Consider the following 69,239-nt stretch of genomic DNA (forward strand, 5'->3'; position numbering starts at 1 on the left):
TATCCAACGCAATCATAGGTTTGAACGTTGTTTTCAATTTAGAATTGTTTATATTTTTTCGTTTGGGCTTGTTTTATATTTGCCTTCGGGTTTATATGATCCGTTCATCCTATTTTGACTCTTTCAAAATTCAAGAGTCTATCCTAAATTGAGGTAAAGTATACGGCGTACCAAATACCGTTTCGATTCCAAACATCACTGAAGAGACATTAATTGTCGAAATCCGGATATGGTGTACAAGTTGTTGCACCTCATGTTTGCGGTATACCATTTTTTACGCAAGTTTATTGTTTTCTGTTTGGTAATAAATTAATAATAAGATTTATTTTCTTACATCTTGTGATCCGTTTATTTAGCAATCGCCAATGGCAGTCAGCAGGGTTTAAGAACATCAGTTGTTCGACCTGCTAGTAAAATGCGTTTTGTTAAAATATACTTTTTCACTCATTTGGTCTTTTGAAAAATGTTGTTTGTGCTGTATTTAGACCCCTCTACCAAGAAATTTGTTTTTCATGCACACGTATAAAAATTGCGGTTTTTATCCAACGCAATCATAGGTTTGAACGTTGTTTTCAATTTAGTCTTGTTTATATTTTTTCGTTTGGGCTTGTATTATATTTGCCTTCGGATTTATATGATCCGTTCATCCTATTTTGACCTTTTCAAAATTCAAGAGTCTATCCTAAATTGAGGTAAACTATACGGCCTTCCAAATACCGTTTCGATTTCTAAAATCACTGAAGAGACATTAATTGTCGAAATCCGGATATGGTGTTCAAATTTTTGCACCTTTTGTTTGCGGTATACCATCTTTTCCGCAAGTTTATTGTTTTCTGTTTGGTAATAAATTAATAATAAGATCTATTTTGTTACATCTTGGGATCCGTTTATTTGGCAATCGCCAATGGCAGTCAGCAGGGTTTAAGAACATCAGTTGTTCGACCTGCAAGTCAAATGCGTTTTGTTAAAATATACTTTTTCACTCATTTGGTCTTTTGAAAAATGTTGTTTGTGCTGTATTTAGACCCCTCTACAAAGAAATTTGTTTTGCATGCACACGTATACAAATTGCGGTTTTTATCCAACGCAGTCATAGGTTTGAACGTTGTTTTCAATTTAGACTTGTTTATATTTTTTCGTATGGGCTTGTATTATATTTGCCTTCGGTTTTATATGATCCGTTCATCCTATTTTGACTCTTTCAAAATTCAAGAGTCTATCCTAAATTGAGGTAAATTATACGGCCTACCAAATACCGTTTCGATTCCTAACATCACTGAAGAGACATTAATTGTCGAAATCCGGATATGGTGTACAAATTTTTTCCCCTCATGTTTGCGGTATACCATCTTTTCCGCAAGTTTATTGTTTTCTGTTTGGTAATAAATTAATAATAAGATCTATTTTGTTACATCTTGGGATCCGTTTATTTGGCAATCGCCAATGGCAGTCAGCAGGGTTTAAGAACATCATTTGTTCGACCTGCTAGTCAAATGCGTTTTGATAAAATATACTTTTTCACTCATTTGGTCTTTTGAAAAATGTTGTTTGTGCTGTATTTAGACCCCTCTACCTAGAAATTTGTTTTGCATGCACACGTATGAAAATTGCGGTTTTTATCCAACGCAGTAATAGGTTTGAACGTTGTTTTCAAGCATGCAAAACAAATTTCTTGGTAAAAGGGTCTAAAAACAGCATAAACAACATTTTCCAAAAGACCAAAAAAGTGACAAAGTATATTTTAACAAAAAGTATAACTAAAGATGATGACCTTACAACAATGTTGTATAAGAAAAATTATTAACGCTGATCTTGATAGAGATGACTTACCTCAACTTTCACAAAAGGACGTTTCCTTTTTTCAACAACTCACACTATTTTAAAACATGAACTCAATGAAGGTTTATGATTTTTAAGATGGTATAAAGTATGATGAGGATTTTATGAATATGGAGATAAAGCAGACATAGCTGATAATGTTTCTGCAGAAGTATGTCTTTGCACTCATCATTTATTGGCGATAGATTGTCATAATCTCTCTTACATACAAAAGTTAGACCCACTAGAGTTAGTTAGAATTCTTTACCCCCTTCAAGACAAATTTGAGTATACTGACGATGAGTTTTTCGAGATCATAATGTATGAAATTTACAGACAACCCATTTTTGATTTAATACAAAATCGGACTCATCAACAGAATTTACGGATGTTATTAACAATGAGAGTGATAGTGAATAATGCGTTTTAGATGAAAAATTGAAAAAATTAACTATAAGGAGTTGAGTACTATAGTATTATATTATGATGGCTTCTTTTGATAATGACTTTATGAGTAGTAGTGCTTTTGAAGAGAAGGTAGAAGAACAAAATGAAGAAACATTGAAATGGAAAAACCTTTCCACTGGTGTATTGCATAAAATTATTGAAGTAACAGAAGTAGATGGTAAATTTGGTAAAAGTCACATATTAACTGTAAAAACAAGGGAAGGAGATAGAACAAGGGTGTGGGCATATAGTGGTTTAAACAAAGAGAAGGATAGTTAAGAAGGGTCTTATGTAAAAAGTACAGGGATTAAAATCAGTAAGAAATTAAAACATTTTCATACGACTTGGTTAGAATGTGAGTAGTGACTACAGTAAACAACTAAGTGAATACCAGTTAATTTTTTAATGTAGGTAAAACTAGATTAAAAAAATATTGGTGAAAATTGAAAAAAAACCATTATAAAATGAGTTAGTAATAGTAAATAAAGAAATGAATACAGACAACATACCTGGTCCATCTGGATTAACATCTACAACACATATACCAAGTGAAAGTGGTGGTGCTAGATTTGTAAAACAAAACAGATGCATCTAATGAAAAGTTGCAGGTAAACATGATTGTAAAGCAACTTTGACAATTGGCTAAGGATAAGGGGTTAATAGGGTACACTAAGAAATCCAAAGACATGTTAATTAACTTCATTGAAGAAAAAACCAATCATAGGTTTACACGCGAAGAAACGTTTACTAAGAAGGAATTAGCAACACTAAAAGCTTCGTTTAACAATGAAATTTTAAGTGAAAATGTATTAGAAGAGAAGATAAAGGAGCAAAATAAAGACGTTATAAAATGGCATGATCTTCATATTGATGTGTGGTATAAAATTTACAAAGTAACTGAAGAACATGATGAGTTAAACATATATGTACTTTGGGCGTCAATGGAAGGTAGATTGGGAGATAATGTTTTTAAAAAGGAAAAAAATTAAAATGTTGGTAAGCGTTATATATTAAATTTAAAAGTAAGTGTTGTTAAAACAAGGGTGTGGGCATGTAATAGGTTTATCAAAGAAAAGGTACTTTTAAAAGGTAATTACATAAAAAGTTTAGGTTATAAAAAAAATAATAAATATTGCTCTGATTATTTATACGAGTTAAGAAAATATTTTTGTTCAAATTGAAAAAAAAACGTTAAAACTTATATGATTGATCAATAATTATGAATAACTTGCAAGATGACAATGGTTAAAATTATTTTAAAAACAGGGTTACCACAGTAGTTTACGCGATTAATTACACTGTATTACCTCTTCAAAAACGGTTTATTTCTAAAAGTGTGAACGACATGGTTAACATAATCATTGACAACTTTAGTAGTAGATAATTAACAGTTGTGGTGATTGGTGATGACGATAGAGTTTTATACAACATGGTTAGGACTGTAGTTGACACCCTTAACCAGGATGAGGACAGTGAAAATGATAATGACTTTGAAGGTTTGGATGAGGACAGTGAGAATGATAGTGACGTGGACAATGTTTTTTTTTTTGTGAAAGTGATGATTAAAAAAAAAAGTGTTAATGAAGGTGTACGTTCCAATTCATTTTTTAATCTAGCTAAACACTAGATTAAAAAATATTGGTGTGTGTTATCAGTTAGTGTTTTCCTTAGGGTGTCGTAGGTGTTGTTTTTAAGAGTCTATGTAACAATACTCGTAAACTCTACGTCACTAATGTCATCATCATCCAAAGCTTTACTAACGACAATGAATTCAATAACTGCACATTTGCATGTATCACGAGGAAAGAATAACACATGCAATAGTAACAAAACAATTATACACATTGTATCGTCCATGTACTATGCCTGAAAGGGTACGTCCTTGTACTTTACCTACAGATAGCTCCCCAAGAAGAAGGAATTCCTTTGCAACTGACAAATGAATATATTATTATGTACATTTTATTAAACGTTTTGATCAAATAGTGTATAGTATATTATAAGATAGTTTGTTATTAGACGATTTTTGATATATTTAGATGTATTATTAAACTATTTGAATATTACATGCATTTTTTACCCATTAAAAAAACGCATATTCCCAAACACTTTTAGTACTCAAAAATGAAATGAAGAATTGAAATTTTAGTTTGTTTCGAAATATTTCCTTTTCATATTATAAAATATACATTCAAATAGATGCATTAGAGTCCATTGAAAAGTTTTTAAAAACATTCAAAACCATTAAAATATGGTCATAACACGACAAAGTTCATTATCTAGGACCTGACCTTGTGACCTTTGGCTCGGATGTCGTTACAAAAGGCCCTTTGGTCTAGGACCTTTTGTTTAAGAGTTATAACTAATAATGTATCGTCACACATCGTCAAAAAGTACACGTGTTATGTTCCTTAAGAAAATGTCATATCTCCACATTCGAAATGTAAAAGTTCCCTCTTAATAACCCAAATATTTCACACTATTCAAGACTACTTTAAATTTAACGGTTTCCACTTACTAGACATACGATCAAAGGTCAGCATACAAAATTGATCGTTACGCATTTTCTTAGTCACATCAAATGATGATCATTAGTGAAGATCCCAGGTGTTTACGACTTTCGGTTTGATAGTTTTACTGGCCAACCGACATCGGTTAGTTCTCAAAGGGGCATAACCATATCAATGAGTCTTTGATTCTATTCAATCCGAATGTAACGAACTATCTTTGGATTTTGTCTCCTTACTATAGTTATCGTGTTTATCCATTGACAATATCTTGGGATTTTGGGCAGATAACTCTGGACAGACAAAATTTTACGACTCACGGGGTGAGTTTCGGATAGATATTTGTAATAACTATACATAGTGCGACCCTAAAAGCGACATGTCTTACGGTTACGGAGGCAAAAGTTAGGCGGAAGAATAATACTTATAATCAGAAGAAATATAGTAAGTTTAAAGTACATAATGGTTTGTCTTCATGTTTGTAATATTATGCAACCAGATTTTTTATAATAAGCACACAAATAACAAAAACAATCTGGCCAATCACATTGGTCGCTGAGCAGGTAACACCTGGCGGAGACTTGAGAAATGTTACTGCTTCCTGACTGCATTTTCCACCAAGGTAATCTTTTATGCATTTTGTTATCGAATTTTCCTGTACTGTTCTAGAATGAAAAAGAGTACATATAGCTTAGATATTGGTAAATTATTTCTTTTTAAAATATATGCTGATTAAACTAGCATCATTTTGAATGATTTAGTGTGTTGTCATTAAATAACCGATTTTATTTGCTAAGTGCAAAGCTGAATAAAATCATGTGAAACAGCAGGAAAGATTAATTCTGTTTTGTTAATTGCTAAGACTGATATAATGAGGTAGCTATTTAAACTGTTAATTTATGATATCTCTGTACTGGTCAGTGGGTACGATTTGACAAACTAAACAATAAATCGTTCAAATTAGATATCACGTTTTCAGGTTTAGAGAAATTTAACTTACGACCATTGCATGATTGGATTACACCTTTCTTATTAGTCAATGAGCTTGCGGGGTCAGCACGAGCTCACATATATGTATTGTTACGGGACGGGGGTGTGTCCCATAAGTAACAGTATGAGTATGTAGGTTAACACACTGGTAACTATGTTATTGGTCAATTCTACTATCTGCATAAGCTGGTGTCGTATGTACAAACCTACAGCCTACCCCCCTATACCGTAACACTACCCCCTACCCAGGAAAAGAGTTCGTCCTCGAACTACAAATAGGACACCTACCTAATAAATAACTTCTTATCAACCTACTAAAAAAATAAAACCGGATCTTCTCTGTTGTTGTTGTCTCTGTTGACATGGTAAAATTCATCACAATAATCATCAATAGTTCTTATCTCTGGCACTGAGATAACATATATGGTATGAATACTATATCTCTGATATTAATATATATAGTCTTAAACATGGTATAATATTGTATCTCTTGTATTAAGATACTCACAACACTGAATACTAGTATATATCTGGTCTCAATATAAAGTGCTTACTCTACTTGTTGTTAACTTCATGGTATGGTTGGTTTAAATAAATAAATGTCTTATAAATGGTACTCCAATAACTGTGCATATCACCCGTCACATAAACACGTCAGTGAATCACAACAATACCATATGAAAAATATTCCACAGACCTTCCATCCGTCACACAGACACGTCGATGAGTCACCGGGAACACTGGTAAACTAATATAGGTAACAAAAATACTGCATGATATTCCACAGACATTCCACCTGTCACATAGACACGTCGGTGAGTCACCGGGACAATACCAAATAAAATTATTCCAGACCTTCCATCCGTCACACAGACACGTCGATGAGTCACAGGAACATTGGTAAACTAAAATAGGTAACAAAAACACTGCATGGTATTCCAAAGACATTCCAACCGTCACATAGACACGTCGGTGAGTCACCGGGACAATACCAAATATATTCAACTGACATCCCATCCGTCACTCAGACATGTCGATGAGTCAATCAGAATATTTCTGTGTACTAGTAAATAATACGGTAGTCAATAAAAGATCCAACCATACAACTCTGTTTATCATAAAACGGTCTATAAAAAGGGTTATGATAACTTATTCATTGGAAACGTGAATTTATACACAACAGCTCCTTAGCAGTTTCAACTAGCAAAACAACGTGATCTAACGAGGTATAATTATCTCTATATATAAATACTGAAATATTCAACGAACTCATTTTCAGGTATCGAAAATGACTATTATTAGTACAAAATTCATTTCATTAACAAATATATATATAAAAAAAACATGTTCACATGCTAACATTCATGGTATCTGAATGTAACAAAAATTGACGATTAAGTTCTCTTAGGACAATCTCTAATGATGTGTTCCTTCTCAATACAGAAATAACACTTCTGGTTTACCTTTGCATGTATGCAAATTGCAGTTTCAAATTTTGGTTGCTGTCTAAACCTTTTCTCTCTAGCCCTAAAAGTTTCACATTTCAGAGCACTGTACAACGCCCCGTCAATGGTTTCTACATTGCTTTGTACAATAGCCAATTCTAAATCATGATCATTTAGTGCTTTTCTAAATGCCCTATAAGTTAAAATAGTCTCTGGTATCGAGAGTCGCTGATGGGTAAGCCATTCTGACTAGCCTTTTTATATTATCAGCCAGTTCCTGTAATGGTTGACCTGGTATTCTATTACAAGCATCAATTTGTGACATATAAACATCTGTCAGGTTTTCAGGAGCAAACATTTTGGTTAATATTTTAACTAAATTACAATATGTTGGGATATTATCTATTTCAATATCAGCTAAGGTCGATAAAGCAGCACCATTCATACATGTAATAAGCTTTAAAACTTTGATATCTTCAGACCAATAATTTAATTTTGCAACAGCCTCAAAATGTAACTTGTACTCTAGCCAGTTAGTGGTCCCATTATACATTGATGGTTTGGTATACCCAATAGTCTCGCTGTATACTGGTTCTCGGTTAGACTGATTTGATTCACTACTCCCACATACATTATTTGTAACATAAGAAATTGTATGCTCACCTGAACAATCATTGTTAACTTTTGGTATATTATCTAAAACACTCCTACACAAATTTGCCACTTGGTCTCCTATTCTGGATATACTAATAAAAAGTGATTCATTCATAATTGCAAGTTTTTCTACTTTTTCATTAGTTATCTGTAACTGAATTTCAAAATTATGAACATGGTCCCCTAAGGTATTCAAATTTCTGCTGAACTGGTTCACTATATTTGTAATGACCTCAACTTTCTTGCTCATGGTATTTACTACAACATCTGGTTTTGATGCACACGAATTTTCACTAATCGGGGTAGACACATGACTGTTAGGAACAAAATTTTCTGAAGGGCTGACACAATTACTCATGTTGATATCAATTAAATCTGTTGTACAAATGGTTGGTCAATAAATTTCGTTAAATAAATATATAATGGCTCTAGTCTCTACTCTCGAGGTTTGGTTTATACGTATCCCACCGCCGGACACCAAATGTAACGGGACGGGGGTGTGTCCCATAAGTAACAGTATGAGTATGTAGGTTAACACACTGGTAACTATGTTATTGGTCAATTCTACTATCTGCATACTCTGGTGTCGAGTCACAAACTATGTAATACTGGTAGCGTAGCTGACATAATGATCAAGGTACTGGTAGCGTAGCAGACAAAACAGCTAAGGCACTGGTTTAAATATGGTAGCGCAGAAACTCCGCATTAACATTGACTTACTTATTACATGTACAACAAATAATAAGATTAATTAAACTTCACAATTTATTATATGCAAACAATCTATACTATTACAAGTATAAATCACATGAAAACCCACCAGAGCACTTTCGTTATAAAATAAACAGAGACCCCCCTTTTTGGTACGTTAATCGTTTGTCAACATCGTAGTAAACGTAGTAGATCTAAAACATCTAGGTCAATCATGGTTTGGTCCATTTATCCAACGGAGATGTATACACTATCAAAGGTACGCATATTTTACGTGTTGCATCGACTGCGGCGTATTTGGTTTTATTTGGTAATTTCCTTGGTATCAGGAGTGGACGCCCTGGTAGCGGGCCGCAGTCTCCTTGAAGACTCATGTGCACTCGCTTTTATACATCTGTCCCACCAAAGTCTCGTGCCCATATGGTGATTGTGGGCAAATTACGTAAAGCTGATTGGATGCTGATCTCAGGTCATTAGGTAACGACGTCAATAAACTTGATGATGCAAATGGCGGCGATTGCGAATGTTGACATTCTGTCAAGTCGGGAAATGGACAAACGGAAATTAACTAAGCTTACTCTTAGCATGTATGGGCCCCAGTTACAATATTCGGGCCTTACGCAAATAAACTAGCAAGGTAATAAAGCGGGAACGTGTGAAATAATGGTAAACAGAAGTTGGGAACCGTCGTTCAGTCAAGGGACCCCCTGGTTAAACAGTGAAGACGAACTCTATATCATTATTCCCAGAGACCTTACTAACAATATTTATATACAATAACAATAAAATTATATGTAATGTTCATCAAATGTCTTTATATACACCTTGACTAACAGTAAACGACGGACGCGAAAATAGAAGTTAGTGTTTACTGATTAGCCCGAAAAAGTCGTATGTACAAACCTACAGCCTACCCCCTATACCGTTACAGTATTATTTGTGCACTTCTTTTTATCATCAGCTTTCAACTTGTAAACTTGTAATTTATATTAAAGAACAAGTGTGAAATTTAAATTCCCACCCGCATACCTCCCTTGATTGTATCTTTAGAATTCGAAGTAGATATGTTCGTGACTATTGAACAGCGGTATACTACTGTTGCCTTCATGTACAATGTATATATGGTTCTTAGTGGGGCAGATTATTGTTCTCACCTTTGCTATTCTTTGTCATTTATTTAATTGATATGACTTTAGTTTATGTAATTTCGTATTACTTATGTATTATAATTCCATTTAAATTATAAACATTTATGTCAAATGTTTTATTTGAAAAATGCATTTCTTGCATTTTATGATTTGGAATAAATGACCCTTTTTCGTCAATGTTTTTTTTTTCATAGCAAAAAACGCTCAGATTCTGGCCTGTGTATACTTTTAATTTATGTTTATGAGGGAACTACTATGTTGCATGTTGCATATTGTTTGTTGCATGTTGCATGGTGCGGTTGATTTTCATACAGTATATTTATAAATAAAACTTAATAAAAAAAAACAAGAGTGATTTTTTATAAACATAATGTTCTGTGATTTCATTTGTTCTATATCAATGTATATGTGGTCATTTAAATGTTTCGGAGTTTAGTGTGACGTCCATTTTCACTGAACTAATACACATTTGTTCAAGTGGTTGAAGACCCGTTGGTGGCCTTGTGCTGTTTTCTGCTCTTTGATGGGGTTGTTGTCTCTTTGACACATTCCCCATTTCCATTCTCAATTTTATCATCTTTATTTCTGTTGATAAATGGTCCGTTGCAGGGATTAAAAGGTGATATCTATACTACTAAAGGAAGAGACCGATTTCATTGAGCCGCAACTCCTCTGAAACCATACAAAGTCGGAAATATTTGTGATATAATGTATAAATGTAGTGTTTTGTACTTCCTAAATTTGTCCTTGAAACAATCTTTTTTCCACAGAAAACGCCAATTTTTGAGAAAATATCCATATTCGGAGACCGTTATCGATCCGTGTCTTATACGCTTTCGCGCATTCTCAGTCGATGTACGGCCTGCGAAATTTAAAAAATCTTGTTTCAACACTTGTCCAATTGTGCCGCGATTTCGCGGGCATCTTCTAGTCACTAGAAAATATATAATCTACTTACCTGTATAAGGGTCTGGGTGGAGTAAACAGACTAGATAATAATAGTCAAATAATACAAAGAATTGTAGAGAAAAATGAGCAAAAAAATAGAGAACAATTGGGTGCAAAAGTATACAGAATAACAGAGGAAAATTAAAGAATTAGGTAATACAATTCTTATTACAGAAATAAACGATTTACAAGATAAAGAAATCATATAATCTCAGAAAATATTGATAGGAAAATTATTTTAATAAGAATTTGACAGAACAAGCGTTAATTTTAAAGAAAAAGAAATTGTCCTAACAATTTTAAAAGAGTACAGAAATGGATGACCCCATTCATACATTCTTGTATAGAAAGCTTTTAATAAAAAAAGAAGCATTCTTATGCAAGAACATATCGTCATTATAACAATCGTAAATAAAAACTTAAAAGTAAGTTAATGTTCTTATTCGTCTATTTCTTTTTGTCTGATTGCACATATATTGATTTAGTGCATGCTGAAAGGTAGATTTATTTTGAAAAAACATTAGCATGAATACATTATTACTTTCACTGTTGCGCCTCAATAGACTGTTTACACGTACATTTTCATTAAAACTCAAAGTGAAAGAACAAATTTATATAAATAGATACTGTCACTATATAGGGTAATTTTATTATAAAGGTGATCAGTTATTACTACTACGAATGCCGGAGGTGTGTCTAGATTGGCAGAAGATAGATAGCACGAATACAGATACAATCGATTGTAGAATGGTTTCTTTCTGTATTTTGAGGTATAAATGGAATACAGAACTAACAAACCGTGCATACAAGTCTTACATAGTTAAGTCCCGTGAATTTGTTTTAAACCAAGAAAAGATAAGACTAATTTTTATCTACCGTGTAAAAATTTCATCTAAAGTTTGACTTGCGGGGAAATTTCACTTTATCGCCCTGAATTCCTGATGATTAAAACATTCCTTTATTATATTCGGAAAGTGGCTTTAATTTACATCATTTAGAACGGTTTTACCCTTGAATGAATTCTGACAGTTCAACCCTGGTCAGATTTGGAGAGTTTTACCATAGAACAGATTTGGGCAGTTTTGTTGTTGTGATTCGGACAGCTCTTTCATTGGACAATTCTAGATCAACTTTATCGTCCAATTACGCAGATCTGTTTCTACAAAAATAGGAATCGTAGAAATTAATTCCTTGTTCTATGTCACGATAAATCTTGCTTGATGAAGAACCACAATGATTCTGGCAACAAATACACCAAATATAATATCAAAATTCTTGACCTTTTGTTTGACAATATATATACATAAAAGTAATCAAAGATCTTATTCATTGACACTACTTTTTCATTTTCAGATTTCATATCCCTCAATAACCCACAATTCAGTTAACAATAGGGGAAACTACAAACTTAGAAACCAAAACCCAACCAAAAAATAGGGTTGATCATAAGTGTCCTGTATGGGTTGCAAATCTTTCTTCACAGGTTTCACCAGTGTTGTTCAAGTTAGTACAAATTCGGTGATGTCACATTTGAGGAAAAGAGGACAATTGGAACAGATATTCACTAACAGTCAACAAACTCGTGATTGCGTCCCTCAAGTTTGCGAAAGGATGACATCATTTTCACCACTTGTAAGCAGCAACTCCCTTCAAAGGAATCGGGATAGAAGATGCAAGCTTTGGAATATCGTTTCAAATGGGACAGTAACTAATATTCTATGTCCCATCATATATGGCGTTAAAATGTCTCAATTAATACGTTACATTTGTACACCCATGCATGTGCTCACTACAAGGATTTCATTTACAGGCCCCATTTTATTCATATAGCTCTACACGCAGGGTTGGCAAAAACCCGGGTTTAATGTGTATTGCCCAGCCCAGTTGGAAATACTGGGAAAACCCGGGTTTTACTGGGTTTTACCGGGTAATACTGGGCAATACTGGGTAATATGAAATACTGGCCTGAATTTTAAAGAGAATTCAGTGATTAATTACAAATGCAATACATTAAAGCTATTTGTATGTCTAATACGTCTTCGACTTTCAAATATTTGGGCACTGACGTTCCTGGTGGAGGTAAATCCAGAAAAGGCGGTTTGGACGTGAGTAATAAAAAAATGTTATTGGCATTTACAAGGTGTGACAGAAGAACCGCCCGAACAACAGAAATGTGCAAAAGTTTTTGTGTCTAAAATCAGTAGCGAGATGTTTTATTGGTCTGATCTTTAGTTACAAGTATAATCATCTGCTTTATAAATGTACCGACTGTGTCCTATTCCCGATTGACATTTTGACAAATAGGCGGGCGATTCATGCAATCAGGAAACGCTTACCCTGCTGAATCAACTGATCTTGCTCCTTTTGGAGTTTTTTGTTTTAAACTTGATTTGTATCTTCTTTTGTGAACAAGTTAGTTTTAACTATGGGCCGGCACTAAGCCGGTCCATCATATGATATGGGTTTGAGATTGTTACATGATTATCTGCGGATCTATATTATTATTTTCTGTACATGCAAAATTAAAGATTTTAGGTAAATGAAATAAATACATTTTTATTAATTTTTATAAAAGAAGAATATGCCAATTTTAAAAAAATTCTTAAATATATTTATAACAATGAATGTTCATTGTTTTGTTTGTGCACAGAATGCGTGACTCATATTTGCGTAAATTCCCAAACGGTTATTTTTAGAAATGTAAACAAGGTACCATAATCTTACAACAACTCGTCGTCGGAACATGGGAAATGATTTATAGTGTGCGGTTTTTTTTCTTAAAATAGTTATTTTATATTCTATTTTGATTATTATATACAGTTTTCATCACGAAGAAAAATAATCATAATAAAGATATCTTTACTTTCAACGTAAACGATCTCGGGAGTTTTTATAGGTAACATGTTTCCATGTTTCGCGGGTTTTTTACAAAGACACAGAAATGTCAAAGTTCAAGCCGTTCGTTTTTCTCGGAGATTGTCATCAGTCCAATCCAGAAGCATCGCACAAATACAAGTTGCTTTCTTTAAAAAAAAAAGAAGAAAAGCAATACGTGTACCCAAGACCGCTGACTGGTCACCAAAAAATTGTTGCTGAAAATTGTTTGCTTTTGAATTGAAATATTTGACTGTGAATAGAATAAGATAATGATGATGTTAAAACACCTTTATTGAAAATATGCAATTGTGTGTATCAAAGACATATATAACTAACTACCTGTATTACTGATCGAAAATATTCGAGGTCCCTCAGGGGGTTCACGCAAAAGGGATTTTCAACTTCATTAACTGAAGTGATTTTCAAGCCTCTCAAATATCCACTTGGTGTTTGTTAATACTTTGCAATTTTACTGCAACCCAACAGAAATGAAAACATTTTGTCAAGGATTTCTCAGCTGTTACGAAGAGAATAATTTGCTATTCTGTCTAAAGCTTTCTGATTTTTAGTTGTAGTATGTAAGCAGTTTTTTAGTCTGTCGTATACCCAATGAAAATATGAAGGGATATGGAGTAAATGTACATGAGACAATATTAATATCAATACATGGTAAAACCCAAAAATTGAACGTTTTTATTGTTGTCATTCATCTTCAAGTCACTATGAGGCATTCAATAATGAGCAATATTCCTCATAACTGGTAATAAGTTCCAGTTGACCCCTCGCATCGGTTTGAGCAGAATTCATTGTTAAATATCATACAAAGCTACATTCATATTTTTATGTCTGTTTGTTGATACTTTAAAATTTCACCAAAACCGAATAGAGTCGAGGATTTCTCAACCTTTACTGAGAGGAATAATTTGACATCTGTTTGGTTTAAGATTTTTATATCTTTTGTCAAACGAAGTTTGGGAATGGATATAGTGTTTCATATGTCCATCACAAAGTTAAAGTCCATCTAACTCTGGAAGTATAAGTCATAGTTCATGATATTTTGTTCATAGATGCGTCTTGAATAACCAAGGGGTCCTGATAAAAATAAGGTCATCTTGACCTACATTTCAAATATGAGTGACTGATTAAAGTTTGCGTTAGAGTCCATATCTAAGATACAACTCGTGGAGAAATAATATTTTGTCAGCAGATGCATCTTTTATAGTCAGGAGGGTCCTAAAAAATAAGCCATCTTGACATAACATTCATTGATGAGAAAATGAGGTGAAAGGCTGCGTTAAAGTCCATATCTGAGATGAGGAATACAAATATTTTGTCAGTATATGCAACTTTGATGGTCACGAGTTTCAAAATCAAGACTTGAAAATGAATGAAATGATATTCCATTTCATCAACTGCACTTAAATGATATTCGATTTCATCAACTGCACAATTTAGTAATATTTTATAGCATTATCATAACTAATTGGATTGGAACAGTTCTGGTAATTGAGCATTTTACACTTTTTTACACCAAAAACCTCCTTACTTCCGACCCAAAGATTTGGTGCGTGCACCAATTTACTCTCTTGTGTTGTGCTGTTACACGAAAGTTGGAGGGTTTAGAGCTCGCAAACAACTTCGCCACATTTTGTATGTGCAATCCCAAGTCAGGAACCGGTTATCCAATGGTTTCCGTTATTTTGCTGTCTATCATATTTGTTTTTCGTTTGTTGTTTTGTATATAAATGAGGCAATTAGTTTTCTCGTTTGAATTGTTTTACATTTTGTCATGTCGGGGTTTGTCACAGTTTACTATATGGTATGGTTTTGTTAAATGTGAAGGCCGTACGGTGATTTATAGTTGCTTACAACTACGTCATTTGGTCTCTGGTGGGTAGTTTTCGAATTGGCAATCATACTACATCTTCTCATCTTTACATCATGAGATATATATTTAAAATCATTAAACTTCTGTTGTCTCAAATTTAAAAAAAAACTTTTCTAGACTAGTTTAGTGGTATGACTTTTAAAGCGAATTAAGGACTGCTTCAAACTTTTTGAGTACCATTTATCGGTGTTTACCGATTTAATGAAAAAATGGGCAAGTTAAATTTTCAATATATATTATTTTCGATTGAAAAAAAACAAGCTATAGAAATCCCTTTTGAGTTCTAAGTATAAACAAAAATAAACCCTCAGTGACTGACAGAGAATCGATAACAAATAAATAATAGCACTACAAACTAATATAAATATAATTTAGAGAATATTCAAGAAAAGTAAATTATTGAATTAAATTGGATTGTAAAATTACAGACAGTCCATCCTCTCAGTCTTAACGACAATATCATGGGAATTGGTAATATATCTAGAACAGATTCTGTTAACATTTTGGATATAGTTTCTAAAACAGTACGTAAAAACTGTTCTCATGGGCGTAGAATAAATCGCAATCAAAGAAAATTTCGTAATAACAATACTAATATTTCGGACCTAATTTATGTTTCAAAAAACAACGGAAGACACTATCTATTAAACATGCTCTGTTCTTTGCCTGTTAATAAATTACACCAAATTTTGGAGGCATGAAACACAATTCCATATTGCAGTCCTAAGTATGAAATCGTACATTTATGGCCCCAGTTCCCATGTTATAACAGGAGACCTTAACACAGTTTGTGACCGAGAGTTGAAATCATTCCTCAGTAAAGGACCTAAATATCGTCCCCCGTCAATTATTAATTGGAATGAGTGTCGTAATATCATCCACGACTCACTCCGTACTTACTGCTCTAAATGGATAAAACGAGAAAAAGCTGACAAGAAATCATTAGATTCTTTTTTTAATTCGGTAATGAACATAGTTGATATACGTATTCAACATTTTAAAGATCATTTTACTCCTAACAACAACCATAATAGCCCAATTTCCCGTATCAAACATAAGCTAAAAGAACTCGCCAAGGAATATATTTTTGTCCCGGCTGATAAGGCTGCTAGCAATATCATTATTGTTTGACGTAAATTTTACATTGATGTTCTACAAAAGGAAATCACGAATTCACCAACATTCCAACTGACTCCATTTTCGGAAAATGACATCTGTAACAAACATATACTTTTAGCTACCTCTTTACAAGCAGAACTAAATACAATGAAAGTTTCAACTTTGTACTGGCTTCCAAAGCTGCATAAAACTCCTTACAAATATAGATTTATTTCGTCTTCAAGCCATTGTTCCACTACTAAACTATCTATTCTACTTACAAGAACACTTGGTACAATCAAAAACCTGGTAATAAATTGTTCAAATAAGGCCTTTGAAAATAGTGGAATTAATTACTTTTGGAGTGTCAAAAATTCGTTGGAAGTACTTGATAAATTATATGCTTATATTGGTGATTTTGAATCTGTTCAAAGTTTTGATTTTTCTACCCTATATACCACGTTGCCTCATAATCTTATTAAGAAAAATTCACACACCTGATTAAATGGGCATTTACAAAGTCGGAATGCGAATATATATGTTCAAACTCTTTTAGGTCATTTTTTAGTAACAACAAAAAAAAAGAACTATGTCAATTGGACCTACTTTGATACTATAACTGCCCTTAATTTTTTACTAGATAACATTTTTGTTCGTTATGGAGATTCCGTATATCATCAGGTTATCGGAATTCCCATTGGGACTAACTGTGCACCACTTATTGCGGACCTGTTTCTGTATTGTTATGAGTTACAATTTACAACTAAAATCAGCAAAGACCCATCGAAACAACATCTGATTCAAAAATTTAATAACACTTTTAGATATTTAGATGATATATTGGCTCTCAATTATGACGACTTCAGTATGTACACTAGAGAGATTTATCCTGCCGAACTGACTTTAAATAAAGCTAATACCAACAATGAACACTGCCCTTTCCTGGATCTTGATATCTTTGTCATTAACGGGAAACTTAATACCAAAATTTATGATAAAAGAGATGATTTTTCATTTCCTATTGTTAATTATCCATTTTTAGATGGTGACATTCCCTTGGCGCCATCTTTTGGTGTTTATATATCTCAACTTGTTCGATTCACTCGTGTATGTAACAACGTATTTGATTTCAACGAAAGAAATCTCTGTATAACTGAAAAATTATTACATCAGGGTTTTCGATATCACAAACTAGTCAAAACATTTACTAAATTTTATCATCGGTAAAAGGACATCATTCGTAAATATAAATCAACATGCAGACATCTTATAAGTTCAGGTATTTCACATCCAATATTTTATGGTAATATTCTTTACAAAGCACAAAAATGTCGGCATTCACCTCAAAAGCTAACCAAACCTTTAAACAGACTTATTCGGAAAGGATATAGTTACGATACTGTTGTCAAGTCATTAAGGATTGCATATTTTGGTATTAATATTGATTCACTCATAGGGTCTTTGCATCGGAAATAAACACATTTATTCTAAAACCAGTTGTTGGCATGATACGGGTTATGTTCTTCTCATATATTTTATGATGGTATGATACTAAACCCCTAACGGGAGGGATTGTACTTGATTTTCATATGATGAAGACATAATCTTTCAATCAGTTTAATTGAGGTTAGGAGCTGGGATGTCAGTAGCTGCTAGTAGTCCTTTGTTCATTTATGTATCATTGTTATTTTGCTTAGTTTCTTTTGTTACCTATTCTGACATCGGACTCGGACTTCTTTTAAACTGAGTTTTGCTATTGCGTATTGCTATGTGTTTCTTTTTTCTACATTGACTAGAGGTATAGGAGGAGGGTTGAGATCTCACAAAACATGTTTAACCCCGCCGCATTTTTGCGCCTGTCCCAAGTCAGGAGCCTCTGCCCTTTGTTAGTCTTGTATGTTTTTTAATTTTAGTTCATTTATATTTTTTGGAGTTAAGTGTGACGTCCATTTTCACTGAACTAGCACACAATTTTATTTAGGGGCCAGTTGAGGACCACCTCCGGGTGCGGGATTTTCTCGCTGCATTGAAGACCCATTGGTGGCCTTCGGCTGTTGTCTGCTCTTTGGTCGGGTTGTTGTCTCTTTGACATATTCCCCATTTCCATTCTCAATTTTATGTACACTGAAGAATTTGATGTTTTTGTGATGGTATACCAGAGCATTATTAAAGTCTATGCATGCAAATATCAAGTGTAAAATATATATTTTTTTTGGTACAAAATGTTCTGCTTTTGATCGTCGATTATTCGCGTTTATGAACGTATCACTGACTGCTGTGTACAAATGATATGATGTATGTAATTAACGGGGAAATTTACACAGTGTCACACTTTCACACTTTCAGCTTCCCAGAACAATGCGAAAAACTAAATTTAAGCCAAAAAATTGATATGCGGTATCCGGAGTACATTCATACATTGCGTATCATATGTTTAAAACAAAGTATTAAGTCACTCACCAAAGTTTGTCATGCCAATACTCCCCGCCTCGTACAAAAAGTAAACACAAGAGGAAAAAACCAATATACGTTATCTTGTATACATACATTGCTTCTCGTATGTTCAAAAAAAGTAAATATTAAGTCACTGACAAAGATTCCGGATGCCATTACCCCCCGTTCGGTGTAATAGTAAATACTCATATACTATCTCACTATGTAGTAATGTGTGTAAATAAATCATTTGACGCTGACAAAAACTCACCCGCATTGAGATATAACGATATCATTTGGGTTGTTTGCTTTCAAACACGTCTGTAAATATTGAACTTGTCCTGCCAGAGTAGTGGCCATACAATGGGTCAAAGAAGCCATTCCTGTCAAGTAAAACAATATTATTTTTAGGCAGGCATACATATTGTATCATGCCATCAATATAAGAATGTTTGCCTGGTGGAAAGAACTCATCTAGTGGTGGAAGACTATATCTTAATGGGACAGTCTGGAAAAATTTTAATATAGGTAAAAGACGAAACAGTCTGCAGAGCCATAGCAGTATTGAAGTCAGCAAAACTAGAATTTAGGGAACTTTATACACTGTTTATTTAGCGTTTCTTTTCATCCATCATTAAGATTTCAATCATTTTTATTGTTTGCTCTGTTTGATTATAATGAATATATTGTACATTCAGTAGTTAACGCGCGTTCTATTTTTTCTGAAAATTTTTCAATCCAAATTCTGCAAAATATTTTATGATGTGAAGAATTGTCAAGATAACGGTATTCGAATATGGTAAAAATTACCAACTTAACAGTGATGCTTATATAAATATCTAGTGCCGAAAGGTTTTGTAACAGTTGAATGATTTAGTTGGGGTCATATAAAACCCGATAAAACAAATTTGCAATTTTTTAAATACTTCCTTTTGGTTAATTTTAATTGTTTGCTCTATGGCTCTGTATTTTGTAGAGGACTAAACTCTCAAAAACCCTTTAAAACATACTAGTATATAGCTTATGACTAAAATCTTTGTTTTGCTGATCTTGTCTTACTGATCATTCTTACTGTTTACCATAGTTCTTGTCAAAAAGTGCAAAAAATCAACGTCCTTTAGGGTCAGACATCAGTACAGGCAGATGCTTGTGTCATGCTAAAACACCAGCAGCTCAATTGTGCCGGCTTACCGTTTAACATTTGATATATAACTCTAAACTAATCAAGATCATCTCAAATGGCCGTAAGCAAGATTCTATTCTCAGTTGACATATTAATTCTGATGATCACAATTAGACACAACTCAACCAACTGATATTTCCTACAATTTGTTAAAACTAAATTTAAAGGCCCTCCAGATAACACTTTTTTAAGCTACTATAACTTGCACGATTTTAATTTTGTGAAAATTGGTGTTGGTGTGGGATATTTTGTCGTCTGTTTTCAATTTATTTACTGTTTGTTTAAATCTAAGACGCTTCTCCATTTTTGAAAGCCATATTTTGACCTTCAAATGTCATTTGTGCTTTAGTTGTTAGCAGGCCAATTGATGTTTATACCGCATCTCCTTACATTCAAGACGGTAATTAAAAAAATTATTAACAGGGAAAAAGTTGATTGAATTTAGATTTTAGTCTTGCACTTGTTGCAATTCCTACTAATTCATTTGATTTTATTCTGTATCCTTTTATTTATTTTACAAAATATACCTCGTATATGCAATTTCAAAAGACAAACTGCATTCATATGGAAACCAACTTTGTCCCTCTGTTTGTCTACTAGTTGCTTTATTCTTATGAGACAGACTTTATACAGAAACTGAGTAAGAAAATTAAACAGAAGCAGGCATAATTCTTCACGTATGTGTGTTATAATAACTATCATACTCAAAATAGCGAAAACCAGATTAAAATATATGACATTAAATGAAATAACCTTTTAAAAATGTTTTACGTCCGAAGCGCTTTAGTGGATGGACCTTCATTTGTAAAGCTGAATCCTAAACAGAGAGAGGGATGCGTAAATATGTAAACAACCGTTGACAAGGTTCTTAACTCGATACATGCATATGCATATGTTGCGGGGTTGAACTTGATTTTTCAGATCTCAAACTTCCCACTTTTAATAACAATACTAATATGTAATGACCTAGCTTCTTTGATCTTCACCTTCTTTAAACTCAAAAACCTATTCAGTGGTTTTTTAATGTCTTATCTAACAAAATGAAAATTCCAAAAATATATGTGCCAAACACGTCAATGAAAATTTTCCACGGTGTAGAAAACGCGACGTGTTTGGAATAATTCAACATATTATAAGCATTAAATTTACAACAAATTAGCATGTCAATGATATATCATGTTAACACATAAGTGTTGACTACTGGGTTTGTGATACCCTTACTTCTAAAACTTTGTGGGCAAGAAATCTTCCAAAAACACAAATGACTAAGACTATTGCCTTTGCAGCGAATTCAAATATTCGGTTTCTCCAGAAAATTCGATAAGTTCATGCTAAAATGACGTAAAATGATTATGAGAAACATACGAGGGGAATGCATATACTCTCTTAACATACTCGTATCATTTTCGTAGATATTTCGTAAGCCTTCTCTTTTTTTAGACGGGAACGTAAAGTTTTTAAAAAATACTACTTTTTTGGACAAATAATATCAAAATAATAGAAAAGATTACCAGCTCTAACTTAAAAATATGGAGAACTTGATGATTAGAGGGTCTTTAACTTTTATTTTCGACATATGAGTTTGAATGTCCCTCTGGTATCTTTCGACCCCTCTTTTGCTAAGTTTGACAGTTTCAGATGACTGTACTCATTTTATGATACTTCCCAACTGCCCAAATCAGATTCGTGACGTTACCTTGTAATTATGACCCATTTTTTTACAGTTTAATTTTCATCCCCTTACTTGCTATTTCATGCTTAAGAATAAGTATGCCTGAAAAAAAATTATAAGAAAATACATAGTCCACACTAGGGCTTTTAAGAACTGTTCTTAAATTACGTATAAACATAAAAACAATATTCTATTAAAAGGTAACTATTTACACAAAAATGGGAAACTGCTGGTTTCGTTAAGCCCCTTGGGATTAAAAGAAGTGCCTTCAAACCATGAGTTAATCATCAGTGTTGTTCGGTCAAGAGGTGAATATTCGTTGATGTTTGAATTATTGGATTAGTTATTTCTTTTATTACCATAGCTCTGTAGGAACTATTAAAATTACTGTCTACATCTTTTTCTAATCTCTCTTTATTCGATTTGATGCAAAGTAGTTGACAATGTCTTCACAGAACCAAATGTTGTATCTAATGTGGAAACTTCAAATAACATTTTCATGCGTCCGAAATATATATCCTGTAATTAAACTCCTTTGACACCATGCAATGGTTGTTGTCAATTAAAGGCGTAGTCGATGACGCTGCCAACATGACATAAGAACGCGTAGAAAAAAGAAATAGTTCCTTTTGGTTAAAATTAATTAAGTCACTGTAATAAAAAGAATAACCAATCCAACATTTCAAATAGTGTAAAGTATCCAACTAAATGACCAAACAACAATAGCAATTCCCTAATGTGCTACAAACATTCGTGTTGTTCGAGCGATCGGTCACGCTTTGCATATTTTTGTTGTATTTGAATACTTGGGTTAGTTATTCGACTATTTCAGCATTGCAACCAATTTAATAGAATTAAAAGACATCGCTTCTCCTCAAACACCGTAAAATATATCGCTTGAATCTTTTCTCTAAAATGTTTATTACATACTCAGGATGTTCTCCTGATAAGAGGTATTTCTTGTTTTGAGTTCGACATAAAAGGTTTAACTCAACAACCATATGTCAAAGGGACATATAGTCATTTGATATAAAGTCCTTGTGCCACACGCAGGAAATTAAGGTCAAAGTGATGTTCAGAATTGTGAACTTTGGTTGTAAGCTCCTTAGAAGCTATACGCTAGTTATCGACATAATTTCATGCAAAAGTATACAGAGACCATATATATTTTGAATCGGTGTAATTTTAGCTATCATTGGGCAGACCTGAAGTAGCTAATTATTTTCCTCATTTGAAAGGGAAATACATAGAAACTATCTATTGTTGAATCAGTGAAAAGTTGACACTGGAAGTGACTTTTTGAAACCGGAAGTACCTGATTATTTTTCTTATTTCAAAGAAAATACTACGAACGAAATATTTAGAAATCTGTAAAAGATAAGTTTAGTTTTGGTAATTAAGTTTTTTCATATCTGTATAAAAAAAACGTTTAAACTCAAATAATCAATATATATACCTTAAATCATCGTGCTAAAATGGCATAAAATATTTGCCACTGCTCAATAAGCAAACAAAAATAACAACGTTTTTATACCGTTTTTCTTTGCACAAATTTGTTGAAATGTAGCCTTGCCAAACGACAACGAAAATACCATCAGGTTTGGCATGGTTAATTCCAAACATCCACTTTTAGCTGGTGTAAGACACTTGGTTAGACTTTCGGTATTTCTGGAAAAAAAAGATAATGAAAAACTTTTTACGCCATCTTAATCAATGAAAAAATCATATCGATATAAAAATAAGAAGATGTGGTTTGATTGCCAATGAGACAACTCTTTACCAGAGACCAAATAACATAGAAGTTTACAACTAAAGGTCACCGTATGACCTTCAACAATGAGCAAAACACAAACCGCATAGTCAGCTATAAAAGACCCCGAAATGACAAATGTAAAACAAATTAAACTAGAAAACTAACGGCATGATTTATCATGACTGTACAAAACAATGAACGAAAAACAAATAAGATATACAGCAACAAACGACACCACTGAACCACAAGCTCCTGACTAGGGACATGCACATACAGAATGTGGCGGGGTTAAACTAGTTTGTTGGTGCCAAACCCACCCCCTAACCTTGGAAGTGGTGTAACAGTACAACATAAGAAAAATATATAAAAATCAGTTGAAAAGGGATTAACTCATCAGATCGATACAAAGCAGAAAAACCTCTAACAAAAACACAGACCGGACGTGGCAGGGTATTTTTACATCCCCATAACAATAAAGATACTAAGTACAGATATGAGGGTACTCGCAGTTACTAACAGCTACATGTAGTTCAAAGCCAATAACAACTAATAAAAAAAAGCATGCATCTAAGACTAAAATCATGAATGTGAGACTGTTTATCCCTGAATTTTCAACTTAATGAAATAACTGTCCTAAAATTTATACCATGCGAAAATGTGCATCTTTTTTTTTTTAGAAATAATTCTAATGTCTGAACTATTATGTAAAGCATACGTTAATATCTAAATCGTGCATGGTGGCAATTTAATATAAAAAAAGTTGATAGTACAATGAAATTAGAAACATATTTTGTTCATCGCTGCAACATTGTTTACGCTTTTGTTTATATTTAAGCGTTCATTTATAATTCGCAAAAGGAGATGGTATATTTTGGGGCTTATTTGGTCATACAATTACAACTAGAGAAAATAGACAATAAAAAACATTAATACTGCATGCATCACTTTTTTTTTAAACATCTGAATGAATTTAAAAGTTAAACTGTAGGATCAAAAACTCTTCTACTGTTTCGGTTCTTATACAACCTCGGTTTTCTAATATTCGTCCTTGAGCGTTCCTGATGAAGGTAATTCCAGAAAAGCGCTTCGGACGCATGAAATTTATAACGTGTTGTTTTCATTTTTTTCATTTCACCTTTCTATGCAGGTAAGTGTAGCTTACAAAGGGATTATTGCTTTTGTTACATATCACTTTATGCAAGGGAAAGTACAAGTTGGTGAAAAAATGCTACTTTTATAAAACATTATACAATGTACACAAACAAAACTGAATCTATTTCTAACATATTCTTCACAGTCACATTAAACCTTGTGTGTTCTTATAATTTCATCCTTTTAAATAAAACTGTATAAATATACATTTTTTTTATCTAGGTCATTTCAAATATTACCTTGTGTAAGCAAAAACAACAAAGTATGAATTTTTTTGTTATTTAAATTATGTTCACTATTAAGTTATTGTTATTGACATCGACACGCGTGCTCCAAATAGTTTATTTCAACAGAAAACTTTTTGAAGGATTTATTGTGAATATATATATATATATATATATAGAAGTCTATAAAAAGGACCAACCAGCAAATTTACTATGTACCGGATCGTCTAGAATAGACGATACTGTGCAGATAAGGAAAAAATTATATAAGTCTAGAGATTTGCACAACGATACTAATATAAGATGGTATTATACGATTATATAAGTCTAGAGATTTGCACAACGATACTAATATAAGATGGTATTATACGATTGTTAAAATAATTGACACCGAAGAAGGCTATTTGTTAAGCCGAAATATTTGTCAACACGATTTATTAACAACATCTTCGTATAATACCATCTTATATTAGTATCGTTGTGCAAATCTCTAGACTTATATATATATATATATATATATAAGCACTTATTAAGAAACACAATTCATGGTGAGTAAAATGATATTACTGCAACTATATGATAACCTAGATGTGTTGGAACTAAACGAATGGCCCCATTCGCAAAATAAGCTTGAATCCATTTTTAGGAGTGGAAATTTGAGAATGAAAGTCTGTATAATTGTTATTTTCACGAGATGTCAAAGTCCAAAGTTCGTAATTTCATCACAAATCAGTGAAGTGGAAGCAGACGTCAACCCAATCTGTAACTCATCATAGAAGACTCACATACTAAAAATTAGCTTAATATGTGAAGGCGTTTAGAAAAAGTCGGTATAACTGTTATTTGCACAAGATGATCAAAGTCCAAAGGCCATTATTTTTAGCAAAATTGAATGGAGTGGAATCAAACCTTAATTCAATCTGTAACTCGTCATAGTAGACTCACATACTAAAAATCAGCTCAATATGTGAAGGCGCTTAGCAAAAAGTTCGTATAACTGCTATTTTCATGAAATTTTTAAATTCAAAGTCCAAAGCATGTAATTTCGGAAAAATCCGCGGAGCGGAACTAAACGTAAACTCGATCTGTTACTCATCATAGTTGACTCATATACTAAAAATCAGATCAATATGTGAAAGCGTTTAGTAAAGAAGTCTGTATTACTGCTATTTTCAAAGTCCAAAGCCCGTAATTTCGGCAAAAATCAGTGGGGCGGAACCAAACATAAACTCAATTCATCATAGAAGACTCGCATACTAACAATCAGCTCAATATATAAAGGCGTTTAGAAAGAATTAATGGTGTTGAACCAAACTTTAACTCGATCTGTAACACATCATAGCAGACTCACATACTAAATAATCAGCTCAATATGTGAAGGCGCTTAGAAAAAAGTCCTTATTTCTGCTAAGAAGTTAAAGTCCAAAGCCTGTAATTTTGACAAAAATCAGCGGAGCGGAACCAAACGTAAACTCGATCTGTAACTCGTCATAGTTGACTCACATACCAAAAATCAGATCAATATGTAAAGGCGTTCTGAAAAAATGTCCGTATAACTGTTCGTTGCGGAATGACGGAATGACGGATACGGGTTAAACTATATGGGCCGAAAATTTTGTTGCGGAGTCATAAAAAGTATTAACAAAAATACAGAGCTGCAAGGTGTAAATCCAATTAGGGGAAGTCAATAAAAACTAAAAATCAAACGTTACACTGTGTGAACCAATGGTCATATTCATGACTAGAAACAGGTATTTTATGAAGAAAATGGTTGGTTAAACCTGGTTTTAAAGCTAGCTTAACCTCCTACTTATATGACAGTTGTATGTAGTTCCGTTTTATTGACTTAATTCGATGAGCAACTCAAAGACATAATGGGACCCAGCAGCCAAAACTGTGTAAACATACATCACAGACATACAACACATCGGAATTAAACATTAAAAGAAACATACAAATAAATCTGACAAAAACGCTAACATATTTATATTTTTTTTGATTAAAATTACTTTACCTCTGTAAGTCAGGTTTCTTGTTTTCCAAACGTGAATACTGATTTTTATCTTGCCTCCTATACATTTCTAAGAATATGATTATTTAAAAGCAACCGCGTGGAAGTCGTGTATATTTCATATGCGGTTAGTAGGCGGGGTTTATTCCAATACACGGTTAGTAGTGGTGTTACGTCCCTTTGTAAAAACAACACGGTGTTGAGGAAAAATCTGACAGGCTTCAACAGACGAAGAAATTGATGATGAACGATTGAAATAAATGCAGAAAACACATTAAAAGCTAACAAGTTGTTATTGTTGGCATTTGTTTTTGTATAGGCCAATGAAGTAGGTTCTTAATATTGAAGACTTGATCACTTTGACAGGCCACTATAGTCTAAATGCTTCGCTCTCACTCCATATGAAATTTACGTATCCATATATATCGTATTAGGTCACTAGCACACTATGTAACTAATATTATCTTGCTTATTAGTATATCGCATATTCTCCTGTTATCAATGTTATACTTATGATGCATCCCCAAAATTATTATGCTGTTTTTGATCCAAGAAACCTTTTTTTTTTGTACTTAAGCGTCCCAATCAACAGGCCTTTTGTTTTATCAAAGTTGATTTTGGAACTAGATAGTATGATGCAGTTGTAGTTATAATATAAAGTTGAAAGAATTTATTTCTTTCATTTTCCTGATTCTGTTTCATACACATGTAACATTTAATCAAATCAAAAACATTCTCAAATATATTTACTACTGGTAACTGTGAAATATGTATCTCACATTTTTCTTTGTACTCTGAAAATTTCTTTTGCTTGTAGCTCTTGCAATGGCTTTACGTAAATTAACAGCATCATCCTCTTTATCGGAAAATGGACAATCCAAGTGCTCCTGCACTGTATCCCAGCCATGGTTTTCGGGAATCTTAAGATTTTGTTAGGAGTAATACCACCATTGTTTTCCGCTTATTAGTCTTTGTCAAATTTGCACTTTTCAAAAAATTGTGCAGAATTGATCTTTGTTTCAAATAAAGAAATACTTGGCATGAGTAACGTTTTATCAAGTCTAGTACTACAGACATTTCACATATCATTTCATTGCATATAAGATAATAACCATTACTGGAAGTCAACCAATCAAATTTTCACATCTTTTTTTCTTGTGTACAAGCTTTTGTAACAATGTAACCTCAAGTTTCCAAAATATTCTATAAAAACATGAAATAAAAAAAGAATGGTGCTTTGAAACACCCACGGAATATGTTTATGACTCAGAAATGTTTTACTGCAATGAAATGTAGGGTTAATATCCCAAGAAAAAACTGTTAAACTCAAGGGAATATTTTCTTTCGACCCTTTTGCCTATGCAACCGGATGTGACGTACTATGATTTGGTGGTATTACACCTGTTACACTTATTTAATGCTTTTTTCTCTTCTATATTCATAATAGAATACGTCGTCTAACGAAGTTAACTTGATGTAACTGTCAGTTTTGTCAACTTTCCGGAATGTTGTAAATTAAAATTTTGTGTTCAATACGGTTGCCATCGTGCTTCAAGGTGAAATCTGTAGCATCAACTCCAAAAATTTCTATGACTTACTTGAATTGCAAACCAACTCTCAAATGGTCGAATAATGTTATTTTTCTCTTGATCCCATGCGTAGTTCAAGACAGTTGAAAAAGAGAAACAGCACCGTCTGTGAAAAAATCAGTTCCAACGCCATAAAATTCTCCCATATCCCCAACATCGTGGGCAGGATTACCGTTAGACATTGTGTACACAAATTGTCGTGTGTGAACTGCAGTGTGTTGTAGTTACTGTGAGCTTATTCGATGAGTGGGCAGCTCAACAATTTCTTTATTTAGTATACCTGAATCCCACCCTTCAAACAGCCAAAAGTTTATTGATAACACTACGGAACATATGGGACGAGACAAAATACTTACGTCAATTTTTTTCATTGTATCCATAAGGAATAGCTTTTTCTTAATTATCATTAACACACATTTCTCCTTCTAAGCGATACTATGTACACCATTAAACTAAAATTGAATTTTTGTACTGTCTGTGACAGCTTTATAACCCGTCAAATGTTTGTCCATGTCAATGCCTAAATATTATTAGAGACACGGTGTGCTAGTGACCTGGTACGATCACGTCTGCATATTCTAGTATCCCTCCATAGAGTGGTGTGATCGATATGTCTGTCCATAAAGGTTAGGACTTGAGTCTATATTAGGAAATGGTTGTGTGACAAAATAAGATACAACTGAGATGATATTTGTTTTCAGATTATCTATCTTTTTTTTCAGAAAACTAAAATGCATATAGGACAGGACTATAACTAGTATAAGGGCATAGATGTAGGCGTTCATGTCAACCACCTGATCCTCTTCTACAACAAAAGGACCTTTTGTTCAATTTCTAATATCATCAGACAGATAAGAACCGAACTGTACTGGTTCAAATATTCATTTGTACCTGCCACCATCATATCTTGGTATACCATATCTCCAGATATCCGAGCTACCCGTCAGTGGAACATTTTGGACACACTACTAAAGCGTGTCTACACTACCCAAAAATAAGCTAATTAAGAAAATCATCTTACAAATTAACTGTACAAAGAGACTACTTTTTAACTATACATACTTTGGACTATGTAGCTGTTCATCACGCTACAGTACCTACACTCAAAATTGAATTACTACTCCACAATTAGTTAATTAAGAATAACATCTTACAAATTAACTGTACAAAACAATTTTTAATTATACATACTTGGAACTATGTATTTTTTTTATCACGCTACAGTAATTACACTCAAAAATGAATCCACTACTGGCCCGAGAACACAGTTATTTCGTAGTGCATTTCTTTTAGACAATGAATTCAAATTAAAAAAATCGCACCTGCTCTATCTGAAAAAGATTTTTAAAGTGTAGTGTACTACTATTGGGACACATAATATCAAAATTATAGAAAAATCTACCAGCTCTAACTCAAAATATTGACAATTCTATGTTAAGGGGGTCTAAAATTCAGTTTGACAGCTTCAGACATACTAGTTTTTGACCTTTTTGAACTGGACCAAATCACACGATTCAGCACCCAAATTTTTTAAAACATGTAATATCATCCCTTAACATAATATTTCATGCATAAAATATAAAAGAAAGTGTATGAACAAATTTTGCAAGATATACACTGTCCACACTAGGGACTATCTAAGGACGATAACTGTGTCCTCGGACCAATACTTGACAGAGATAGATAGATGGATGTTTTTCCATGATTATTGAAGCAAAATGTGATTCGAACTTTTTGAGAAGAAAAACTTTCTACAGCCCCAAATAACATTATTTGTTATCGGTAAACCTGAGCAAGTTGTTCCTTTTCGGACTTCATCTTAAATCGGTGTTCCTATGCTCTTGAATGCTAGCTAGGACACTCCATATATTTAAATGTGTAATTTTGATTTGGCTATCATTCCCATATTTGTGTATACCACCATATTGTAACAAATGTCTACATTAAATACGTATACACGTGTACAATACAATACTGTTTATCTACTAAAATAAAAAAAATTAAAGCATATATTTTTTACTTGTTATTTTGACAAATGTTTTACATAAATATACTGAATTATACACATGTACATATCAAAATAAGAAGTGTGGTATAATTGCCAATGAGACAACTCTCCACCAGAGTACAAATGGCGCATAATTTAGCAACTATAGGTCACCGTACATACCACATAGCAAGCTAAAAAGGCCCCGAAATGACAAATTTAAAACTGTTCAAAAGAAAAAAAATAACGGCCTGACTTTTTTACAAAACAATAAACGGAAAACAAACATGATATACAGCAACACATGTCAACAATTAAGTTACAGGATCTAACTTGGGACTAGCACATCAGAATGTGACGAGTTAAACATGTTTGCGGTCGCCCAACCCTCCCCTAACCAGTAAATATAACAGTGGTGTAGCAGCACAACATAAAAACAAATTTTAAAATTCAGTTAAAAAGGGCTAAACTCATCAGATCGATACAAAGCAATAACAAAAACAATTAAACAAAACCAATTTTATGTAGCGACACAAATGTATTTCAGGCATTTTAAATATACATTGAATAGTGTAAAAAGCTGTGAAATCTAATCATAGTCTAGAATTTTACAGCTTCACCTCAAAATCAGTCCCTGAATACCCGTATTTTGTATGTATAATGTGCATGAACATTACACTAGGAGTACATATTTTTTCTGATATTCCCTATCCGCCTCAGTATCTCACAATAATAATACAAGTATATTTTGCAAAATTAACAAATTAAACAAATTTTTAACTTTAAATACAAAGTTAAACTTTTTCAGGTAATCTTGGAATTAACATACATTTAAATTGGACTATTTTCATTCATAATTATATATATGTAAATAAATGTATATTGCATATAAAAAAAAAACTAGCTTTACCTTGTAGTTTTATAAGTAATGCTTCTGTCGTTTGAGAACAAACAACACATGTTCAAAAATCGGCGACAAAATGTGATTGTTAAATGTAAATCAGCAAAATGTGTGTACAAACCTCTCCCCTCACCTAGTTAAACCATATCTTGTTTAAAGGGTAAAACGCACAATACGAAAATCTGCACATCCGAATATCACCAGGATGAGCTTTAAATCGAACAAGGAAATGAAATACTGCAAAAATTTGGACAGCAGGGTAAAAGATATGTCTATTCTAAAAGACAAGGTCACAAACTTAGTTTACAGTTGTACAATTTATATTTATCTAAACTATATAACATCGTAAGAAGTACTGTTTACGAACTAAATTATATTCATGTAGTAGTTATTACCTGCACATAGCTCCCCAGATATTTTTGCTTTCATGTAAGGTATCAAACTTAAATTCATAGTTCGAGATATCGTTCCCATTTCTTTCTAAACAGTTTTTTATCGATGAACAGTCTGTACAATATGCCTTTTTCTGAATCAAAATAACCAATAGCACTAAAAAGAAAATAATAAAAAATAATTGAAAATTAGAAACAAAATATACTTTACAGTATACAGATACAAATGTTCAATAGTTATAAGAAGATGTGGTATGAGTGCCCATGAGACAACTCTCCATCCAAGTCACAATTTGTAAAAGTAAACCATCATAGGTCAAAGTACGGCCTTCAACACGGAGCCTTTGCTCAAACCGAACAGCAAGCTATAAAAGGCCCCAAAAATGACTAGTGTAAAACCACTCAAACAGGAAAACCAACGGTCTAATCTATATAAAAAACGAGAAACGAGAAACACTTATGAACCACATCAGCAAACGACAACCACTGAACAACAGGTTCCTGACTTAGGACAGGTGCAAACAAATGCAGCGGGTTTAAACGTTTTAATAGGCGTCATCCTTCACCCTAACCTGAAACAATAGTGTTACATCACAACATAGAAAGACACACTATAAAATATCAATTGAAATGGCTTAACTCAATCAAAAGACAAGTAAACATACACTGAACGAATAATTTGATCTATGCCACAATGTAAAACAATATCAGAAAGACAACCATAACCTTGGACAAAATGCCGCCAAATAAAATAACGTACACAGTAATTTTGTTGTAAGGTATACCTGGAGTACGGAAATATTTTTGATTGTATTAATAACGCATTGTTGCTGTGTTGACCTAATGTCTTCTAATAAGTAGTGTACACTTATTTGGATAAATATTGGTATTGGATTTTCACAAGACTAGTATATTTTGTGTTCATGTTAGCTATGGCATTCGGTTGAAAGGCATTTCGGTGATTAGAAAAAAAAAAGGTTCTACGTGTAATAATGGTAAATCATAGTTTTGTTTTATCTATCAATATTAAATCCTTATTGCAAATGTTTATATATAAAAAAAGATTAGACAAGGACCGCTGGAAATATTCATTTCATTTTATAGATACAGATACCGAAATATAATAGTATCATTACTGCCTTTTTCTGTATTGCCACCGAAACTCGAAGAGTTGGGGGACCAACACAGAAAACCGGGAACCTATACCTGGGTCATTGCAGACACAGCCAGTGTCCATAAACCATTAATCAAATGATTCTAACTCTTTAATTAAACTAAGAAACTATTCGCTCAGCTAGTCCTGCAACATATATATGTCGACCTCGAGTCGGTGACGATTTTCCTGTTCGTTTTGTTTTTTTGGTAATTCTTTTTATTTATATCTGTTATTCGTTCGTTTCTATTTGCTAGTTAAACTACTAATGCCCCGACCGAGGTCATGTCGCATTAGTTATAAATCACAATAATTCAGATTACAATGTAATTACAAATAATGTGGGTTTTACGGCAAGAGACACCAAACAAACGACACAAATAACCAAAATTAATCTTGATAAAAACATACGATCTTCAACAACAGACAGGTGTCTATGCATTAAGTTTACTTTCAAAGTAGCGCAAAACTTTTGCAACTAAAATAAGTCAATAGTTTTACAAATAAAAAAGTATCTATAGATAACAATTGTAATACATATTTATTCTACAATATTCAAATGTTTAACATGTTATGTCAAAATTATGTTACTCACATGAAAGTGGAACTAAATATTTTGCCATCATTATGAAGTTCAAAACGCTGACTGGTAAGGAGGAATAACAACAACCTTAGATATACCTAACAACCATGAACATCTGTGTTTTCCTTAAATAACTACATAGGAAGTCAACTAATACTATTCATCGTTTAGTTTTTTGTTGTTTGAAATTTTTGAAAGGAAGTGTTCCCTATGCTGTCTAGTGTTAAACAATGTTAGAAGTTACGAATCATATTATTTGTGCTTCGTTAAAAAGATTATAACAAAACTGCTTAAACGCCTATTTCAATATGATATCAATAACAGATCATTAAGATGCAGGTATTTTTTTAAACAAATAAAACGTTTGGGTTTTTGCATGTCAACTGTAATTATTTCCTTGTAAATTTATAAAATTGGTATAAATTGAATCTCCTAATAAGAAAAGTAACATTGTATCTATAATTCTGTTGTCTGTACCTAACTAAATATTTTGATACAAAAGACTCATCGGTGACGCCAGAATCAAGATAGTTCAAAAGGCCAAATAAATTACAAAGTTGAAGAGCATTGAGGAACAATCATTGCCAGTTGACATGTATAGTTATCAACGATGCATGAAACGGATATATAGAGCAGTTGTTTATCCCTGATAGTGTAATCAAGCAATGTATCGAGTATTTTCAAAATTAAGATAAAATTATATGCATGTAGATAGACGCCAAATTAATTATTATAGATAAAAAAAAATCTAATAGAAAGTTAATTTTATAAACAATCAAACGTCAATTGAAAATAGATCAGCTATTTATTTTCGAAAGGTATGTGGTACAGAATGCAGAAATTTTATATAGAAACAACTTAACTACAGACTTTTGAAGTTTTAATGTATCGGTAAAATATACTGACGGACTTTAAAAACACACATTTAGGTGATTATTTTTACCAAATAATGCTTTTATTGCTGTTCTTCATCTTAAATGTACAGCGAGGCCTTACACACGGATAAAAAAAAACTCTTACCTCACTGCAAGTTTAAGACGGTCCTCAGCACCGGGTTGAGTGGAATTCTTTGCAAAAATAATTCGGATCGACTTTGTAAGATGTAACACTACCAAATCGGGCCCGGTCACAAGAAACATACTGGAAAGTAGTACATATTTAAAACAAAATAGTTCCTACGCATACACAACATGTAGGTGTAAATATCAAACTATGCAGAAAATATTTTTGTAATTTATGTATCAACTGAAAGGCGAAGGACTGATGATCCTTGTAGAACGCATTTTGAGTGATGATTTAGAATAATACAAAAATGTATGAATGAATTCTAAAATTGAGGGCATGTATTGCCTATTTCTCGGATATAAAATACCTGGTTTGGTGTATCCAAAGTTTCGGTAACCAGTATGGTCTGATGTGTATATAACGGAATATAGATCCCCCCATAAATGTTACAAAGTGAAAAATTTAACGTGGATAGGAATTGGGGCCAAGAATACATTTGTGTGGGTGGTGTGTGTCTTATTAAAATTTTAGTACAAAAACTGGCCTAAAATTGAGAGAATGAAACAACTTAACTACATAAGTGAAGTTATCTCAAGGGTAAATACACCATAGCTTTAAACATACACAAGAGCATACATGTATTCAGTAAAAAATATGGTGCATTTCAATATGCCGAGACTGAGCAATGAAATTTGAATCAGGCCATAAGAATGTTGAATCTGGAATACGTCAACGTGTTTTTGACAATTTCACGTAAGAAACTCCTCTTACATTTGTAAAACCGTTTTAAAGTTAATTCTTACTATAAGCCAAAGGAAATTCTTTGATCTTATTTGAATTTTGAAAATTCTTAGCCATAATAATTTAAATTGTATTCTCTTTTTTATATGACAATGGTCTTGTTGTTCACGTGGTAGAGGGCTCGTAAGGAATATTACAGGGAGATTATAGATTTCATCCCAAAACAATTACATTAGAATTTATGTTACTGTTTGATCGATAAGCACTTATCATCTAGGAATAAGAGCAAACACTCTGAATAGTGTGTCTGTTTGTGCGACAAGTCTATACATATGGACATGAATCTGTCTGATATAGGTGTAATGTAGACGAAACGCGCATCTGGCGTACCAAATTATAAGCATGGTATTATCTTAATGAATTTTTACATGGCGATTATTGTGCTGATGGTTGGCTGCTAGTCCCCGAGGGTATCATCATCTTATTTGTCGGGGATTATGTATTGACATGATTCATAACATACCTTTCTTAATTTCTACCATAATTTTTAAAAGAAATATTGGTTTCAACTCCCTGAAGTTGACCTCTAGGTGATTATGCTCTTCTTTATGGGCCCCTTACATATAGCTACTCGTGTAATCAAGTTAATTCATTTAACTACCCAAAAGTCTAAATCCCTTTCTTTTTATTACCTGCGTCACAAACGGTGAAAGCAGGTCTAGTAACCGCTCGATTCCGTCCATACGCCCCAAAGACCTTGGATAGAAAACTTACGTCACACTTTGGAAACTGTGAAAGGGAATGATTTCATATTTGGTCTGCAGCTTCATAATGATTAGTTGTAGCGGGTAAGCAATTTCTACGTTTGCCTTGCATCCAATTCCTGCTTGCCGATCGACAGTTTAAAATTTTACAACACTCATTGTACAAGAATTTTTTTTTTTGCCTTCTATAAAAGGGAATGATCAGTTATGCTTTAGTATACATATTACCCCAATCAATTGCATACAGCGGCACAGGCCCAGGCCCGATATTGGTCTTGTTTACTTGTTTACTTGGTTAATGTCTTTACATAAAAAGGTAGCAATAGCAATATCGGTAGAAAGCTTCTAACATTGAGTGAATATGCTATTTTAGTTAATAAATGAACCAACACGTATATCATAGAAACCGATCAACTATATTGGATTTTATTCTATGAGATGAGACATTCCTGAAAACCGAATCTGGAATTAAAACCACAAATCTGCATTATTTCTATCACTTTTAATTGCGTTTTTCACATGATTTTGATTAAAATTTTTATGATATAGCTATTTAACATTTTCTTTTTAATGGAATGAAAATATTAAGGGTCAGCAGATTCGAAAGGTCAAAACGACAAAAAAAAAAAACCGGTGGCACGCGACAAATTCGTATTTTATCATATTATTCCCCCAAATACTCATACTGAAATGACTTGTACACCAAAAACGAATCCGGTGATATATTTGTTTTTCGATTTTAAAATACAGTTCAACAAGATCTAAATGATTACAAAATTCCATATATTGGCCAATTACGCGATTCGTAGTAATTAAGCTGTCAAGTTTCACATCGCTATTAGCAACAAAAAAAAAAGAAGTTACCTGCACAAACTATATGGTATCTATTCTACATATTCGACACAAATAAGACGTTTACCCATATCTCTTTTTTTTCGTAAATAGTGTAGCTCTTGCAGATCGTTCGATACCAATAAATTAATGATGGTGAACTTTTTTAGATTTAAGATATTTATAATATCATCATCATAAATTGGAAATGCCGATGAAAGGGTATGTTCGAAAAGGCCTCGATTCGGTTTTGTAGTACCAATTTTAGAAACATCTCTCCGATTTGCTGAGGTTTTATTTTTAGACCCATTGCGCAAAATTTGTAATCGACTGTAATACTATCTTTGGAAGTATTAATATTAGATATACATTTTTTTCGATATTTAGGTGCAGTTCCAAACACGCTAAATGCACACAAAATTTCATCAAAATCCGTAATATCGACCAATTATGTGTACCTTGCACAGTATTTCAGATGTTTTAAAGCTTTCCCCAAAGTCAAGCATGACGACTCACTATCCAAGCTTAATTTCTTTTGGTTTAAAAACTAGTTGTAAAATAGATCGCAAAAGTTTGATTTAAATGAAAAGCCTTCCAGTGCCAAGTTGACTTCGACTGGAGAGCCATGAGGGTCTATTTTATGCTCTCTGTTGCTTATGATCTTCAAAAATGAAGATATTGATAGTGAAATCAATACATATTACATTGCTTAAATGGCTTATTATATTAAAATCAGTCTTAAAAAATGAATAGTTGTCTAGACAAATCAATGACGTGTTAAATTCAACGCTAACAATGCTAAAGATATTTAACTCTATAAAACAAAAACAACAAAAACACATACAAAATGTCGATTTTCGTAAACACTTGGGTATGTTTTTTTTTAAAATAATCTTTCATATGATCAGCACATTTTTAGATAGCTAAAACAACTCATCAGCGTTTAGGTTAATAAAATAACAGTCACATGTAAATAAATGTATGAAGAGATTCTTACCTAGATACTGTCTAGAATCTTTGCATAAAACAATGATAAGACATCTTTGACTATGGGGATGTTATTCTGGAAAATTAGACTAAATTTGAATCGGATATTCTTGAAAATGTCCAGAGACGTGCATCATTATAATTTAACCTCAAAAAATGTAACTCGGGTAGAGGAGCAATTTCGAAGGCAAAGGCATCGTCTCATTCTTATATTCAAAATAAAAGAAGTGAAATGCTAAACCTAACTGCAGAATACCTTCCCGCTTTTGAAAAGTAATATAGCCAATTATTATTTCAGAAGAAAAAATCATATCTTCTCAATCGACAACAACTAATTTCTCATTATCTTTCCCCCCGGCAACTATTAAAAGAGAGGCGAAAGATACCAAAGGGACATTTAAAATCACAAGACTGGAATGAATTACCTAAAGATACATGTATCAAAGCTTAAGAATCAACTTAAAGACTTTTATAGAGTTCCTACTGTTCCTAAATATTTTTTCCTGGGGACTTGAGATGGGAAAAAATATCATTCCTAATTGCGCGTAAGCTTGAATAAGCGGTTTGAATGATCATCTCTTCAAATATAATGCGATGCCTTATCGAAACTGCAATTGCTGTAATTGCTGCTTGCAAAAGTCCATTTCACACTTTTTACTTTTTGTCCCTATTATATTACCATATGCTGCATATAACAAATATTATCTTGCAAAAAGTGATGGGTTCTAATTGGCTGTGACTCGATGTTGCACTATTTCGATATATGTATTGTTTGAAGTCTTGTATATTCTGTACATCTTGTATTTTGATGAAGATAACCATCAGTAACCCTTGTGTTGTTGGCAATCCTTGTTTAAACAAATAAAGCGTTACATTAAATATAAAGAGAGATCTAACATGTAATAATGAGGGCGGGTTCTCGGATCCATTTGAATAATTTGAAGACATCACATTTGTAAAACTTGTAATTTATTTATTATAATAATCAAATGTTTAACAATATCTTGTTACGTGTACACTATTTTTGTATTTAAGATGCGATCGACATCTTACGTTTGGAAACCAAATAATTAAAAAAAAAAACGTTTTACGTCAAATACATCTTAGGTTTTCTTTTATTGACGGATTTTGAGGTTATTTGGATCGCGGCCTTTTTGAAGTCAATTTTTATATGCTTTTTGCCCAACATTGATATTTTTCCCGTTTTATGGGGATGGGATCCGGGTGCGCCGCTGTTTGAATTTTCCCCTTAGTTTTAATCATAGTTTAAATCAGTACAATAACCTAATCAGTAACTAACATACAATAAAATTGGATACATGGTACATGTACCACTGGGAACTGGTAGTCCAACACCAGCACTACTGACTCGGTGGTAGTGAATTTTGCGAAGCCAAATAGATAAACAACTCACTCAAGAGCATCGTCAAAACTTTAAAAGGCTTAACAAAAACAATCAAAAGCAATTAACGAAGAAAGTTGCAACTTTGACGTGAAACATGCTGTATATATCTATATATAAAACTTGTCAATGAGTGAAAAGGCGCAGAAACACATAAACACAAAATAACGTAGATATGTGTGCTAGTATTTTAGTTCCTGTCGAGCACATAACTGTTAGTGGAGTTGACACAAAGTCAATAGCTTTCTGGCTACATTTTCCCTGAATCGCCTCTTTCATACATTTTAATAATGGATCCTCGGAGCCGCTAAAATGAAATGTTAATCGATATTAACAACATGTTGCATGATACTATATTTAGATAAATGTGTGTATAGTCTATCCAAGTCGTATTCAAATAAGTAAATAAGACGAAGAGATAAAAGGAAAAGGTACAATGAACAACATAAAAAAATAAGGTCTAGAAATATTGGTATTACAAACATCATAAAAATACAGCTGCAAGTGAAACAGTACTCACTGATACAGTAATAACTATGGTATCAAAAATGGTTAAAAAACTATCAATGAGCTGTTTTGAGAGTTTCCATTGATTCAAGGTTTGTTATATTTGTTTATTCAGAAAAAATAGCTATACGCCACAATTGTATTTCAGCTTTCCAGTTGCAAACTTTCCATTTATATGTAGCAACATTCCAGCAGCAACTGCATGTAGAGTATTATCTCCCAGTTAACACGATATTACAGAGCTTGGATTTTCTATCATGATTTCCTAGATAGAGGGTTGCTGCTTACAAATAAGCTTTAAAACCAAGAGTTCCAAGTTGTGAAGTTGAAATCATTCCTTTAAATATTTCAGGGACGCCATCACGAGTTGGTTGACATCTTTGGAATATCTGTTTCCCAGATGACAACAATTGTTTTCCACTTGTCTTTACCACAATCACGTCTTATTTTCCTCGAATGTGACCTACCGAATTAGATTTATCACCGTTTAGTACTTACATGAGTAACTCGACGGTTGCCACATGTGGAACAGGATCTGCTTACCTTTACGGAGCACCTGAAATCCCTCCTTGTGGGCTCTCGTGTGCCTTAGACTTAAACATGTTTTCACGGTTTATAGATCAGTCGTCCGATCTGTATATTTACTGAATATGTGACATTTTGAAGTAGTCTAGATTCGTCTGTTTTGCAGGAGACGAATTAAAATTGGTACCATTGATGTTATTACTCTGTCGACGCACTAAGACTCGATTCTTTTTAGGTTCATTTGTTGCTTTACATTAGGCTAATAAAAAATAAAATTTAGTATGAATGCTACTTGACATACAATCAACGTCTTTCATTGTTTATCAACAATAATGATGGTTATGTTTTACTCACCCACAACCAGCGGAATCATACTTTTCAGGGTTGCTTAAGATCGCGTTCAGTACGCTATTGAAACAGTTTGACACACTATTTGCAACTCCAGATTTTTGAAAGCAAATAGTTAACTCAATCAAACCTATTTAAAGAAAAAACTATCTTTCAAATCTATATACAAAAAAATATACAAATATACTTAATATGTTATGCAGTTTCAAAACATATCACTTAAATTATTTAAGAATAGGTCCATACGTATTTAGGTATTTATACATCCTTGACTTTCAAATGTCAATACAGAAAAGCGCATCAGTCGCACGAAATTTTCAAAGATTTTTAATGTATTATGGTAACTATTAAGTAACGTATTCATTTGTATGTCGATTGTAGTACATATGAATTTTCATAACAACTGTAGGGTGTACATTCAGCAATCGGAAATGAACATAGCCTCATAAAACACAATCCAAAACAACAAAAAGTCAACACGCTGTTTTGAACTACATACAAAATTCTAAATCTTATATTTCAAGCGCCATCGACCGAGTCTAGATAAGTTGTGCTATTCAGACAATTGTTTTCAGGAAAATATCTGCCACCAACACATTGTTCCTTACGGATAGAATAATTTGCTACAGAGAACAACTGATCAGGCTCTTGTTTATTTTCAACAAAACATGGTTTTGTTTTGTAGTGGGTCTATCCTGGTCACATAAAATTGATCTTCCTTTTTTTTTTAAACAAGTCGTAAAAATGGTGTTAATTTGCTTCAGCATGTTATACAAGTGATATAAAGGATACAACAGACATGCATGTTTGCTTTTCAGCAGGTTTATTAAAACGTCCTCAGCTCAGTTGCGTTCATGGTTAGTCATGTTAGTCAAGGAACCTGGGCAAAATTGCAAAAACAATGTTTCTGTCATGTTTTGCTGCTGCGTATACATATCATTTCGTATATTTTTCTCCAACATGTTTTCTTTACTTTTAAATGAAGGAATACAATGTCGAAGGCTTTTTTTTTAAGAACAGCAGTTGTTTTCCGGAGTCGAGAAAACTGCGTACAACACAGACCTAATGTTCTCAGTTACTTGTATTTAAGTATTGTTCCATCGAGAAATTGTGTAAATTTTAGAAATACGAGCTGAATTTGAATTTAAAAAAATAACCTTCAAACAATTGAACAATACTAAGGGTGCATGCAATGAAATAAGTAAATTTTAACTTTATATTGCATTTCATAAAAGGAAAAAGAGTAACATCGGGATATCTCATCTGAATTCTTATATTCTGGGAACATGGCCAAATGAAATTCTACTATCAGCTATTTTGTTATTTAACGAAATATAGATGACATTTTCTAATATGTCTGTTGGTTCATATATGGTTCCTTCAAATGTTTTTAGACGCAGGTAAATGTAAGCCTATAATAACTAAAATAATCTACTTACTGTCTATTTGGGCACATGTTTGTTGATATGATCTTTTAAGTTGTACTTTTGATGGCACATACGGAATAATACCTGCTATTGAAGGACAAGTTGTAAGTGTACTCGGTTCATAGCATGCCACCAGATTGTCGACACTTCTTAAAGAGAACATAAATTTTAAAAACTTGAATGATATATACAGTTCCTTGGTGAAATAATCTGTCATTATAAAAATAAGAAGATGTGATATGATTACTAACGAGACAACTCACCACCAAAGACCAAATGGCGTAGAAGATAGCAACTAATTGTGATTGTCCGCTTACATCTTTTTACACCACGATGTCGTCAAATGAAATTGGAGACCCTACATTTATCATGCTTTTCAATAACATATGATCAAATCGCTGAAAGACCCTTTCCTAAATTATTGATAACTATCATTCTGCTTTGACAATACTATATTGGTGTAAATTAGATATAACCATTCGGGCTAACGCCCTTAAGGTGTATTTAACACTTGTTATTATGATCATAGTAAGTTTCTTTGTCGCAAAACAAATACTAGTACTAGAATGTGCAGGAATTCTGATTAACTATCTGAGAATACCGCTAAAATGGCCACTAGGTGTGTGCTTTTACTGTAATGTCAAAATAAGGAGATGTGATATTATTGTTAATGAAACAACTTCCAACAAAGTCTAAATGGCGTTGATGTATAAAACTATGAAGGACAGCCTTTAAGTATACCAGACTTTAATAAAACTATCAAAATAAAGAACATCAATAAAGCTATAGTTCTTATATAAATCCTTGTGTTTCATTATGCGTTTACAGTATACCGTGACATCAAACCTTATATCATTATTAAACATATAGAAGCAGTAAAGTCTACAGGTTTCTCATGTACTCTACACACAAAAATATAATAAAAAGTTATATATCAAATTTATAATAGCCGAAATACGAATATCAGTTACATATATGTACAACATTTTAAAGAGTGTAATTTAATAATTGCGTATTTACTTGCACTAAAACTATTTCATACCCGCAGAAAGCTTCCCAGCTTTTTCTTATGCTGTATTCTGTGCTGAACGAAATCGTTAAACCAGAAAAGTCTACACCTTTATTTTCCAAACATTGTTGCAAAAATAAACATTCGCCTGAACAAATCTGTAATTGCCCTAGCATTACGAGTATAATAATGGCTGCAAAATAAATTTATAGTTTCATAATATTCGTTAGTATAGATAAAATACGATAAAGAACTTCTAGTAAATTTACTTTCAAAAAGTAATTAGTAAAATTACGTATTGCTAAAAACAAAAGTTTAAATATAACAAATAAAACAACAAAAAATTAAAAAAAAAGATAATCTAATTTTAAACTCGTTGAGCTTTTTATGTGAAGTAGTAAGATACATGTGAAAACGTGTTACTTACATAAAACAGATGCAACATATTTGTTCAACATTTTTCAGATTTAAGCACACAAACTGATGAGTTAATCGAACAGCAGGTAAATGTGACTAGTGTCAAGCTATCCAGCAATTCTCATCCTGCAATTCTCTTTATAAAAAGCTATCCTGCAATTCGTCATCCTGCAATTGCGTTTGGAAAATTACTTGGGCGACAATTTTATTTTTCTTTAAAATCATAGTTTTTGACTTTTTTGTTCGAAAACAAGATTTATATAGAAAATCAAAGATTTTTATATCCCATAACAAAATTCTAACTTTAGTTTGAAGATTTCTAACTCATATTTACGGTTTTGTAATTACCATTTACAATAAATAAAATCATGATGACGATTCAAACAAAGTATTATCTGTTAAGTCCAGGATGTGATTCGTATTTACGCATGTTTTATCCACATTTGCAATTTTCAAAAACTCATATTAACGACTAAAAATGTAGAATTTGATATAAAATAATTTTTTCATGGTAAACCGACAATACAACTTCTATTTGAAACTTCATAACTCACGTTTGCGACCCATTGCCTCGACAGTTCTGTGGCTAGGGATTATAGAGACTGCCCTAAAAAATAGCTATTGGATAGTACTACAGCGGGAGGGTAAAGAATTTCTGGGGTAAGCATTCTTAAAGGCCGAAAATGTCGTCCGAAACATGGAAATAAAGCCAAATTCGATAAAATACGCATTGGGGAAACCCACTTTCCGACCCATTGTCTCTGTAGTTCTTTATGGCTAGGGATTATAAACGCTGTCCTAACGTAAAGCTATTGGATAGTACTACAACGTAAGGGAATGAATGTCTGGGGTAAGCATTCTTAAAGACCGAAAATTTAGTCCGTTACACGAAAAAAAAAGTCAAATTTGATAAAATACGCATTTGGGGTCATCCACTTTCTAACTCATTGCCTTGGCAGTTCTGTATGGCTAGGGATTATAGATTCTGCTCTAATAAATAGCTATTTGATAGTACTACAGCGGGAGGGTAAAGAATTTCTGGGGTAAGCATTCTTAAAGGCCGAAAATGTTGTCCGAAACATAGAAATAAAGCCAAATTCGATAAAATACGGATTGGGGAAACCCACTTTCCGACCCATTGTCTCTGTAGTTCTTTATGGCTAGGGATTATAAACGCTGTCCTAACGTAAAGCTATTGGATAGTACTACAACGTAAGGGAATGAATGTCTGGGGTAAGCATTCTTAAAGACCAAAAATTTCGTCCGTTCACGAAAAAAAAAGTCAAATTTGATAAAATACGCATTGTGGGTCATCCACTTTTAAACTCATTGCCTTGGCAGTTCTGAATGGCTAGGGATTATAGATTCTGCTCTAATAAATAGCTATTTGATAGTACTACAGCGGGAGGGTAAAGAATTTCTGGGGTAAGCATTCTTAAAGGCCGAAAATGTCGTCCGAAACATGGAAATAAAGCCAAATTCGATAAAATACGCATTGGGGAAACCCACTTTCCGACCCATTGTCTCTGTAGTTCTTTATGGCTAGGGATTATAAACGCTGCCCTAACGTATAGCTATTGTATAGAACTACAACGTGAGGGTACAGAATTTCTGGGGTAAGCATTCTTAAAGACCGAAAATTTAGTCCGTTACACGAAAAAAAAAGTCAAATTTGATAAAATACGCATTTGGGGTCATCCACTTTCTAACTCATTGCCTTGGCAGTTCTGTATGGCTAGGGATTATAGATTCTGCTCTAATAAATAGCTATTTGATAGTACTACAGCGGGAGGGTAAAGAATTTCTGGGGTAAGCATTCTTAAAGGCCGAAAATGTTGTCCGAAACATAGAAATAAAGCCAAATTCGATAAAATACGGATTGGGGAAACCCACTTTCCGACCCATTGTCTCTGTAGTTCTTTATGGCTAGGGATTATAAACGCTGTCCTAACGTAAAGCTATTGGATAGTACTACAACGTAAGGGAATGAATGTCTGGGGTAAGCATTCTTAAAGACCAAAAATTTCGTCTGTTCACGAAAAAAAAAGTCAAATTTGATAAAATACGCATTGGGGGTCATCCACTTTTAAACTCATTGCCTTGGCAGTTCTGAATGGCTAGGGATTATAGATTCTGCTCTAATAAATAGCTATTTGATAGTACTACAGCGGGAGGGTAAAGAATTTCTGGGGTAAGCATTCGTTAAGGCCGAAAATGTCGTCCGAAACATGGAAATAAAGCCAAATTCGATAAAATACGCAATTGGGAAACCCCCTTTCCGACCCATTGTCTCTGTAGTTCTTTATGGCTAGGGATTATAAACGCTACCCTAACGTACAGCCATTGGATAGTACTACAACGTGAGGGTAAAGAATTTCTGCGGTAAGCATTCTTAAAGACCGAAAATTTCGCCCGTAACACGAAAAAAAGAGTCAAATTTGATAAAATACGCATTGGGGGGTCATCCACTTTCCAACTCATTGCCTTGGCAGTTCTGCATGGCTAGGCATTATAGATTCTGCTCTAATAAATAGCTATTTGATAGTACTACAGCGGGAGGGTAAAGAATTTTCTGGGGTAAGCATTCTTAAAGGTCGAAAATGTCGTCCGAAGCATGGAAATAAAGCCAAATTCGATTAAATACGCATTGGGGAAACCCACTTTCCAACCCATTGTCTCTGTAGTTCTTTATGGCTAGGGATTATAAACGCTGTCCTAATTAGTGACCATAATTTACTCATAGAAAAGGGTAGATATCTGAAAATACATCGAGACCAAAGAACATGTCTAACTTGTAAAACCTTAGAGGACGAAAACCAATTTCTCCTCTACTGTCAAATTAATAATTTATTACGTATAAAACTTTTTCAGGACATCGCAATAAATAATCCTATATTTCCGAATCTGTCTGATACTGAAAAACTAGTAGTCCTGTTAGATCCTTCGAATACAAACCAAGTGAAAAAACAGGTTCCTTTATAAAACAGTCTTTAGGTCTGAGGACAAGGGACTCTTAGTTATTTTTGCGTGTTATATATATATATATATATATATGTGTGTGTTCAACTCAGTTATTTTTTGTTGTTGTTATTTTTTGTTTTATGTCACAAATATCATTTTACTTATATGACAATAAAAAATTATCATTATTTATATTTCAAAGAATCGAATGCTCGCATCTTAGGATGTTTACGCCAAAAAATCTATTACTAGTATATCTAAATCTAGTGTTATCTAATAACTTTTTCACGATATTCATTTTGACAGTCATACTGTGAAATGGCCGTCCATACTCTCGGCATCCTGTAAAGTAGTTCCTAACAAATAACAATATGTCTATGTTAAATGAGTTACTGATATTATCTGTATTATAGCAGATGTCTTGTGAAACAAAACTAAAAGAGTGTACTACGCATTTTTCGTGCAAGTGGCTTGCGCTTGAATATAATAAGATGGTGGGTTTATTTTTTGTAATCAATGTATGGCAAGCAAACAAAACATAAAATTAATTAGGCGTACTATCAATGGGTTTGAACAAGTGGGTGACCCCAATGCGGATTTTATCAAATTTGACTTTTTTTCCGTGATACGAGCGAAATTTTCGACCTTTAAGAATGCTTACCCCAGAAATTCTTTACCCTCACGTTGTAGTACTATCCAATAGCTATTCATTAGGGCAGCGTCTATAATCCCTAGCCATAAAGAACTACCGAGACAATGGGTCGTAAAGTGGGTGCCCCCAATGCGTATTTTATCGAATTTGGCTTTATTTCCATGTTTCGTACGAAATTTTCGGCCTTTAGGAATGCTTACCCCAGAAATTCTTTGCCCTCTCGGCGTAGAACTATCCAATAGCTATTTATTAAAGCAAAGTCTATAATCCCTAGCCATAAAGAACTGCCGAGGCAATGGGTTTGAACAAGTGGGTGACCCCAATGCGGATTTTATCAAATTTGACTTTTTTTCCGTGATACGGGCGAAATTTTCGACCTTTAAGAATGCTTACCCCAGAAATTCTTTTCCCTCACCTTGTAGTACTATCCAATAGCTATTCATTAGGGCAGCGTCTATAATCCCTAGCCATAAAGAACTACCGAGGCAATGGGTTTGAAAGTGGGTGACCCAGTTTCAAATAGAAGTTGTATTGTCGGGTATACCATGAAAAAATTATTTTACATCAAAATTCTTTATTTTTAGTCTTTAATATTAGTTTCGAAAGTCGCAAATGTGGGTTAAACATGCGTTAATACGAATCACATCCTGGACTTAACAGATAATACTTTGTTTGGATCTTCATCATAATTTTTTTATTGTAAATGCTAATTACAAAACCGTAAATATGAGTTAGAAATCTGCAAACTAACTTTAGAATTTTGTTAATTGGATATAAAAATCTTTGATTTTCTGTATAAATATTGTTTTCGAACAAAAAAGTCAAAAACTATGATTCTAAAGAAAAATAAAATTGTCGCTCAAGTAGTTTTCCAAACGCAATTGCAGGATGACGAATTGCAGGATAGCTTTTTATAAAGAGAATTGCAGGATGAGAATTGCTGGATAGCTTGACACTAGTGTAAATGTGTGCCTTTGCACTTAAGAAAGTTAACTTTAAATAATTATGTACGTGGAAAAATCCAATTCTTCATCTTTTCAAAAAATGTAAGGAAGTATTCCCTAAACTGTCATTTTGTTACAGTTTATTTGCATATTGTTTGTTTTTTGTAAAAATATATCACGATACAGGTGAAAATACGACTTTATTGCGATACAGACATTCTTTATTACAAAGACTTTGTGTTGTTTTTTTTTATACCAAGACGTATCTTTTATTTAAACTGGCGTCAACAACGCACTTCTTATATCAGAAAAACAAAAAAGTACATCTTATCTGTAACTGTCTTCTGTAACAGACAAAATCTTGTAAGATCAACTTAAAAATATGATAGCAGCTGAAAACTCATAAAAGAAACACGCACTAGCTCTACAAAACATGTGGCTGATGCATAGACTCGATATAAACACGTAGTATGATCACTGAACAATACAGAAGGGGATGTAGTTTAATGGCGATTGAGAAAACTACCAAAGATCAAACGACAATAATAAGAACTTCATATCACAACATGTCCTTTAACAATAAGCGGTCGTAATAACCACTATGTAAATGTCTATAAATTGATGCGAAATCATATTACCCGCTGACCTCAGTCGGGAAAACCACTATGCAAATGTGTATTGTGGTGCATACAATGTATCTAATGCGAATTTCTAATAACAATTCACCGCATTCAAACATAAAAGGAAGTAGTTATACATGTACAAACAATTGCCATCTATTAGTATTCCCCTTACATTGCCTTATTAATACTTTTTATTAAATGCTAAATGTGCAATTTTCTTAAAAATGGTAAGAAAAAGTAGTATTCAGTGAAAAGTTATTAGCAGAGAAATCTACTTATAGATGTCATTGACCTTAAAACATTTCAACAACTATGCACACACTAGAAGATGTTTGATTTGCTTGTATGTTTGACATTGGTTACCTGATAAATAGATAATACAGTAATTTTAAACTATTGAAGTATTAGCGGGTGGTTCTGTTATAGTGTAAGCGGACATAATTCATATATCAAGAGAATTTTTTAACTGACTATGCCCATTTGACATACACGGAATTTTCTTCCGAGTCCTTACGTAATAAACTCGCTGGTATCCGTAAATAAATCGTCACAACTTGCAGACCCTTTAATATAACACTTAGGATATGTTCCTAATGTCGTAACTACAATCCCGTACCCTTTTCCCGGATGTGACCTACCGAATTAGACTTATTACCGGGTTTGTAATAACATGAGCAACACGACGGGTGCCACATGTGGATCAGGATCTGCTTACCCTTCCGGAGCACCTGAGATCACCCCCAGGTTTGGAGGGGTTTGTGTTGCTCAGTCTTTAGTATTCTATGTTGTGTTTTGTGTACTATTGTTTGTCTGTTTGTCTGTTGGTCTTTTTTCTTTTTTAGCCATGGCGCTGTCTGTTTATTTTCGACATGATATGAGTTTGAATGTCCCTCTGGTATCTTTCACCCATCTTTTAAGGATCCTTGGAAGGAGAGGTAATTTTTCTGACATGTCAAAAATCTTCTTGCGACTTATAAGAGGTTTCTCAAAATCTTACGAACGAACGAAAATCGCCCTAACTTGACGCAACTTGCCGTAACGAAAAAAGACGGAGCGTTTATTTATTCACTAATTTTGGACTAGCGGCTGTGCACTTCCTTTAGAAATGTCTTTTACGTGAAAAAAAAAACATACATGCAGGGTTCTTTTAAACCATTCTGAGTTTTAGACATATTCTATTGACTACAAGTAGTCTCAGATCTGTACTTAGTGTATTTTTGTTGGGATGGGAGAGGCAATAAATATTTTTGAAAACTTATTTAGGGTAAAATTAAAGGTAAAAAGTCAAGCGCAAAAAAGAGGTAAAATAGATCTTGGAGTGAACGCCTCTAGGGATAAGCCGGTTTTTAATTTGAAAAAAAACATCCTCGCATCCGAGATAACTTTGTTGCCCCAAACCTCTTACAGCCGATTCCAATGAGTGTGTAGCTAAAGGTAGAATCTTTGGTTAGCTTCCTTGCTAGCTCAACCATGAACTGATTATTACCTTCAAATTGGGAGGAGCAAAGCACCAATTTATCATCCAATGAAAACATTTATATCAATGGCCTGTTTATTTTTTATAATATATGTATGTTTCATACAAAGGTTTACCATGATTACTTTGCAAATAAAATTTCATTTCTTAGTCTTTGATTAAATTAAAAAATCTTTTTTATTACAATAAATTAGAAGCGGAGTAACGTTTTTTTTTTTAAATATTTACGCCGTGAATAGGCAGTTTAGTTAATAAGTGTCTTTAGGTGCACGCAAAAAAACATTGTTATGGTCTTGGTGTCTTTTCTTCATATATATGCATAGTTTTTAGAACTAAAATCTTTTATATTCACACAGAAAAGAAAAAAATATCATACTACTTACGGTTTTCTCCGGGCACTCCGGCTTCCTCAACCAATAAAAACTGGCCGCCACGAAATAGCCAAAAAGCGGTGCTTAAAAGTGGCGTTAAAACACCAAAAATCAAATCAAATCAGGTCATATGTACTTTTGGATACCTTCCAATCTTTTTTACCTGTCCGGGTGAATTTTAAACATATGTAATAGTTATACACCGAGGGATAGGTGTGTCTGGATAAGAAACCCCGACGGCCGGACACGCTCAACATACAAAAATACAAATTGAATATTTAGGAACTCCCTTTTTGGGGCAATCCAGGAGGGGGGGGGGGGGGGTCTGGGAGTTAGAATCCCCGATTTTATTAAAGATCAATGCTTTAGAATAGAGACATATGACTGGGATCAAAAAATTTACCTTCAAGCAAAGACGTATTAAGGGAGCAACCATTTTAACTTCCAAGGGGGGGGGGGGGGAGGTATGGTTTTTTGCGAACAATTTTATTAAGTTTTTCAACGCGATCAATCAAATTAGTTTTCCCTTAAAGGATTTTTTTTCATTCAAAACAGATGCTTAATATTTTTTCGCTATTGGAATTTCCTAAAATGTGTTTTTTTAATATCTTGAAACAACTTGTAGTGAACACTATTAGTAATTTCTTATGTTAATGCTATTTAAAAAAATAATCAATTTCTATTGTAATGAATAACAATGGACTTTGTTTTTCGGGATGTAGAAGCAGGGGTTTCCAGAAACCCCGCTCGTCACATCCTGTGGTCAAAATCCATTGTTATTGGTAACAATAGATCTATTCAATTTACACTTGTTTCAGAAATTGAAACTATGAAGTATAACAATAGAACTGGGGTGTAAGTAATAGTTATACACCGAGGGATAGGTGTGTCTGGATAAGAAACCCCGACGGCCGGAGGCCGGAGGGGTTTCTTATCCAGACACGCCGTATCCCGAGGTGTATAACTAACTTACACCCAATGCTAAACCCTATATTTTTTAACATTGATTATTAAATGAAAAAGAACGGATAGCATATTTATTGACAAAATCAAACCATGATTTATAAGAAAATCATTTTTTTTTAGATGAAACCCCATAAGTAACCTTACTTTAGCTATTTTCGTTCAAACTTTGACAAGTGAGTAGATTTTACAAATGTCAAAGTTGCTGTTTTGCATATTCCCGTTAAATCCTGGTGCTAACGGATCAGCAGTTCAAGGTTGACCGTTTCGTGCATTCTTATCACAAAAAAAATACATCATGCTCCTTGTATGCAGTTGTCAATATGGACGGGTATAAGACGGAAGACATTTTGAGTCAAGCGTTGGATTAAGAAGAAGAGACTAAAGATAAAGGCAATAGTATAACCCAAAGTACTTACCTGTATCAGTTTAATGAAGGTAATCATAAATGTAATTTTTATGTAACGGCTTTATAAAAAAAAAAAGAAGCCCCCCCCCCCCCCCCCCCTCTTCTCGAGAATAAGCAGACATTCATGAGGGATAGGTGTGTCTGGATTAGAAACCCGACGACCGGACACGCTCAACATACAAAAATACAAATTGAATATTTAGGAACTCCCTTTTGGGGGCAATCCAGGAGGGGGGGTCTGGGAGTTAGAATCCCCGATTTTATTAAAGATCAATGCTTTAGAATAGAGACATATGACTGGGATCAAAAAATTTACCTTCAAGCAAAGACGTATTAAGGGAGCAACCATTTTAACTTCAAGGGGTGGGGGGGGGGGGGGAGGTATGGTTTTTTGCGAACAATTTTATTTAGTTTTTCAACGCGATCAATCAAATTAGTTTTCCCTTACAGCAGATTCCATTGAGTGTGTAGCCAAAGGTAATATCTTTGGTTAGCTTGCTTGTTAGCTGAACCGTGAAGTCATTATTAGGTCAGGTATACTACCCTCCTTTCGAAGTAGCATAGTCCAACAGACAGATCGATTGGTTTTCTGTCGGACTAGTCTATTCTTAAAGTAGGGTAGTTTACCTAACCTAACAATGACTTCACGGTTCAGCTAACAAGCAAGCTAACCAAAGATATTACCTTTGACTACACACTCAATGGAATCTGCTGTAAAGGATTTTTTTTCATTCAAAACAGATGCTTAATATTTTTTCGCTATTGGAATTTCCTAAAATGTGTTTTTTTAATATCTTGAAACAACTTGTAGTGAACACTATTAGTAATTTCTTATGTTAATGCTATTTAAAAAATAATCAATTTCTATTGTAATGAATAACAATGGACTTTGTTTTTCGGGATGTAGAAGCAGGGGTTTCCAGAAACCCCGCTCGTCACACCCTGTGGTCAAAATCCATTGTTATTGGTAACAATAGATCTATTCAATTTACACTTGTTTCAGAAATTGAAACTATGAAGTATAACAATAGAACTGGGGTGCAAGTGTGTGTGTAAAAGTGAATACGGTCAGCACTTGTCAATCATATCCAACTACATTTTATTAACTTGATGTAACAAATTCAACAGACAATTTAAATTTATTATTATTTGTAATGTCTGACGAAGAAGAAAAAAATAAGGATTTTCAGCTTTCAGTTAACTTTTCATCATTTTGGCAAATCAAACACACCTACAACATGCATGCTTGTGAATGAGCTTATAATTATCCACTAAATTTTAAATTTAGATTGAAAACTTATTTTTAAACTGACTTGTAAAACTAGTTTTACAATGTTTATATTCTGTCACTTAATTCTGATTGGTTCTCTGCTTAAATATTGACTCCACCCAAAGGCTGGATGTGCCTTACCTAATAATGATTTCATGGTTGAGCTAGCAAGGAAGCTAACCAAAGATTCTACCTTTAGCTACACACTCGTTGAATTCGGCTGTAAATCCAAATGTGCACTTCTTCGCCTTAAATGATTTATGAGCTAAATTTGCAAGAAGATAAATAAAGGGAAATGTTGAAATACATGTTTAAACAAAGCCAGTTGACTTGTAAATGATGTTCAGATATATATATTGTTTGGCCTTTGGTTTGTTTTGATTTCATGGCCATTCTTATTTCTCTTTTTGTATGATTTTATTATCGTAAAGGCGTAAACATATTAGTATTAATATATTTCTACTTGTTTTTTTGTTTATTCTTTGCGTTGAGCTTTTATGACATGTTTTTAAAATTTATTTCTGTTTTTATTTCCTATTTGTTTCTATCTATTTTAGGCAAGTAATCAAAAAAATTGTAATCGATTAATAATATTAACTATATGACTATCAGTTTTGTTGGTGCTGTATCACTCACATTTTCAATTCGAATACACAAAACTATTTATTTACGATATATCGAGTGCACCTTTATATTTCTATTACTGACACTCCCTCCCCCCCCCCCAAAAAAAAAAATTAAAAAAACATTTTAAAACAAATAAATATATAGCGGTGTTAAAACCTTTTCAGTCATTCCTGCATACAATGTAATGGACAATTTTAAACGGACCATCCTTAAATTCATAGCTGTGACTTATAGTTTACTCCGATTTTTATCTGTATACCTTTTTATGATCTTCGTCACTATCAAAGTTGTGTTCACTGACAGTATACTTAGACTGTATTCCTTTGATCATACAGAGCCCTATTGGTCTCATGCAGATATAAAGATGTCGTATTTAGAGTCCAGCGCGATGGAGATGTAAAGTCAAGCGCTGGAGGTGTTGAGTCCAGCGCAGGAGATATGTAAAAGGGACTTTAAATCTACAGCACTTGACTTTACATTTCTAGCGCTGGACTGTACATCTACAGCGGTAGACGTTAGATCTACAGCAATGGACCTTATATCTACTGCGCGGGACTTTTAAATTACATATACAGCACTTGACGTTAGATCTGCAGCACTGGACTTTACATCTCCATCTGTTGACTTTAAAAACATCAACTCTATATCTGTATGAGACCAACAGGGTTCCTTACTTTTACTATAGTATATAGATTGCACATTGCTATATCAAATTATCAGCCGCGAGCCATAAAAACAAGAAACTATTATAAAAAATTTCAAGAATAAAATTGAGAATGGAAATGGGGAATATGTTAAAGAGACAACAACCCGATCAAAGAGCAGAACACAGCCGAAGGGGTCTTCAATACAGCGAGAAAATCTCGCACCCGAATACGTGCTTCAGCTGGCCCCTAAACAAAAAAGTGTGCTAGTTAAGTGATAATGGTCGTGTTTTTTTTTTGAAACAAACATTGATACCGAAATTGGAAAAGCATATTTTTATTTGTCTCATACTTTCCGCTACTCTTACACTCTCTTGAAAATTAACATCATATATCTGTGTTTTTAATAGATGGACTAGTATTTTTATTTATATCCATCTGATGAGTTAAGCCTTTATCAATTGATTTTTATAGTTTTTTCTTATGTTGTACCGTCACACCACTGTCCCAGGTTTATAGGGGTGGGTTTGGATCCCGCTAACATGTTTAATCTCGCCACATTCTGTATATATGTACCTGTTCCAAGTGAGGAGCCTGTAATTCAGTGGTTGTCGTTTGTTGATTTGTTACCTTTTTTTTCGTTCATTTTTTGTTCATAGATTAAGCCGTTATTTTTCTCGTTTATATTGTTTTACACCTGTCAGTTCGGGGCCTTTTAAAGGTGACTATGCGGTATGGACTTTGCTCATTTTTGAAGGCCGTACGGTGACCTATAGTTGTTAATTTTTGTGTCATTTGGTCTGTTGTGGAGAGTTGCCTCATTGGCTATCATACCACATCTTCTTTGTTTTCAATTTATACAACTAAAACCTTGACTGCTTCAATCTGTGTAAACTGAACACCTAATAAATTCAAACAAATCCATCATTTTCAAACGATCCCACCATTTATTCTTATCTAAAAAGCGGACAAACAAAAACAACAAAGAGATTTTGTATTAATCAATCATACTGAAATCATTTTAAAAAGACAAAAAATTGTCCATACATTGTCGACATTTTATCTTCGAATTGTGGTACACGGTCCTGCATCTTTATATACTTTTCATACATGTACGCATCTCTTGCAAGTTCTGAAATAGGTTTCCTCTTTGGTGGGGTTGGGCCGTTATTTTGATCGTCTTGTACATTTTCATTAACCACCTGATCGTTATTCTACACCGCCTCATCATTATTCACCTGGTTGTTATTCACCACCGCTTGATCATTATTCAACACAGCCTGATCATGATTCACTCCCGCCTGATCATGATTCACCACCGCCTGATCACGATTAACCACTGCCTATTCCTGATTCACCACTGCCTGATCATTATTTACCACCGCCTGATCACGATTCACCACTGCCTGTTCCTGATTCACCACTGCCTGATCATTATTTACCACCGCCTGATCACGATTCACCACTGCCTGTTCCTGATTCACTACTGCTTGATCATTATTTACCACCGCCTGATCACGATTCACCACTGCCTGTTCCTGATTCACCACTGCCTGATCATTATTCGCCACCGCCTGATCATGATTCACCCCCGCCTGATCATTTGGCACAGCATCCATCTCATCATCTATTGGAATCGCAACTTTTCTATGATCAGCTACAAGCTCACCATTACCTTTCTGTAATAAAAAAAAAATACAGGGTCACGAGTGTTACATGTATGAACACTGTGCATGAAAACAGATAGAAAACCTATATTTATATCCGCAATTTGTAGATGTTATTGTGATCCAGCATTTGAAATGAAGGGGGGAAAAGGGGGGTAGGGGTCCGGTATGTTTCTGGAGAAAAGAAAGGGATTTGAATGTGTGTTTTTTTTTTAAATACTGGAGTAACTACGTTGCAATTTCATATTTCGAAGTTTAAAATTGAAAATAAAATGAGTAGGATTTCAGAAACTATGTTAAAATTTCAAGAAAAATTTTATCAGGAAATTTTAACAGATTTTTTTTTAATTTTCATGAAAGTTTCTTGAAATCACAGAGTACAGTTTCTTAAAATTTTAACAAAGTTTTTTGATTTTTCAGCATTTTTCCTTAAACTTTTATAACATAGTTTTTTTTTTAATTCTAAGCATACTACATGTAGTAGTTTCTTGAATTTCAACATATTTTTACCACATTTTTAAAATTTTCAACATTTCTTGAATTTTCATGATGAAACTTAAAATCAGATTGTGTTACATGTATGATCTTCTATACCATTTCTTAAAAACTTGAAACTTTAACTCATACATAGAAAATTACCTTTTGGTGTTTCGCTTTAAGGTTTATGACCCCTTCTGATGAACCATTTTGTACATATGTCAAGGGGAAACTTCGTGTAAAGCATTATTATTTATAGTTTAATTGCATTTAGTAGAAAAAGAGCATTTGGTGAAAAGAAAACCAAGATTTTTGTAGAAAATCCAGTCTTTAATACAGAGATTTTTGTTATAAAATTTGAAACACAGATTACTCACTTAATTTTCTATGATCAGCTAGCGTTTATTGTTTACAAAAAGTTGTAAACAACCTTTAAATTCCAAAACACCTCGTACTGGGTCACTAAAGTCGGGCGCACCCTAAAATGTGTACTTGAATTGGTCCATATTTATATTTGTTTTAACCAATATCTGAATTTATAAACTTGTTTTAAAGGAATTATTGCTAGCACTGCATGCAATAATCCTGTATCTATCAAGCATCTAATTGTCAAATATGAGAGTACAAGCGGAAAGGCTGTGGATTTTCTATAAAATTTCCTTATGTTTAGCATTGAATCAACACAAGAGTACATAATCCTTAAGGTTCATCATAACAAATGGGCAAATATGGCCGTATTTTCACCTCAAAAACTACTCTGTGTACAGACTTACCTGTTTAGTTTGAAAAGTTTTAAGGCCTGGCATCCACTAGATATATAAAAGTTAAATGTATTTTGCATATCAGAAAGATAAAATCTTTTTTGGATTTTAATGGGCATTTTTTTTCGTTCCTGCAGAAGGTGTAAAAATAAACTAAGTTGGGATACAACTTTGAGATGCTCCCTCTCAGGTAACAACTGGTTTGTATTGTATTGATTGTCCTTGATTGGCATATACAAAAGACAGACAATAGATATTTACACATCTATAGATGAGTTAAAGGTAGTAACTGAGTGGACAGTATCAAATGCAATTCAGGTGTTTGTTTATTTTTACACCTTCTGCAGGAAGGAAAAAAAATGCCCATCAAAATCCAAAAACGATTACATCTTTCTGAAACACAAAATGAATTTAACTTTTATATATCTAGTGGATGCCAGGCCTTAAAACTTTTCAAACTGTACAGGTAAGTCTGTACACAGAGTAGTTTTTGGGGTGAAAATACGGCCATATTTGTCCATTTGTTATGATGAACCTTAAGTCTCTTCTCGTTTGGATGGCATTTTTTGGTGTATCTCCTATCGTTTGTCTTTTTTTCAGCTATAAGCTGCCTGAGTTCTTCGTTTTGGATAGAGACTGGATCTTTCGATGACAATTTTGTTATCTGATCTGACATTCTACTTTTATTCTTCTCAAAAGGCCCATCTTTGTAGAGAGCTTGGCATTTTTCGGGCAGTCTGTCTATGGTCGTTTCACTTCTGCGTAAACAGTTGCATCTGTATTTTGCATATCCTCTAACAATAAGAAGTTGTTCCTTCACTGAAATTTCCACATGCGTTCTCTTCTTTTCAGCCATGATTCGAAGACAAGCACATGTGCACAGAACGGTCTGTTCGAATATTTGTTTTCCGTTTCGGTTTAGATAAGCTTGAAGACAACACGTAAGGGGGGGGGGGGGGGAATTGCGGGATCGAAAAAAAAAAATCGAGCTGTTGGACTTTTTAAAAGTAATAAATAGATGATTGTTTTCTTCATTTGTTTTGGGGATTATTTTTCAAGTGTGAATTTCAGTTACATTTTTAAAAAGAAATGATCTGTTACTGCTCATAATGTTCAGCGTCATGTTTGTATACAAGAGAAAAAAATCGTTTTTTACATGTTTAAAATCAGACCAAAGAATCCTTAAAAAAAGACTAACTGATTTTACTGACACTAATGGTTGAACTTTGTCATATCCTAACCTAAATATATATATGTATATAAAAAAAAACAGTAATGTCAAAAATATTCAGCATATGCGAGTTTATGCAAATGATTGAGATAATTTTGTTGATGTGTACTGAGATAAAAATAATGACTTGTTACTTGGTAGAGCGTACAAGAATGGACAGCGAAGCAAGGACATTGGAGAGAAATGGCAAATGTCGTGGGGTCCATCGATGGTACTTCTCATGAGATTCAAGTTCCAATGGTTGAACCTCAGCAGGAATTTTACAGTGGGTACCGTAATTATCATTGTATTCACACACAGATGAGATAAACGGTTACCCGTATTTAAACCATTGTGGTGACGTCAGTCTATTCATTTACCGTGGATTCTTTTTCTAGAATCAACGCTTCCTAAATCTGCCGCTGAAATAGACTCACCAAATTAAATTCAATTGTTTCTTTTGTGTGTCTAATTTCATTAAGTTTGAATTGGCTAATTTGCTGATTTCTGTTCACTAATGGAATTAATTTAAAAACTTACCTTTAATTTTTGTAATTTGTATATGCCTTCACTGGGAATCGAACCTTTCCTTGAAATCTGTTATGAATGACTGACATCAACACATCGACAAAACCTCTCGGCTACCAATGGGTTACAACTTAGATGTCTATTATATATATATATATATATAAATGAACATCGGACACACAGGGGTTGTACCTTTATATATACACAATGGGCAGTCGTATACTATAAGTTGGTAGCCGCGAGGTTAGCATGCTTAAAATCAAAGAGTTAAAAGATAGGGATTTGTCGGTATAGGTTCGAATCCCTGTATTATCTCTGTTGTCCCAATTCTGTTTTTTTTTTTCTAATTTTGCATGTTATAGTGGATATTTTTGTAATAATAGCAAGTTTTACCGTTTATTTTTTGGATTATTATTGACTATTTCACATGTTTGAAACAAAAATGATTACATTCTATTTGTCAATTTTTGTTGTATAAATATAGTATGATTTCATCTGTTTTACTACATAATTTTACAAATGTTTGTTCGCAAATTCCTATGCGAGAAAATCGTGATGTGCCTAGAGTGCTAGAAATTTCGGTAACATACTTATTATATATACTTTACATATGCTCTTTAGTCGGGTTGTTGTCTCTTTGACACATTCCCCATTTCCATTCTCAATTTTATTAGAAATAAGTTCGAATATGTCTTATTTTGTAAAAACAGATAATATTCAGATGCCTGATAATATAAAGATCTTTAAAGGTAGAAGTGTTATATTTGTATTTTGTTAACCAATTAATTGTGATCTGAGATTTATCAATGCATCGTTGGACACGATAACATGGTTATTTAAACTCACTTACAATACCTTCTAATTAAGAAAAGGCTTTAATTTTGAAAAGAAATTAACACAATAGTTTAAGTTATAGATACAATGGATAAACGTAGATTCATGAAAAACAAACCATTCGCCCTCCGGGCTCATGGTTTCTTTTTCAAGAATCCACGCTTATCCATTGTATCTATATAACATAAATAACATGAAAAGCTAAATGTACACACACCTTATTTATCAAAATAAATTTTAAAAAATCATATAGACCTTTAGGAAATCAATGTTTTTTCCATTTATCTTATTTTCATATTGTCTTTAGTGAATCACTCTCACAAGTGCCTGCTGTGTTTTCATAAACTGGAACACTGGTTTTCATTTTCATGTACCCCCCCCTTTCCCCCTTTCCTAAAAATTTCTTCGACCATAGATTTCATCCAACAATAAAAAAAAATTAAGGAAAAGGGGGGGGGGGAGGGGATTACATGTTTAGTGAACAAAATGTTCATTTTACACATTAGTTCTAAATGAATTTAACAATCAAAGAAAAAGTTAGAGACGTCATCGTTTATTTGATAATTACTCGATCTGGATTGACCCTGTTGCTTAACAATGTATACATTTAGCCTGTTGAAAAGAATATGCGAACAGATTGAAAATTGAGCCGGGCATTTGGTTGAAATCTTAAAATTGTACTATGGTTACTTTGGTATAAAAATGGTCAATTATATATAAAAGCTATTGTTTTAAAACAAAAAGTAAATACATATTTTTGATTTTTCAGGTGATAATTGACAACGAAAAGAATATTTGCTATATCCATTCTGGCTTTCTTGGACACGAAAATGACGCTCATGCGTATCAGCAACTCGGACCAAATGGACCTGGCGCACCTTTAGACTTTCCAGCAGGGTACTTTATTTTAGGAGACAGCATATACCCAAACACTCCTCCTCTAGTCGTTCCATATAAGGCTGCCGAAATTTTTCGGGCAGATGCAAGAGAAAAAAGGAGGATGAGAAAATTTAACAGACTACACAAGAGCAGGCGTGTGCATGTCATAAAAGAATTGAAAACATTTAGGGTCATTGGTTCGTTGTACCGTCACCCAAGATGGCAATTGTCATGTGTTTTAGAACTTTGTGCTGGGTTATCAAAAAGACGTGTGGATATAATAAATAAAACATACTAAAGTACTTGTCACTGAGCGTTAAACATCCAACAACCAATAAATCAAATGCACAGACAGTGACAAAAAATGCAAGTTTTTTTTTTAACAACGACATTACAAAATAATGTTCTTTTTTAATTGGGTAAAAGGGGAGCCTCGGTGGTCGAGTGGTCTAAGTAGTTACTACTGTAATCACTAGCCAGTCAACACTGAGGTTGTGAGTTCGAACCCCGCTCGTGCGGGTGCATTCGACTCCAATCTTAATTGACTAGGATTGTCAGTTTTTCCTATCGAAGGTTGGTGGTTTTCTCCGAACACTCCGGCTTCCTCCACCAATAAAAACTGGCCGCCACGAAATAGCCCAAAAGCGGTGCTTAAAAGTGGCGTTAAAACACCAAAAATCAAAAATCAAATTTAATGAGTAAGGGAGATAAATCGAACGCATATACGACATGTAAACAAACATAACTCAACGTAAGATTACGCAACATTCAACAACACAAAATCAATCAGAACACTAATCTTTAACCACAACAATAAAATGCAAGGTTGCAAAAAGAATATATAATTGTTTATTGTTGTCTTTAAACATGCTGCAATATCGTTAGAAATATTTTACTGCACAAAATGACTGCTCCCTAACGATACGTTCGTCGAGTTTCGTCCGTTCGTAAGATGTTGAGAAACCTCTATTACGAGCACTTAGCGTGTAGTTTACGAGTACTTTAAGAACAGATACGTATACTTTACATATTCTTACGTATTGTTTACCATTAGGAAAAAGGTATAAAAGCTGCAAAATCGTAAGGACTCGTAAATACTCGTAACTATTCGTAAAAACACGTAAAATGCCCGTAAGTTGCTCGTGACAACTCGTGAAAAATCGTGGAATTTTGTCATAAATACATCGTAATAACTCATATTAATCCGTAACAAACCCTAAATAGTTAGAAATAACTCATAACAACTCTTAAATCGGTCGAAAGTGGTCAAATCGTAAGGATCCGTCAATGTGTGCGGTCCGTAAGGACCCATAAGAAACATCCGTGTATGTAAAGGGGGCATTAGGTAACCGTAAATATAAAAATAAGAAGATGCGGTATGATTGCCAATGAGATAACTCTCCAACAGAGACCAAATGACATAGAAGATAACAACTACAGATCACCGTATTGCCTTCGACAATGAGCAAAACCCATACCGCATAGTCAGCTTTAAAAGGCCTCGAAATGATAAATGTAAAACAATTCCACCAAAAAAAGTATTGGCTTGATTTATGTATAAAACAATGAACGCAAAACAAATATGATACACAGCAACAAACGGCAACCATGATTTACAGGATCCTGACTTGAGACAGGCACATATAGAATGTAACGGGATTGAACTTGCTTGCTGGTGCCAAACCCTCCCCCTAACATATGATAGCGGTTTAACAGTACAACCTAAGAACAAACTAATTAGATATAAGAATATGTGGAATGAGTGCCAATGAGACAACTCTCCATCCAAGTCATAATTTGTAAAATGTAAACCATTATAGGTCAAAGTACGTCCTTCAACACAGAGCCTTGGCTCACATCGAACAGCAAGCTATAAAGGACTCCAAAATGACTAGTGTAAAACAATTCAAACAGGAAAACCAACGGTCTAATCTATACAAAAAACGAGAAACGAGAAACACTCATGAACCACATCATAAAACGACAACCACTGAACAACAGTTTCCTGACTTAGGACAGGTGCAAAGCATGTTTTATATTGAATTCTAATATTGTTTTGTTTGTTTGCTTGAATATATGTTTTTTTGAAAGCAGTTATTTTATATTTTGCCGTCCGAGGTAGCAATGCCAATTGATTTTGTAGAGGAAAATGACTGCGATTTGTCTTGCCATGTACCTTACGTTACTTTTTATGTATAATGAATATTCTAATGCCGATGTTTCGTAACACAGGCATATGCATAAAATTTAATCGTTATGTCTCTGAAAAAGAAAAAAATTCCCTCATGAATATGACTGCTCTTCAGAGAATGAGGGTATTTTGATACATCCACGAAATAAAACTGTACAGTCACTTCATCGAAAGAGAACTACAAAATGTATATAAAATGATAAACATGAGCTATTCGATCCAATTTTGACATCTTAATTTCTTGCTGACGCACTTTTAGTCTACAATTTTGTGAGTTTATAATCATTTGTCTAGCTTTGAGATGTAGGTACCTAACAACATGAGCCATATCAGCTGTGTCCGGAGCACAACATCCCAGTAATTGAACTTTCATGTTGTCTTCACTTTTTATTTTGCGCGATACTGTTTTTATCACGTGGTCGTCTTTTATCATATCTGTATGAGTTTGTTTTTTTGGATGATTCAGTGTTGATATCAGATCATTGGTAGTCTCTATTCGAACAATTCAATAATTTACTTGCTACTAAGGTTGGCTTAGGTCTGGAAACATTCTATGGACATCTGTATATTGCTGAAGAATGCAGATTGACTGTAACGTGTACGGTGTGTAATATTAAAAGTCGTGCATGTGTTCTTTTATAGAATCAATATGATGCAATGTTGTGTAGAAAAATGACAAGCAACACTTGCTTAAGAAATACTGACAAGCACTTATTCAAAAGGTGAGGTAGTCTAGTAAAAAAAGGTACATATCCGTGCAGAAAAAAAATGGTGTATTATGCATCGATCTGCTTGTCAATTTTTCTATTACGATTTCGAGACAGAAACTTTTAACAAGAAGTCTGGGACTTCTCGACAATTAAATGCATTCTAAATGGACTGCGGTCCGACTTCCATCGGCCCAGTAAATCCAACATAAGCTGTCGGACATCAGAACAATTTTAAAATGATGTCTTCATAACATCCCTAAATCATATATCCGACCTTCGGCTGATATGATATAGAAACCGCTAAGATGAAATAACAACAAAATAGGTATATGCATAAACAGGTGGGGTTCGTGATGCTCAGTCGTTGGTTTTGACTGTTGTGTTTTGTGGGCTGTTGTTTGTCGTTTTTCTGGTTTTTTTGCCACGGTTATGTCAATCTAAAATCGACTTATGAAGTTTTATTCTTCCTTTGGTATCTACCGCCTCTTTCTTTTCATCGATGGTCAAGCACCACCCATGTGACAAGATATAAATTATTTCGAGTGCAGACATGTTGTTCAGAAACTCAGCAGGACGAAGCAAATGTTATTAACACCATATTCTTAAGAAACAAAGACCACACAGTGACGGCGACAACAACTGATAAAATGTTCGACTTGTGACCTTCACATAAATATGTAGTGTAAAAGAGTAACTGCCACTCTTTTTATCCGGATCAATAGTAGGACAAGGTTAAACTCGAACTTGTAAAATCAAACATACATATGAGTTTATAATCATTTGTCTAGCTTTGAGATGATGGTAATAAACAACAGGTGCATTATCAGCTGTGTCCCGGAGCACACCATCCCAGTAATTGAACTTTCATGCTGTCTTCACTTTTATTTTGCGCGATACTGTTTTTATCACGTGGTCGTCTTTTATCATATCTGTATGAGTTTATGTTATTTTGGATGATTCAGTGTTGATATGAGATCATGATAGTCTCTATCTATCTATAAGAACAATTCAGTAATTTACTTTCTACTAAGGGTGGCTTAGATATGGTATGTGTAATTAAAAGTCGTGCATGTGTTCTTTTAAAGAATCGATATGATGCAATTATGTGTAGAAAATTGATAAGCAACACTTGCTACAGAATACCGACGATCACTTATTCAACAGGTGAGGTAGTCTAGTGAAGAAAAGGTACATATCCGTGCCAAAAAATAAAAAAAAAGAAATAAATGGTGTATTTTCGGTATGCATCTGTTTGTCAATTTATCTTTTACGATTTCTTTTTATCTTGGCGGTTTCATAAATTGTTTTGTTATAAATTAGGCCGTTAGTTTTCTCAATTGAACTGCTTCATATTTTTCTTGTCGGGGCCTTTTGTAGCCGACTATACGGTATGGGTTTTTATAGTTGTTGAAGGCCCTACGGTTGCCTATAATTGCTTAAATCCACTTCATTTGAACTTTGGTGGATAGTTGTCTCATTGGCAATCATTCCACATCTCCTTATTTTTAGAATTTTTATAATGAAAAGGACGTTTTATTGAAAAACTCCCACTTTTAAAATCAAAAATGAAAAGGAAGTTTTATTAAAAAACTCTCACTTTTATAATCAAACACGAAAAGGTCGTTTTATTGAAAATTCATATATATTGGTATTACAAGATACCAAAATGTACTAATCATTGCTAATAGAAAGCAATACTGTAAAGTACCGTATACATGTAATAGTCATTGTTCGATGATGAAATAGTTCCATTCTTTTAGAAAAAAAAGTAATATGATGATGATGAAATACATTGTAATTCCATTCTTTAGTAAAAAAAAATAATGTATAGTAAATAAATGTTCACTTCATTATGAATAATATTTTACAAAGAAAACAGTGGTAAATGAAATATTCAAAATATTGTTATTTTATTACACAATTCATTAAACGTTAAGGCATAATGTTGAAAATGAACGTGTTATAATGTTTATATCTCATTAATTTTATTACATATATACTGCATTACACTGACAACTTTACATTTTAGCTGTATTATCAACTTCATCGATCCTTCGCGAAATGACGAATTAAGGCACCAGTATACATAGGGATTAATGATATTGTTTATAATAAACATTCGACCAAGGATTGGAAATACAGCCTCGGTTTCGTCATAAACGATAAAATTTCCACGTTTTATAGCTGCATTCAATTTTATAGTCACGTATGGCAAATAGCTTAAAACGAAGCAAAAGCTTATGACAAAAGCTATTTTTGTCATATTTTTGGCGCTTGACCCTGAATGTCGAAACACTTGATGTCCAATCATCAGGTACATGACAACCAAAGCAACGATGCAGACGATGAATAAACTTTGCAGAACAGCACTGTAAGCTGTAGGAAATACGGTGTCCGTAAATCGGTCTGAAAAGCTGCAGTCATATCCGGTCAAATTACAGCCTAGATTTTCAGCACTTAGTCCGCTTAAAACTGCTTCGGGCCATGCGAAAAGGATGCTTATGACAGCTACTATACAAATACAGAAATATGCTTGTTTTGGTGAGAGTTGTTGTTTCAAAGGCTGACAGACTAAGCGAACGCGATGAGCTGACATAGACATTATAATTAGGCTGGATACAACAGTAGAATATACGCTGATAGCTCTGAACAATTTACAGACTGTATTTGAATAAAATGTTAATTGGTGAATCTGCTGGTAAATTTCAAAAGGAATGACAATTACGCACACCAAAAAATCGGTAATAGCCATAGCCCTTACAAAGGTCCAATGAGGCTTTCTTTTCGTTCGCAATGTCCCGAAGTATACAAAAATGACCAATAAATTCCCAAGTATTCCAAAAATCATTGAAATTGACAGGTATATAATAGCAGGAGTACGTTTAGCTGTTCTAATGCCATTAAAAACCTCCAATGAATAAGAACATACGTTGTTGTACACTGTGGTATTGTTGGTAATTTCTGAAAACATGACGTTTGATGTCGAGGCTCCGACTATCATAAAAGAATCTCCTACAAAATAAATAAAACGAGTGTTTCAATTATTTTTCTACATATTGTCGTAGATTATGTTATTTGGTGATTCTGATTAGTTCAGATGTTCTGTATATTCCTATGAATATGCTCTGTTTACACTATTTTTTATTCTTGATAACTACGCACATTCCTTGGTCACACGAATGTAGTGTAAAAATAAAAGAGTTATTCAAATTTTCGCAGACTTGATTGTCTTCTGTTGATATATGTTTTAGTGCTTCGGGTGTGTTTTTTATGACACGATTCATGTATATTTCTGTTCGAGTATGTGAAGCTTTTTATTCAAAGTGTTTAGTCTTTCTTGTATTTATGTTTAGAAGACGGGATATTGATACTTCTCCTTGTCAGAGACATATAATACTATATTGTATTATATGTCTCTGTCCTTGTATAAGAACGAAATTATACGCAATTCACATCTTATACAAAAATAAAATATACGTACTTACTTTTATCTCTATATGTCAAAAAACCTTTTTACATGTAAAGTTGCGTTATTGAATTTATTTATATGATTTGTTATATTATGATAATAGAATGATGAAATATTGTGTATACTTACAGTTGAAGAGTCTACCTTCTTGTCTCCATATAATGATGAAATTACTTAATATTATATATTGAATATGTGTCTAAAGCAGGTGCTATATTTTAACGGTTCCAATTGATTTGACCGATTCCGAAAGTTAAAGATAGAAAAATTATAGATCGAGGAAATGCAAAGTAAAACTTAACAACCAAAGACTTCAAATTGAATACATCAAATTAATTAATATAATTTTGTTTAATATTTCCGCCATATTCACCTGAGTTAATGATATTTCGTATTTTCATTAGAAATATTTGTAAATTGTAGTACTATAATGCTTTTTGAAATCATTTGTGAAATGAAAGGTGGTGTATTTGGAAACTACTAGTCACATGGGTCAATTTGTATGACACCTCCCCCCTTTTTTTTACACACACCCAACCCAAAAAAATAAAAATAATTGATCTTCACCAGTAAAACATACCACAAAAATGGCGACCAATCAAACAATACGATACTCAGCTTATTTGTAATGATTATTTGACTTCAAAGTTGCCTACTATAATAAATGTAATTACATGCAGATTTTGTATGACATCAAATAATTCAGCTTGGTTAACAAATTGAAATCTATTATTCAAGATTTAGGCTTATATTCTGAAACCAGTGGGATAACTGGAGTAAATAAATATTCCTAAACTTCTTTCATGCTACACTCTTGCTAAAGTGGCGCCTCCAGTTGTCTATGCGAAAAGTATTTTAAAGAAACGGTCGACCTACATGTACCTGGCAAAACCGACCAATTGTATAACATTTACGCACTATTAATGTAAAAGACTTGTTCAACTTAGGAAAATATATATTTCGAGCACTGAAGCTCAGAAATGACTGCTTTTAAGTTGATTTGTACTTCATTTGTTACATATATTTGCTATTTGGAATTATATCTATAACGTGAGGGTACCCAAATTGCACCTATTTTGACAGTTTTTTCATCTACGTTTTTTTATGATCAAGATAAAAGTTTTCATTCTGTGTTTATTTTGTAGAGATATCATTATTTAATATATAGTTACACCAATATAATTTTGAATCCGTATTGAATCATAGAAAAATGGACTTGAACCGACCTCCAAACGATCAATGATTCTGTAATGAGGAGTACCCAAATTGCATCCAGGCTTAAATTCACATCCTTAAAAATCGAATAACAGATGTTTTGTTCTATTTCTTCAAATATTTAGAACAATTTGACATTAGTCCATGCCTTATATTCATTTTTTTAGAAATGGATGCTTGTAACATATTTTGTTTGCTCAATTTTAAAAGATGACTTTTTGTGAACGTCGCATGGCGACATTTCCGTAAATTTTTCTTTTTTAGTGAATGGTTCATCTGTTGATATATACTGTGAACGTTTTGTGTATTTTAAATATATTTACCTATGTTGAAAGACGTGTATGATGTCAAATCATAAAATTACAAATTGTTTAGTCTCAAAGAAAACTTGTAAGATTTTCCCAGCTATGTTTGTTGAATAGGTGCAATTTGGGTACTCGATGCAATTTGGGTACTGTGACGTTATATATTTATTTTAATGTGCATGTATTTACTACTTCTGGATGTTTTGTCATGATCGTTTATTTTTGAAATTTATATTTAGTATATATTAATTATACCTATATGTTGTAAAACATTTGGCTAATAAAGAATTGAACATTTGTAATTTCTTATTAGTGGTCGTCCTGGATATGCATGGTGTAATTCCTACTTGACTATAAACAGGCAACAATCAATCAATCATTTTTTTATTTTGATTCTATTCTGACTATTCTACCGTCAGTTGTTGTTATGTTATTTTTTATGATCATCGGTGCACTTTTCTGTCAGCTTGTAAGTTCAGGAATGTCTATTTGTTTCCAGTATTTCCTCATTTTCATAATCTCCCT

The 69,239-nt window shown here is 33.3% G+C and overlaps 1 protein-coding gene and 1 long non-coding RNA gene across 2 annotated transcripts; both read right to left on the reverse strand.

Annotated features, from left to right (window-relative positions):
- Positions 1-5,208: 5,208 nt before the first annotated feature.
- LOC127706525 (uncharacterized) lies at positions 5,209-33,805 on the reverse strand. Its single transcript, XM_052211192.1, has 5 exons — positions 33,577-33,805; positions 31,832-31,985; positions 23,354-23,487; positions 19,236-19,347; positions 5,209-5,437 (listed from the first exon to the last, which is right to left on the reverse strand). The coding sequence occupies exons 1-5, from the start codon at positions 33,605-33,607 to the stop codon at positions 5,260-5,262; spliced, it is 609 nt and encodes a 202-aa protein (XP_052067152.1). The 5' UTR covers positions 33,608-33,805; the 3' UTR covers positions 5,209-5,259.
- Positions 33,806-38,842: 5,037 nt separating this feature from the next.
- On the reverse strand, positions 38,843-43,602 carry LOC127706538 (uncharacterized). Its single transcript, XR_007984532.1, has 5 exons — positions 43,538-43,602; positions 43,144-43,303; positions 42,114-42,250; positions 40,681-40,804; positions 38,843-39,601 (listed from the first exon to the last, which is right to left on the reverse strand). It is a non-coding gene; the product is annotated as an uncharacterized LOC127706538 (long non-coding RNA).
- Positions 43,603-69,239: the final 25,637 nt, after the last annotated feature.

Source organism: Mytilus californianus, unplaced genomic scaffold (assembly GCF_021869535.1).
Source record: "Mytilus californianus isolate M0D057914Y unplaced genomic scaffold, xbMytCali1.0.p SCAF_6, whole genome shotgun sequence".
Lineage (NCBI taxonomy): Eukaryota > Metazoa > Mollusca > Bivalvia > Mytilida > Mytilidae > Mytilus > Mytilus californianus.

What these genes read in the sequence shown, in the direction of transcription:
- LOC127706525 (XM_052211192.1), bottom strand. Translation starts at nt 33,607, where the DNA reads ATGATGGCAAAATATTTAGTTCCACTTTCAT. An exon ending in ATATTTAGTTCCACTTTCAT is followed by an intron (nt 31,986 to 33,576) that starts GTGAGTAACATA and finishes TTTTCTTTTTAG; the next exon opens with TGCTATTGGTTATTTTGATT. An exon ending in ATCGTTATATCTCAATGCGG is followed by an intron (nt 5,438 to 19,235) that starts GTGAGTTTTTGT and finishes TTTTCATTCTAG; the next exon opens with AACAGTACAGGAAAATTCGA.